The 72,089-nt window shown below is 41.4% G+C and overlaps 4 protein-coding genes, 2 long non-coding RNA genes and 1 pseudogene across 6 annotated transcripts in view; 2 read left to right on the forward strand and 5 right to left on the reverse strand.

Annotated features, from left to right (window-relative positions):
* Window positions 1–5,742: 5,742 nt before the first annotated feature.
* LOC112190084 lies at window positions 5,743–6,636 on the reverse strand. Its single transcript, XR_002932233.2, has 2 exons — window positions 6,525–6,636; window positions 5,743–5,970 (listed from the first exon to the last, which is right to left on the reverse strand). It is a non-coding gene; the product is annotated as an uncharacterized LOC112190084 (long non-coding RNA).
* Window positions 6,637–9,006: 2,370 nt separating this feature from the next.
* LOC112189599 lies at window positions 9,007–9,747 on the reverse strand. The gene is made up of 2 exons (XR_002931986.2): window positions 9,379–9,747; window positions 9,007–9,257 (listed from the first exon to the last, which is right to left on the reverse strand). It is a non-coding gene; the product is annotated as an uncharacterized LOC112189599 (long non-coding RNA).
* Window positions 9,748–10,845: 1,098 nt separating this feature from the next.
* LOC112183850 lies at window positions 10,846–14,244 on the reverse strand (annotated as a pseudogene).
* Window positions 14,245–35,349: 21,105 nt separating this feature from the next.
* Window positions 35,350–36,927, reverse strand: LOC112188685 (LOB domain-containing protein 38). The gene is made up of 2 exons (XM_024327855.2): window positions 36,444–36,927; window positions 35,350–36,348 (listed from the first exon to the last, which is right to left on the reverse strand). Exons 1-2 carry the CDS (start codon window positions 36,625–36,627, stop codon window positions 35,786–35,788), a joined length of 747 nt encoding a protein of 248 aa, XP_024183623.1. The 5' UTR covers window positions 36,628–36,927; the 3' UTR covers window positions 35,350–35,785.
* Window positions 36,928–49,862: 12,935 nt separating this feature from the next.
* LOC112186882 (formamidase-like) lies at window positions 49,863–53,216 on the forward strand. Its single transcript, XM_024325434.2, is given in 8 exon segments — window positions 49,863–50,171; window positions 50,174–50,232; window positions 51,103–51,340; window positions 51,462–51,652; window positions 51,816–52,051; window positions 52,222–52,465; window positions 52,554–52,661; window positions 52,887–53,216. Coding segments are annotated over 8 exon segments (1,470 nt in total). The 5' UTR covers window positions 49,863–49,900; the 3' UTR covers window positions 53,010–53,216.
* A 169-nt stretch (window positions 53,217–53,385) lies between these two features.
* On the reverse strand, window positions 53,386–57,301 carry LOC112186883 (queuosine salvage protein). The gene is made up of 7 exons (XM_024325435.2): window positions 56,771–57,301; window positions 56,528–56,668; window positions 55,239–55,337; window positions 54,835–54,911; window positions 54,571–54,679; window positions 54,142–54,470; window positions 53,386–53,834 (listed from the first exon to the last, which is right to left on the reverse strand). The coding sequence occupies exons 1-7, from the start codon at window positions 56,838–56,840 to the stop codon at window positions 53,742–53,744; spliced, it is 918 nt and encodes a 305-aa protein (XP_024181203.1). The 5' UTR covers window positions 56,841–57,301; the 3' UTR covers window positions 53,386–53,741.
* An 11,144-nt stretch (window positions 57,302–68,445) lies between these two features.
* Window positions 68,446–72,089, forward strand: part of LOC112187372 (casein kinase II subunit alpha) — a 5,471-nt gene continuing 1,827 nt past the window's right edge. The window contains exons 1-5 of the mRNA XM_024326135.2: window positions 68,446–68,879; window positions 69,013–69,142; window positions 69,796–69,990; window positions 70,851–71,008; window positions 71,805–71,895. Coding sequence (XP_024181903.1) covers window positions 68,533–68,879; window positions 69,013–69,142; window positions 69,796–69,990; window positions 70,851–71,008; window positions 71,805–71,895 — 921 coding nt within the window. The 5' untranslated portion in view covers window positions 68,446–68,532. The remainder of the gene's footprint in view (window positions 68,880–69,012; window positions 69,143–69,795; window positions 69,991–70,850; window positions 71,009–71,804; window positions 71,896–72,089) is intronic.

The following is a 72,089-nucleotide window of genomic DNA, read 5'->3' on the forward strand; positions in this document are numbered from 1 at the left end:
AACCACTTTGTGAAGAGCAATAATCTCTGCATTGTTCGAAGATATAGCGACTATGATCTATTTCTGTAGACCTCCAAGATATCGCAGTCTTTACCCATGGTGAACACTTAACCATTTTGGGAATGACCTTTATATGGGTAAGAGAGATACCAAACATCAGCAAAACCTTCCAAAACACATGTCGTTTTGGGATGGGGATAGTGGACGCAGGCCAGTATTGGCGGCGTTCTTGATGTGTGATGGGTCTGAATCCATCATCTCACTATAGGGATAGAACGAGCCCATATCAATCGTACATCTCAAGTACCGAAAGATATCTTTTACACCAATCAAATGGCGTCACGTTGGCGCAGAGCTAAACCTTAGCTAACAAGTTCACTGCAAATGAGATGTCCAGTCTTGTGCATTGAGCTAAGTACAATAATGCGCCTATTGTACTCAAGTAAGGCACTTCTGCCTCTAGCACATCTTCGTCATCATCCTTCAGACGAAGATGATCCTTTTCAGGATCAAGACTACGGACGATCATGGGGGTGCTTGAAGGTTTGACCTTGTCAAAATGCCTAAGCATCTATCGACACGATGCTCAAGTTCCAAACCGAGACATAATCGTGTTCTCCCATAATCCTTCATCTCAAAATCGGATTTCAAGTGTTCAGCGGTTTCCCTTAACTCTTTAAGGGTTTCTAATGCAGATCATGTCCAACATGAACCGCGATAGAATCCGAAACTTGTTATGGAAACGTGTGGGCATATCCCTTCCCAATCAAGTAGTCACTTTAGTGAGAGTTTCAACATTTTTGTAAACGCACTCCGTGGTCTAGAGCTACTTGACTTGGGTAAATGAAGTTCACCATGAACCTTCATGTATATTTCATATCTAGATCCCCATATAGATACGTAGTGACCACATTTGTAACCTGTATGTTCAGTTCTTTGGAAACTACCAAACTGACAGGGTAGTGGAGTGCAATGACATCCATTATGAGAGAATATGTCTCATCGTAGTCATTTTCAGGGCGTTTTGTGAGAAGCCTTGCCCCATAAGGCGAGATTGTCATCTTTTTTTTTCTCATCACGCTTTCTAACAAAGACCCATTAGTCAACAGGTTTTATGTTAGGAGGTGTTAGCATCACTAGCTCGAAAACCTTCCTCTTCGTTAGAGAATCCATCTTAACCTGGATGACATCTTTCCATTTAGGCCAAATCTCTCTACGTTGGCATTCATTCAACAACGGAGTGTGATTCGATATCATCGGACTCAACAAACTCATGCGCAACTACATCAACAATTATGATGGAGTTTCTATCCCACGTCTCATATACACTAGTGTAATTTTCATAGAGCTCTATATTCTCAGGAATATGTTCTGACATTGAGGCGTCCCCCAATGATAACCATAACCCGGAAGATTCTCATGAGACGGATTTTGAGTGTCGATGATCAAAGGATTGGAGTGTGCCAAAGCATCCTTTGAACCCACCGGCCTCCCACGCATCCTAGCTGGGGCCATGGCCTGTAACGCCAGAATGCCACTCTCTTTGGCGTTGGCGCCATGCCTATCTCCGTGTAGGGTGGCACTACGTCCTCTTGTAGGGACGTACTTCCTTGCAGGCATGTTTGCAGCAGATGTGTGATCTCGTCACTTTAGTAGGGATCGAGATGAGACATAGTGGGGACAGGCCACGACAATTCTTGTTGTTCCTGCTGAACATCTATGTTCTTATCTCCCCCTAACAACAGGAAGACTGTCTCATCAAAGTGACAACCCGCAAATCTAGCGGTAAGGAGATTGCCTTGCAAGGGCATTAAGTGCCGGACGATTGTTGTAGTCTCAAATCCAACGTGGTTGCCCATTCGTCTGTACGGACCCATCATAGAGCGCTACGGCGGCGCAATTGGTACATAAATGGCACACTCAAAGATGCGTAAGTACGATACTTGTATCCAGTCACTAGCTGTAACGCAAAGGTAGATTGAGTGGCGGTGGGTCGTAGACGAATTAGCATAGCTGCATGCGATATTGAATCACCCCAAGCGGATATAAGGAGATTGGTGCTCATTACCAATGTCCAGACTACCATCGTAGACATTTCTGCGAGACCATTTGGGTGTGTTCATGGGAATGTGATGTCCAACATCAATCCCAAAGCAATAACCATCGAAAGTCTTCGATGTAAACTCACTAGCATCGTCAAGTCCAATTGACGGAATAGGATGATCCGGGGAGTGAGCCCGTTGTCATATGATATTTGCTAGGAGTGTAGCATAAGCAGCATTACAAGTGGACAATGGCAAAACACGTGACCAGCGTGTTTGCGTATCAACCAATATCATGAAATATTTAAACGTCCGCAAGTTGGTTGAATCAGTCCATAGAATCCCCATGGATTCTATGTAAGAACATAATGAGTATTTTCATATCCTTTGCATAGGACGGTCTCAGTCCTAATTTCCCTAAGGAACGGGCTTTGTAAAACGAGCGAGAGGCTTTAGAAGCAACCAATGAGAATTTTGGCTGGGCCTGAGCGTCTGAAACGCTATTTGAAGCAAGTTGGTGATTGCAGCATCACCTAGGGCGCCATCACCATGATGGACGCCATCCATGGCGTCATGGATAGGGACTGCGCCAGCCCTAGGCTGGTGGTGGACGGAGGCGGTGCCCTAGGCAGCTGCATCGTTCACACTTAGTCCAGAAATCAACTTTTAATTCATGCTTAGTTTCGCTCAAAAAAAATGATGTCCGTGTGAAGTCTTTAGTAGACGGATCATCATATCATAATTAGGATGATCTATCCTGTCGTGACAAAGCCAATATGCGTCTAAATCCAAGAGATCTTCTCTCGTAAGTTTATTGAATTTAATAGCTCGAATAGTGACATAAAGTCCACTAGAGAGACATAAACTTCTCTAAGATGCGCCTTTGTTCGCAATCATTAGAGGTATTGCAAAGGAACTTATTTCCGTTCTCTACATGCGTTTTCGCATGGAATCTGTTGGTTATTCATAGATGCGATTCGCCCTAGAAGCGTAGAGAGTTTCTTTGACAGTAATCAAGGTGCCATTTGGCAAGTGGAACTTGGGCTATTCCATGTCCTTGAGTTAATATTGATGACCCATCCATCATAGTCACAAAGTAATATGCTCAGAATCAAAATTGAGTCATAATGAAAAGAACTCGAAATTTTATTCATAAGCCAACGGAGTCACATCATTGTCTCTTTGACCAAAGAAAATCTAATCCAAAATGGTAGCTAATGCAAAACAATGGTAGTCATCTAACTTCTTTTGTTAATTCCAAAATGAATGTGACTAGGTGAGTAAAGAGACGTCGGTGGAGGCAAGGCTCGCTTAAGTATCACTAATCTCAGAACCTTCCTAGACATCACACTTACTTTGGGGTGAGCCTATTTTGAAGAAAGACTAAACCATTGGCATCTACTACAAAAATATATGGCAATTGCCTATTACATCTCTTGGAAAATAAAAAGACTTAAACAGAATTGACGATCTATTGATCCCAGCCAGATTTGTAGTCTTCAACCCTTCACTCTAAATCATCTTCTTGATCTTTTTGTTCCACATAGTGAGCTTCTCTTGCTTCACAATATGCTTTGTAGGCGGTGATAATTTCTTCACGAGCTCTACAAATGTGTACCCAATGATCAGACACTCCACATCGAGAACATACATCTCTTTGCTCAAACTCTATTGATTGAGGCGCTTTGAAAGCGTCATTTAGATGGCTCTTAGTGTTGGTGGCGCCACCAACATGGCCAGAGGCGTTGCCTCCCTCTCTCTTTCCACGTTGACCTCTTCGGTTCCGTGTTCGCCTATTTTGGCGATTACCTTCCCAAGTAAAGCGATTATATGGACCAGAACATCCAAATGTATTCCTAAGATTAGGGTTTCGCTCTTGGCGCCCTGGAGCGCGACTATAATTGGATTCCGGAATATGCTCTGTTCTCACAGATCTCGAATTATAGTTCTTCACAAGGATGTTATCATGCTTTTCGGTGACATTCATAGCTCCAATGAGCTCATGAAACCTTGTAATTCGTCTTGCAGTAACATCAATTTGATAGTTCTTAGCAACCATCAATGCAGAGACGGGGAAGGTAGAGAGAGTCTTCTCAATCAATATCGCATTTGTGATCTCTTTACCACAAAATTCCATTAAGGATTTAATGAGAAGTGCTTCCGAGTTGTAGTCAAGAACTGACTTGAAATCACAGAAGCGGAGGCTATGCCATCTCACTTCTAGGTCAGGAAGCAGGGAGTCACGGACGTTGCCAAATCTTTCATCGAGTGAGACCCACAGCCTTCTGGGGTCTTCTTCATTCATACACTCGTACTGGAGCGGATCATCCATATGACGAGTCATTAGAATGATGGTTTTCGCCTTATTTGCCTCTAAGGCTGCTCTATTGGCTTCCCAAGCTTGTGCTTGCTCAATAGTTAGCACGTCCTGGCTAGGCTCGAGAATCGTATCTAGGATTCTATTGGCCTTGAGATGCTGGCGGACATCACGAACCCATCTGTGATATCTAGAGCCAGTTGTTCCTAATGGAGCAAAGTCCAATTTGTTCAGGTTACTCATCCTGAAAGAGAACCAGAAATTAGGGTTAGTTTCGGAGCCTAAAAGGCTACCACGAAAACATATAAAATTTCTGAGTGTAGTTGCTCCCAAGAAATTAGGAATTTCTGAGCGTAATTGCTTCCAAGAAATTCAATTCCAAGAGATATTGGATTAGATCGAAACAATGACGTAAGTGGTCGATAATAAATTCTCTACAAACTTTAAGTTTGGAGATCTCAACAATCTCCAAGCTTGGAGTGAGCACGAACCCCCACAGTTCTGCTTAATTAGGTCTCCCCTATGATGAAGAAAGGGGGGTAGAACAAGGGATGTTGCAAGTCCCTGAAAAAGAAGAGAAATTGAATTAAAAAACTCTAAAAAAAGGGGAATATTTAGTAAAAAATACCTCAAAATAGGTCACCGGAAAATTTGACAGGAAAAAGTCACCGGAAAGTGGTCGGAAAAGTCACCGGAAAATGACCTGTGTCACACCCAAACTCAGGGATTTTTTTTTTTTTTTTGAGTTGAAGGTATGACTTGTACTAAAGAATAGAAACATAAAAATGAAAATTCGTAATCCATTTGAATCAGATTTGAAGTACTGAAAGAAATAACCAAGTTGCCTTTCCAGCAAAATTACTCATGCAAAAAGCTAACTTCATGGTGACATAAATCCTTTGTATATATGAATTCCAAAAAGGAAAAGGTTTGTTTCATTTGAAACATGGGGATGTCTAGTTTTGAAATGCTGGTGCCTCCAAGCAAGATTGAATAGAAAGCTAGTAAAAGAAATACCAAGAACATGACAGTGCTGCTGTCTTTAAAAAAATCATGCAACAGACCTGTAACTTTGAAAAATCATAACTAATTCTAGAAAAATCGTTTTCAAGAGATTCGAATTTTGAAATGATCTTTAAGATGTCTACTGCAACTTTTATGAAGACACCAACTTCAAATACCCAACCAAAATGTACAGTTTTCAGTAAAAAGGCAACTGCATCAAAAGCTCAGAAACACAATTGCAGATTTGCAGATCTCTGTTCTACCTTGAATTTAACCAATGAATTTTAAACATAAGAGCTGGAAAATAATGAAACCAATCAAAGAACTTAGAATCAATTAAAAGACATAACCGATTCAACGAACATAGCATGGATTATTGAAAAAAAAGAAATTTATATTGCAGCAAACATAATTATATAGATTACAGTACAAACTTTCTTGATAGTTCATTATTCCCACAGAAATTTCAAACCTATACTTCAAAGGCAAACTACAAACTGGCAGCCTTTGCTCTTATTCTAGGAAACTAAACAAAACAAGTCTCACACTTCCTTCATATTAATCACAAGCTCTTCAAAAGGGAAAATTAAACTTCATGTTCAGTACCTGCAATATTTAATAGGGGTGAGCATCAATAGCTCAGTAGGAGGCTAAGCCTCTTTAAATAAACAACACAAACCAGTAACAATCAAAACAGCAACACATGGATGCATGCAATGCTATTTTCAGCTATTACCCTGTTAACTCACATGCTAAGACACCAAGAGTCAACATGTCCCATACCATGTAATTTACCTTTTTGAGGTGACTCCAGCTGAAATAACATATGAATTAACCCCATAACCCAAACCATGATTCCCTTTTTGCTAGTCATCTTACTTAATCTCGATCACCAAAATCGTACAGCTCTATTAGCCCACCTGAAATTTGGTCCTTACGGATTAAGCTCAACTACACAAAAGAATACTCCCACATATTTCATTCCCATTCTATTCTATCAAAACCATGCCTCAGACTTCATGAACATGCTAATGAAACAATATGATAAACAACAAATAACACCCATTAACTCATCCATCAATCAAATTTCATATCTGAAATCACATATAGCAACACAGCAACCAAACAAATTAAATAGAGGTTTCCCCAGATCCCCCTACCTTGTTTCGGAAATTAGTTTATACTTCTCAGGTTCCTCCTTAGTCTCAAAATTTCTCCTTCCCTCACTCCTTTTTTTTGTAAACAAATATAGGGGAACGCAATAAAGAAAGTAGAACAAACCTGGATATTTATAGTGTATGGCAAAGAGGTCAGATTTTAATTCTAGATAAGCATAACAGAGAGTAGATTTGGATGCCAACACTATCGGCTTCCTCTATGTTTCGATAAGGACTGCCACCTCCTGGTTCTAGGTCTCCACCACATGCTTCTAGGGATCCACCTCCTGCTTCTAGCTTTGATGACTCACAACTATGGTAACTGACTCTCCAAGGCTCTTCAGCAACATCGACACCTCCAGCTTCTAAGATTATTCTTATATGGGTGGTCTATCGTAGTGGTACTGATCCTTTGGTTTAGGTGGAGTGGTGCTTGCAAAGAGAAAAATAGGGGAGGAAGACGATGAAGGTAGCAGACGAGGGTTTTGAGATTGGTTTGTCGTTAAACGACATCCAACAGAAGTATAAATCAATTGGTCTTGGGCTTTTAAAATTAACTTGGGTTTAAAAAAAAAAAAAAAATAAAACAAATAATGGGCTGGTCTAAAAATATAGAGATAGCATGTATACTTATATCTAAACAACACGTCTTGGTGATGTGTGTGTGTGTATATTTATATATATCACACCATAAAATAATTATACATATACACACACCCATAATTAAGAATATAAGTTAATACTCAAGCAAAAATAAAATATTCACTATATCTTACTTTCTTAGTATTATTAAAAGTATAGGTCGTTACAACCTGACAAGTCATTGACCGGGGGTTGACCTGAGGGCGGACGTGGCACTGATGCTGACATGGCAGTGGGTCCCAGTGCTGACGTGGCGCGGGTCCTAGGGCTGATGTCAGCGGGCTTCTGGGCTTGGGTCAGTGGGCTTCTGGGCCTGTTCCTTTTTCTTCTGGGCTGGGCATTCCTTTCTTCTCTCTTTCTTCTTCTTTTCTTCTTCTTTCTTTTCTGCCTGTTCAAGGTGCAGCTGCTCAGGTGGCCGGTTCACGTATTTTTAGGCTTGTTTTTGGACTTTTTCTTCCTGTTCCTGAAACTATAGATCAAGAGGCTTCAGCTACCAAAATTTGGTGGAAATTGGAGGTCCAGAAGATAGTGAATCGGTGGAATATTTGCTGCGGGTTGTATGGAGCTTCCGGTGGCCGGTTCGGTGGGTTTCCGGCCGGTTCTTGGGGTGGGGCCGCCGGTTCTGGACTCCTGGGATCGAGTTCTTCAATGTGTGAGGTGGAGGCAGAAAAGGCTTCAAGATTTTGTATTCGGATTCAAGGTTTTTAGCTTTTTGAATCAGGGTTTGGCTATTTGTTTCAGGGTTAGGGCTTCGTGCTGATAACGACTTTAAGGAAAACTGAATTGGGAGAGAATTGAGTCATGCTTTCATTGATAATAGGGACCTCTTTATATAGAGGATTACAAGCATAGAGATAGAGTTGTACATGGAAACATAATCTTACATTCACTACTAGGATAAAGTTCATAGACATCAGTTCACAACTGATGTTAAAAAAAAAAAAATCCGATGTCTTAGTGGGCGATGTTAAAGATCGCCAAAACTAAGACATCGGTTCACAACTGATGTCTATTTTACAACGAGACATCGGTTTAACGTCCAGAACCGATGTAAAAACATTAATGTGATCACCATTTTGGTGTGTTTAGCTATTGTCAAACCTTCATATTTTGGCATTAGATGCTTAATGAAATATAGGTCTAACAACACAATTATCCATTTTAACATCGTTTCTGATTTAGAAACGATGTCTGATAATATTTTACACATTAGTTCTCATAAATTTTTGCTTGTGGTTCATAAGCTTTTCGTGTGTTTGGTACATAATATTTCACTAGACATTCAATCTACATTCTGTAGTATAGTTTGAACTGATGTCCATATTTATGCTAGACATCGGTTTTGTTTATATATCGATGTCCATAGTTATTCTAGACATCAGTTTTTCTTTATATATCGATGTCCATAGTAATCTACACATCGGTTTTGTTTATATATCGATGTCCATAGTTATACCAGACATCGGTTTTTGTTAATATATCGATGTTCATAGTAATCTAGACATCGGTTTTGTTTATATATCGAAGTCCATAGTAATGCTAGACATCGGTTTTTGTTTATATCTTGATGTCTATATTTATAGTAGACATCATTTTTGTTTATATATCGATGTTCATAGTAATGCTAGACATCGGTTTTTGTTTGGTAACTGATGTATTTTCTCATTCTTGACATCGGTTTTGGTTTCCAAACTGATGTATTTTCTCTTTTCTGACATCAGTTTTTGTTTTCAAACTGATGTAATTTGTGTTTTCTGACATCAGTTCTTCATCGGTAACTGATGTTTTTTTCATATCCCTTTCCTGCTGTATTTGGTACTAGAAAGCTGATCCACAAATAACATGAAATTCAAATGTACTTTAAATATTAGGGAATTGTATTAATTTCTATTAAGGCCAAGCAAAACAATGATGAAATTGACACATCATATACATTAAAACTAATGAGCCATGAAACTTAACCCTCCATATACATTAATATCAAGGCCAATCTTGAGAAGAACAGCAACATTATTCTTCAGATACTTCAGCACAGCGTTCCTCTTCTTCTTAATCGCCCCTAGCCTCACCTTTATGCTCTTTATATCAGATTTGCTGCATCAAAAAGACCCAAAATCAGAATCCAAAACAAAACTTAAAAGAAACAGGAAACCATACTCTACATAAACTTAGGCAGAAAGACAAACTGGGTTTAAATTTATCATTAGAAGCATACCTGCAGTAAGAATTTTCAGTTTGGCATCCAACCCCGTCATCCCAGAAAATATTCATCCATGTTTCAGTTCAAAGAACTCGGGACACTAACCATGAAACAACTGTTGCAGGCACCCAGTGCTGGTTGAAGTCCTTCATAATATTAGCAGTCGCTTCCCTTCTTGGACTTGCATCTTAGTCACTAGTCTTGCTCTAAACAGCTCCTCATTCGAACTAAACCTATTTTGAGAAGTTAACATCCTCTAGAGCACTTGTTAAACATATACTAGGATTCTGGGATTTGAATCTGGCTCAATCTGCTTAACCAGATGGAATGCAGAATCATATGGAATAAATCATATCTGATTGGCCTTCGATTCCAAAGAAAATGCCTTTTGTGAGGTAAACTCCTTAAACTCAGCAGAAGAGCTGTAAGAATCCTCCTGAGACTGGCATAGTCCTTGGTGACTATGGCTTTGTGTGCAGGACTATGAGCATACTTGAGAACTTCAATTGCAGCCATGCCTCAGGAGAACTAATATCACAACCAACAACCAAATCAATACTGGAACTCAAACACAGCCCCAAAATGATAGTATAATTAGAACCCAGAAAGCAATTGTTAATTCCGAGCAGTAAATTCAACAAAAGAAACAGACCCAGTTCAGAAATGATTAAGAAACTGACAAATTCGTTGTAATCATCCCCAGAAACGAATCATACCCGATTCAAGTTGCAGGCAGATGGCACAAGAAAACAGTAAGAATGGAAATTTGCGTGGGCCCAACTGGAGGATCAAAAAAGGTCGAGAAATCTCACCTTTCTTGTGCTTCTTCTTCTTCTTCTTGTTTGTGTGACCTGACCCCTCAAAGAAAGAGACCAAATTTGCACAATCTCCCCTGCAAGTTTAGAGAAAAAGGAACAAGATATGGTTGTGATCCCATCCAGATCAAACATGCATGTGGGTGGAAAGCGAGTGAAACAAAATGGCACTGACTTTTTTAGATTTTTTGTAACAAGAAGAAAGACGAAGAATAAAAAGGGGGAGTAGGAATCTGGAATACGAGTAGATAAAAGAAATCAGGAAAGGAATAAACCCCACCAAGAACTTGAAAAAGGAATAATAAAAAGAGCGACAGGCACACAAAGAACAAGTCTTTCTGCCAGTACTTGAGAAGTATTGGGCGGACTCTGCCATGCATGCGTCCTGCAAAGAAGGCAAGGAGTGGGCGCTGTGACACTCTTAATCCACCAATATTTCTAAGGGGAACCCTGGGGTTCCTAATATTAGTTTCTGGCAATGAAACATCCTTCCCAGCAACAAAAACTCCTTCTGAGGTGTCAGCGTTGCATAGAGCTTTTATTGTATTGTTGGCCAGTTCCTCGTGCTAAGTAAGCGTGTAAGGCCCCCTGCAAAAGGTCGGAACAGCGAAAGAGGACGTCGGTTCCTGGAGGGGGAGGTGTCGCGGTGTCTCTGTGTCGTGCTGACAGTAAACTTGACAACCGTTAGAATTTAGTCCTTCATCTAAGCTCCAGTGTAGTCTGTCAAATAGAAAAGAGAGAGAGAGAGAGAGAAAAAGAAAAAAACATCATCCTACGGGACTCCTTGACAAAAATACATTAGAAAAAATCCTAGCAAAAGCTAGAACATTGACAAAAATTTTGAATGTTACCGTGTTGAGAAGCCTGAGAGCAGCAGGCCGGGTAAATTTTTTGGCAAAAAGAAAGCATGGAGAGGGTTTCTCCTTGCTGCTACACCATTCTCTTCGATACTCGGTCTCATAGTAGATATTATCTACATCCTGAAATAAAAAGTCACCAAATTTCAGTTGAGTTTTTCTACCTTTACAACAACAATGCTACATCGAATGCAATTTCATGAGTTTTACAAATCAGTCCGGAGCTAGTACTGAACTTAATCCTTGAACACAATTGAGCCATTGCAGGGATTATTCATTTGGAAGCTTGTAGAAGAAAGAAAGCATTGGATTAAACACTAGTGTTCAGAGTAACCAAAGGAGCTTGTTGTTATTCAATGACAATATTAATATACATCTAATAAGACTCCTTTGAGAATATCCACTGCTTGAAACATCCGAGAAGTAAATAGTGTCAATTTATACAAACATCAAGAGAAACCTTTATTGTGCAACCATGTAATTTCCAATTAACTTGAGCATAAATCTTGGTGCCACTAAACCATTAAAGGTTAAATGTTGCGCCAATAAACTACCAATTCCCAATGACTTGGATTGTTTAATTAGGAAGGAAACCAATCAACTTTTGGTTGCTCCAAGACTCCAACCTCAACTATATCATTGCTAAAGGATGGCTTGCTGCCACAAGAAAATTACACATACCTTTATAGATTTAATAAGCATAGGAGTAGCATCTGAATATTTGTATGTCATAGGGTGCCATCCACGGCGTTCACGGTCTGCAGTGGATGATAAATCCCATGATGAGTGTGTCAGTGATCTTCGTGTGATTCTCCTTCAAGGCCTTCTTGCTGAAATTTAAACTATTTAGCTCAAAGATGTTTGATCTTTCCAATATAAAATGGGGTGGAGAGAGAAAAAAGAGAACCATAAATAACAGCGAAAGTCACAGGTGAATGGGATTCCCAGCTAGCTATTTCAACTGAAGCCCCAATCTGCTTACGTATACCTTCCTCCATATACACCAATATTGTTCAGGTAGAAAGCTAAAAAATCCTGGAGGCTTTTAATCTGAGACTTAGTTTTATGTCTGTCTTTGATATTATTTCTAAAATAATCAAAATGTAATTAATATCCTTAAGAAAATCTAGCGGCTTAAAAGATGAGACCTTTCTAGTTATAAGGAATTATGAAAGACTTTAAGCTAGTGTCCTGACACTTTTCTCTGGTCGGTCTATTCAGCTTTCAAAAACCAAAATCTCAGATTGTTTATGAAGCAGTAACCGTATATATGACCATAAATGTTGCTAACATACGGTGTCATTAATATCTTCTAATATCAAGTTTCATAAATATATCTGACCTAGATATTTAATCCTAGAAAGAAGCTAGCTAGGATATACCTACAAAAAAGGTGATGCAAAGACTTATGGTGAAGAAGGCTTTGTACAGTTTCAACATTGAGGAAAAACCAACTTAAACTCTATTAATAAATCAGGCTCACAGTGGTTAAACAGGAATTTATCTTACAGCCAGTAATGTCTGAACATAATGCTCGTCTGGAATGCAATTGTGCTCCTTGGAGTTATCGGCCGGCTGCAGAAACAGGAAATTTCAGAATACAAAATTACAATTCCTCTCTAACAATTTCAAGATGCATTCAGAAAATGTACATTGGATCTTACTTCAAATTTATCTGTGAATTCAAAAATTGAGAAAATGCATTTGATATGTCAACTTGCTTGAATTGGTGCAAGAATACTTTTATGGGATAGCTGATGTGGTAATTGATTACAAATTAAAAAAAAAATAAAGAAAAGTACTTACAACAGGATGATCCCGCCAAAACTCAGGTAACGACTTCCTCTGCATGATAATCATACACAAAACAGGAAAATATGAGCTTACAACAGATAAGATAGCACACTAAAAGGGAGCACTCTGTCACCATGGTAACAAACTAAAAGGGGTACACAACAATAAGTAGAATCCTAAGCAATCTCAGCTATTCATTGCAAGCATGGCTTTTCAGCACACATTAAAAGTTTTCCATCTCCAGTTCTAGGATCACCCAGGACAAGTGAATTTAGTTTAGTTTTGAAGTAGAGAAGGATTACAATATGTCACCTGGGACAAGTGAATTTAGTTTAATTTTGAAGTAGAGAAAGATTACAATATGCCACCTTTTCTAATTGATTATGATCGCCTTCCTTTCAAAATTTCAACATTCCAATACCTATCTATGGAATGTCTGGATTATCTCAAAAGGCACCATGTTGGGGAATAACCAAGATTATATCATCTGCAACTGTGAGTCAATAATTTAACGACAACTTACCTTACAATACAACTGAAACATAGGAAACACTGTATCGACTTTCACTACAACCTCTGCATGCTTCCTCGTCAATACAACCCACTGCAACAAAGAAAAAAAAGTACAAGAATAAGCCGATCTGTGGAACAGTCAGAGTAAATACTAACCATTTTGTTAGGCTTTCTTTTTACTATTGTACAAAATTTCAGGAAGCAATTATTCCTTGAATACCTGAGATCCTTTTCTCCAGTTTTGTACAGGAATAACAGGATCCATTTTTGGATTGTAGCGGCCATCTTTTGTATCAGCAAAGCTGCTTCCAGAAGATAATAGTTAAACATACATTCAAGGGTGACCACCTTAAAAAGAAACAACTGGACAACATTGGAAAACATAGTTCACAAACTTAAAGTGATAACATGTACCAACGCAAGTTTGAAATGTATGCACAATATTCAGATGCAGCTCTGTACTGATATGTATAGTTATTTCACACAAGTAACTCAGTTGCACTCATAAGATGAAGCCTAAGTAGCTTTTACATGCATTAAAATACAAATGACTTGAAATCAACTGGTTTCAACTTTCAACTATTAAGGAAGGCGCAGACCAACTGATGACTGCTGGACCACAAACAATCCTTTATTTCATATGTTTGTATTAGCACTGCATATTTGAGTTGGTCCACTCACCTGTCTACAAAACTGGTTCTGGTTGACATGATATAGTCATATATATAGTTGAAATTGTAAAGAGGGATGCAGCTGAAAAGAAATCAAGTAACTGAGATATTGTTAGATAATGGAAACCATCGAGATTGATAAACTGACAAAAAGAACCAGCAGACAAAATCATCAAGCCAATCTTCACCTATCAGAAACAAAAGCAAAGCGTTGATTAAGAGGATCCTCTAATCATGGAGCAAAGCGTCAATATCTCATCATGGAGATGTTCATGAGAGAGATCGATTGAAAACCTAGAAAGTCAAACCCAGACAACTTCTTACCGAGTTACAGTCGATGAGAGCGATGGCCGTCGCCGCCTCAACGGTCGAAGAGAGGGGCTGAGAAGGGGAGGCCCATGGAAAGAGAAAGGAGAGACGGCGACTGCAGCTCCGGCTTCGGCTTCTCGATCTCAGCAATTGGGAGATTCACTGGATTTCAGAAGAGAGATGAAAAAGAAGGAGGCGGACAAGGAGGAGGAGATCGAGCGGTCGGAGCTGGAGAAGGCGAAAGAGGACGTCGGTTCCTGGACGGGGAGGTGTCGCAGTGTCTCTGTGTCGTGGTGTCTCTGTGGGGAAAACCTAGCTAGTCAATGAGTCGAAATCTGAGTAAGTGTTGGGAGGGAGTGAAATTTTGGCTCCCGCTTACTTAATTTGAGACTTAGTAGATTTCCGCGTTTTTTTAAAATTTGGGATGAAAAGTATAGACATCAGTTAAGTATAAGAAACGATGTCTATTATATGATAGAAATCAGATTTTTTAGAACCGATGTTATAAAAATAATTTACATCAGTTGAAATCTTAACTGATTTAAAAGACATGATGTCTATTAACATTATTCTAGTAGTGATTGATTGGATATCTCCTAAGATTCTCCGAGAATATCTCTAATATAAACCATATTTCAACTAGAGAAAGTAACCTCGAGTTTGGGCCAGACACATATTCTGGATTTACTTGAACAAAAACTAAACTCTGGGATCAATGCACGTAGTTATAGTTTCCACAACAGCATTGTTGGCGTGAGTCATACTTATCTTATTTATATAGATATTCTGTAATATTCCGTGATCTGTAATATCTGTAGTATTATTTGATGGGATCATCTACAGTACATTAATGTATCGATACATTAAGTAGACTAGGTTCAATAGAGAGGTATACTAGCTTAGTACATACCTTAGGAATAATACATGTCTTATTAGGCACAATTGTAATTTGTATATAATTCCTTCTTGTAAGGTGAATGAGATATAGAATTATTCAGCCAAAATTGTCTCTTGTTTTTGTTATATATATTTTGACTTGGTATCAGAGCAGAGATCCGATCCTGGACTCTGACTCATTATTCTTTGATCCTTGACCCTTGTTCTATGTGCTTGGATTTGTTCCTTGTCCTTTGATCCTTTCATCATCGTTGCCTTCTTATACTTCCAAGAACTTTGTTGTTTTTCCTTCCAATGCGTATTCGCCATGGTTAAAGATCAAGACGTTTCGACGGTGATCAAGCAAGATGGAGATTGTGAGACGTTTCCAACCAAATTTCTGTCTCTGTTAAAGATGATTCAACTAGAAGTTATGGAGGTGTCAAGCTCAATGGCTCTGATTACCGAACCTGGAAGAAGATGATGAAGGCTCACCTCTGTGGAATCGATAAGGTGGGCTATGTTGATGGTTCAATTACTGAACCACCAATTGCAGCCAACAATTATTCAAAATGGAAGACTGCAAATGGCTCGGTAACCTCTATTCTTTACAAATCCATGACTAAAGATGTTTCACAGATGATTATGGGATGTAATACAGTTGAAGAAATCTGGGAAAGCCTTAAGGAGATCTACTTTAACGGAATGGATTTTGCTGAGGTTTATGAGTTTAGCACTCAAGCCGAGTATGACACAAGATGGAAAACTAGTTGCCATGTATTTTGTAAAACTAAACGGGATTTGGCAAGAAATTGATCAAATGCGTCCATGTCACATGAAGTGTCCGGATGATGTCAAGATTATAAGGAGGAGCAGGATCTCATGAGAGTTCATGTTTTTTTGGATGGCCTAGATCCAATATTTGAGAATGCAAGGAGCGAATTACTTCGCCAGACTACCACACCAACCTTGCCGCAAGCCTTTGCTTATATTCGCAAAGATGAGACCCAGAGGGCTGGAACTAGAGCAGTTACTTCAAAAGTTGCAGGCCTTGCAATATAATCAAAGCCATCCAATCCCTCAAGTAATCGATCACTCTCAGGCAACCGGCCTCCTTCTCTGCGTCCCTCTCCTCAAGGTCCTCCTCCCGGGTTCTCCTCAAATCTGACTTGCAACTACTGCAAGAATCCAGGTCACATCAAAGCAAATTGTTACAGGTTGGTTGGTTGGTTTTCCAGCAGGCTACTTTGATAGGCCCCGACCTCAGGACAACAAACCCAAGGGAAATGTTGTTGTTCATTGTACATACATGTACATTTGCAAGCATAATTAGCTATAATGGGCCATGCTCATTGTACCGCCAGAGGTACTAATTCCAACCAAAGGAATGACATGCAGACACACTGCCAGACGGGCTACAGCCTCAACGTCGGACCACCTCCAGATCGCCGCCGACGCGCCGCGCCAAGATGGCATCAGAGGCTTCTGAAAAGGGGAACTGAAGCATATCAGTCCCACATCGAAAACAAAGAGAAGGTCAACCTCTTCCCCACCCATAAAAGGTTCTCTCCTCTCTCCTCATTAATTAGGCATTCCATATTTTACCTATTGTTACTCTGTCAACATAAATACGTGGACTAACTTAGGCATCGGAGAGTCGAAGACCGCCCAGCGTGGTCTCCCTCTGACGTCCCAGTGTTCTATTTGACAGATAGTGTAAGCCTTAAGAACATCGCAGGTATAAACCCGCCAGTCGGATCAGCGTTAACGAAGGTTCAGCTACCGCCGGACTTTTAAACATTAATATTGGCGCCGTCTGTGGGAATCCTTGAACAAAAGGCCATCCCACCACACTCACCATGACTAACGGTAGCGGGGGAAACGCTGAAGAGCGGGCAGACCATCCCTCCATCCCCCAACCCTCTGACCCAGCGATAGGCGTTAACCGCGCACTATTCACAACCCCAGTCAACCCCGGCGGTGAGGTAAATCCAAGCAGCAGTCGCCCCACGGGCCAAGATCTCGTCACTATGTACGAGCTAGCACTAGCGGATCTTCATAAGGCAAACAGAGAACGTGAGGAGGAAAGCAAAGAAAAGGCTGAAGCACCAGGACAAGTGGCTACGCTCATGGCATGTTTCGAGGAACTAAAAAAGACGCTGGAGGCCACCGCCCGCCCAGCACAGAGCGAGCAGTCACGTAGCACCAGGCGAAGTCGACCTGACACCGGCACATTGGTACCGGGGCCGATCATACGGATGCAAGTACCGCTGAACCCACCTGAGTTGTTGGGAGTGGGACCACCGCCCATACCCCAGTTAATGTTGGAGCAGGAGGCGGAATCACTCCCGCACACCAACCGCTCGGAGGCTAGGGCGAGGACTGAAGGCAGTCCCCCTGTACCGAGAAGAAGGCCGTCCCAGCGGGTCATTCAGGCTAATTCTGCCGCCGAGGCAACTGCCCAGATGTTGGAAAGGATGCACCAATTGGAGCAGAGATTGATCCAGGCGGAATCGGGCATCCCAGCGCCAACTCAGAATCCGCTCTTCGCTTCCAGACCTGGGCCTTTCACCGCTGCAATTCTGCAGGCTGTGAGACCGGCATATGCAAAAACCCCAAAGATGCCGCATTACGGCGGAATGTCTGATCCCTTCGTGCACATGGACACCTTCAAGAAGGTCACCAACAACAAGGGGTTCGACGACGCCACATTGTGCCACTTGTTCAGCGAAACGTTGGATGGCGAGGCAATGAGCTGGTTCTTTGAGTGTCCGCCGGGGTCTGTCAGCTCATTCCATGCATTATCACACGCCTTCCTCTCCCGGTTCATCTTATTATCCACCGAGCATCACAACACAAGTCAGCTGTTCAGCGTCAAGCAGAGCGAGGACGAATCACTGAAGGCCTTCGTCACAAGGTGGCGAGCGGCAGCGTCTCAATGCCGTGACCTAAACAAAACAATGGCATCAGCGGCCTTCAGGAAGGGACTTCTCAAGGGGCCGTTCCTCTATCACCTCAACTACAGTCATCCCAATGCAACGTATGACCACGTCATGAGTGAGGCGGTCATTCACGCCCAGGTGGAATTCATCACATATGGAGAGACCCCACCGCCACAAGTAACTCCAGCAAAGTCAACATAGCCATCCTCCATTCATCAGGAAATCGCTGACAAGATCCAGTCAGCACCGCCAACTGACAAGAAGAGGGAGTGGCAGCACGGCCACCACCAGAACAAGCGGCAGAAGGACCAGCATCACAACAAGGGCAACCGCCCAACCCATGGGGATAACCGCAACAAGCAGGCAGAGTCCTCCCAGCGGTATGCAGTATTCACGGTCCTGACGGCCTCGTATGAGGACATCTACAGTCAGTACAAGGATCAGATCCCACCGCCACCCCCTCCAAGGTACCCAAAAACAGGCAAACCCAGGAACACCGGCAAGTGGTGCAAATACCACGAGGACAGCGGCCACAATACCAATAGCTGCAATGCTCTCAAAACGGCCGTTGAAACCTTATATCGGGACGGCAGGCTGGAGCAGTTCAAGGTGCGCCAACCACCACCAGTAATTGCCAACGTTGAGACCTTGGGCCGCATCAACACCATCGATGGCGGTGCTCCAATCACCAGCATGTCTCACAGGGCAAGAAAGCGCTATGCACGCGCTAATCATCCCAAGGAGGTCTGCAACATCCACTACGAGAGATCCGCCAAACTCCCAAGATCAGGATGGGAACCTATTACCTTCTCGGAGGAGGAGGAGCGCGGAGTGCATTTACCCCATGACGACCCATTCTTGGTCGATGCCATTCTTGGCAAATTCTCGGTGGGGAGAATCTTGGTGGATAGCGGGTCCGCTGTCAACGTCATCTTCAGCGGTTGCTACGACCATCTCAAGCGAAACAAAAAACTACTCCAGGATCACGAGCCACTGCTCAGCTTCTCCGGTGACGTCACACAACCGCTAGGGTCGGATTACATGCGACTGGTTATTGGCACTAGTCCATGCATGGCGGAGGTACATACGGAATTCATTATTGTCGACTGTTTCAGTTCGTACAACGCCATCATTGGCCGACCAGCGCTCAACAAGCTCAAGTGCATCATTGCCGGGTACATGCTTCTCATGAAGTTCCCCACGCCCAACGGCACGGGCTGTGTGAGGGGAAGCCAGCAGCTGGCACGAGAATGTTATTCAACTACTGTAGCACGGTCAACGCGCCGCCATGAAATTCTGACCGTGGGTAATGAGGCACCGCCACCAAATATCTTTGAGGATCCTAGAGATGAGGAAGAGAAATATGTAAGGAAGGAACCGGTCAACCCGGACACATCGTTGAAGGTTGTCTGCATCTCGGATGAGCACCCTGAGCGGACAGTCCGCATAGGCGCCCAACTAAACCCAGAGGTGGAGGCAGAGCTCACTCAATTCCTACGTGATAACGCCGACGTCTTTGCATGGTCCTACGCGGACATGCCAGGTATCTCTCCTGAAATTATCACGCATAAACTGACCATCAAACCCTCCTTTTATCCCATCAAGCAGAAGCGAAGGGCCTTTGATGAGGAAAAATACCGCGCAATCGGAGAAGAAGTCGCCAAACTCCAGGACATTGGATTCATCCGCCAAGTCATCTATCCCCAGTGGATCTCAAATTTGGTAATGGTCAAAAAGCCCAGCGGCAAGTGGCGGATGTGTGTCGACTTCAAAAATCTCAACAAGGCATGCCCAAAGGATAGTTTCCCGCTACCTCGTATCTATCAACTAGTCGATTCAACCGCCGGACATGAGCTCCTCAGCATGATGGACGCTTTCTCCGGATATAATCAGATCAAGATGCACCCCAGCGACCAGGAATGCACCACCTTCACCACCGACAAAGGCCTCTATTGCTACAATGTCATGCCTTTCGGTCTGAAGAACGCCGGTGCAACTTCCCAGCGGTTGATGAATGCCATATTCGCTGAGCATCTGGGAAAAATCATCGAGGTCTACGTGGACGACATGCTAGTTAAGAGCATAAAGGCCAGTGGACATGTGGCAAACCTCAGGATCATTGTAACCATCCTCCTGGCCTATGGTATGCGCCTCAACCCAGAAAAGTGTTTCTTTGCAGTCACCGCTAGCAAATTTCTGGGTTACATCGTCAGCGAGCAAGGTATTGAGGCTAACCCGGATAAGGTACAAGACATCCTTAACCTGGCGGACCCCGAGTATAAGGTGGACGTCCAGTGCCTTCAGGGCAAGTTAACCGCCCTTTCTCGTTTCATCTCTCGACTCACTGATAAGTGTGCCCCATTCTTCAAACTCCTCAAAACAACTCACAAGAAGGTCATCGACTGGAACCCAGAATGTCAGGCGGCGTTCCAAGGCCTGAAGGAATATCTGGCGGCAGTCCCTCTCCTCTCTGTCCTGGTGCAAGGAGAAACACTATTCATATACCTAGCAGTATCGGCATCGGCGGTAAGTTGCGCCATTGTCCGACGGGAAGGCCAAGATGAACTCCCGGTGTTCTACGCCGGCAGAGGCATGAACGGAGCAGAAACAAGATATCCTCCCTTGGAGCAACTGGCCCTCGCACTTATCGTTGCCGCCAGACGCCTCCGCCAATACTTCCAGGCTCACACGATCCATGTCTTAACCAATCAGCCGCTGAGGCAGGTGATGCAGAATCCTGAACACTCGGGGCGCCTCAGCAAGTGGGCCATTGAGCTCAGCGAGTTCGACATAGAATACAGGCCAAGAACCGCCATGAAGGGCCAGGCGGTGGCGGACTTCATCGCTGAACTCACCGAGCGTCAGCCGGAACCCGGCACTGTGACAGGTCCCAGAGCACAAAGGGTAATAGTTGAGGAGGCAAATCCCCTACAGTCAGGTTGGAACCTGTATGTGGACGGCTCCGCCAGCGCCAAGGCCAGCGGCGCCGGAGTCATCTTAACAGGACCCGGGGGACTAAACGCGGAGTACGCGTTGAAATTCAACTTCAAAGCTTCAAACAACATGGCAGAGTACGAGGCACTCATCGCCGGTCTGCTACTTGCCATTGACTCAGGGGCTGACAGCGTCAACATATTCAGCGACTCGCAGTTAGTCGTTAACCAGGTCAACGGCAGCTTCCAGGCCAAGGACCAGCAGTTAGCGGCATATTTGGGGTACGTCATAACTTTGCTAAAAAAGTTCAAATTTCACAACATCACACAAATCCCCAGGGAAAAGAACGCCAAGGCTGATTCACTGGCGAGACTGGCAACCGCCCAGCCACAGCCGAGTCTAGCGCACACAAGGGTGGAATACCTTGACAAGCCAAGCATCACAAAGACCCTGGCGGAAATCTTCAACATTGAAGTCAACCCCAGCTGGATGGACGAAATCATCGCATACAAACGCAGCGGCACACTGCCAGAGGATAAGATCCAGGCAAGACAGCTCAAGCGGAGAGCAACCCGCTACAACATCCAGAATGGAAAACTTTACCGCCAAGGATTCACCCATCCCAACCTCCGTTGTCTAACCCCAGAGGAGGGAAGGGTCGTCCTAGCAGAAATCCACGGCGGAGAATGTGGAAACCACTCGGGCGCCAGATCCTTGGCCAACCGCACATTGCGACAGGGCTACTTCTGGCCCACACTTGGCGATGACGCCCGGCAAATTTCGAGGTCTTGCCACATATGCCAACAGTTTGCAGATCTCCCACATGCACCGGCAGAACCACTGTCAGTTATCATCGGCCCTTGGATTCACTCCACGTGGGGCCTCGATTTGATGGGGAGGTTCCAGACCGCCAAGGGCCAGTTCAAGTACATCATCGTCGCCATCGACTACAACAGCAAGTGGATAGAGGCGGAACCACTGACGGCAATCACTACCACCAAGGTCATTCGATTTCTCTGGAAGAACATCTACTGCCACTATGGTGTCCCACATACAGTCATTACGGACAACGGTACACAGTTCAACAACAAAGAACTCATATCGCTCACCGCCAACTTGGGCACCAAGTTAAGTTTTGCATCCGTCGCCCACCCCCAAACAAACGGCCAAGTCGAAGCAGCAAACAAAATAATCAAGAAGCTGCTAAAAAAGAAGCTCGACGACGCCAAGGGTTTGTGGGCGGAGAAGCTTCCAGAAGTCCTATGGGCCATCCGGACAACTCCAACTACCGCCACCGGCGAAACTCCTTTCTGTATGATGTTCGGCACGGAGGCGGTCCTGCCTATTGAAGTAACTCAGCCTACCGCTAGGGTCGAAGGTTACTGCCCAGACACCAACAACGACGGTGTCAACTTGGACAGGGACCTCCTAGAAGAGAAAAGACATAGGGCCCATTTGCACAACTTGCAAAACAAAAGGCTGGTATCGCGTTTCTACAACGCCAGAGTCAAGGCCCGGAACCTCCAATGGGGGGACTGGGTAATGAAGGAAGTTATTCCGCCACCAACAAAACTCCGCCCAACTTGGGAAGGCCCGTACAAAATTGTGGAAGTCGTTAGCCCAGGCACCTTCTACTTAATGGACAAGGATGGCATCACGTCGACCCACCCTTGGAATACCGAACACCTTCGGTATTACTACAAATAGTCAGACCGCTACCCAGGAGCATCTTGACTTAGCTAAATTTTTGTTCAATATTTAGCTAAGGGAAGCTACCCAACGGGTACTACCCCACTTTTGTACACTGGTCAATCAGCTATCAATGAAACGAGGAATTATTCAAACCATTGTTACCAAGTCTAGCACTGAGGGCAACTGGCAACGCCAACAATCGTCAGCGGACCTCGTCCGCTACACGGTGCACTTGGACCAATCTTAATCCCTTTAATGTTTCATTGATGGACAAAACGACTCAAAGTGCTAGCAGTACAAACACATCATAGCAAACACCAATTCAATACTTCATTCCATTTCGCAACATTCATTACAAATTGTCATGCCTCAGCGGCTATATATATATAAAAAAAAAAAAAAACTAAGACAGTCTAGTGTGGTCCCAACTGGCTTCAGTGGTTGCCCTTGGCACCTTCTGCTTCAGCAGGCGGCGGCACAATCGCTCGACTCGTTTGATCGGACCCTCGCGCCGACGGACTTGGGGTCTCTATGGTGCCGTCCGCCCGGGTGTGCGCCGCCAGGAATCCGGCACGTGACACCTCCGACGGGGTGGGGTGGGGAGTCTGCTGGGACCCTTCCGCCGGGTGTGCGCCACTTTCTCCACTGCCTGACCGGGCGCCTCCCGTTGGGGCAGGCACGGCATCTTTCTCCAGCGGGGTACTCTTAGCCGGCGGCACATCAGGCTGTGACGCTTTGGCGAAGTCGATGGCGCCCTTCCGCTTCAGCATGTCTATGTTTGCTACGGCTCCAGCCTTCGCTGACTCGATCATCGCCTTCTTAAACTCCGCCGACTGCTTGAATGCTTCAACGGCGGCGGCCGCGGCGGTACTCCCTTCAGCCCTCAGGCGGGTAACCTCACCCTCCAGCCGCTTCACCTCAGTCATTCTGGCGGCGGACTCCCGCTGCACAACAATGAGTTTTTTGTCCTTGGCGGCTATCCGCTCCTGCAGCAGGGCGATGTCCTGCCCCAACTTGGAGACATATTCATTCCTCTCCAAGTCCCGCTCAATGGCTACGTTGAGCTTACCGCGGACGTCGGCATAGTCACATTCCGCCTTGGCCAGCCCCCGCTCTACCTCCGCCAGTCGCTCCTTCGCCTCCGCCAACTCCCTCTGCAGACCTTGGATTTCCTCCCTGAGCTCCCCCTCGACCAGGGGCTGCTTTGACGCCGCCACAAACATGTCATGCAGTCCCGCCGATATTTGACCAAACGCCGAGCTGAAAGGCGATTGGTCAATTGCCGTGGGACGCGAGATACCCGCCAGGCCACCAAACCCTAGTCGTTCGCATAGATGGAAGAGGAACTCCCGCTCACCATCTGTCATGAACGCAGCATACTCTACGAACGAGTCCAGCTCACTAGCGGCGGGCGCCTCTCCCTCCACCGCAACAGTTTTCGACGGAGCTTGTCGGGCCTTCTTCTGTCGGCGGGCCCCGATCACCTCCACCTCCTCCCCCTCTTCCTCAGAAGGAGAGTCAACCTGCCGACGTTTTCTCTCCAGCGCCCTTTGGTTCCCGGCGGCGGTCCTCCTCGTCCTCACCGGCGGCTCCTCCCTTGGCACAGTGGCAGTTTCCGTCGGTGGCACCACCTTCTCCTTTTGGGGGCCACGCCTACTGGCAGGCATCCGCTCCTTCTGTTGCCCCGCTGCAGCGCTTCCCCTCTCCCCGCCGGCCACTTCGGTCCCCGCCTGCACTACCGGCAGACCGTCCTCACCAAGATGGGAGTGGTGCGGCATTGGCAGCACCACCGGAACCTCGGACGGGCTCAGCGCCAGTGTCTCGGGGTTCACCAGCGTCTTCTGGGCCGCCAGCCCCTCGGCGTACATGGTCTCCAGAAAATTGTCTATCTCCGCGCGGTCCATTGCTTTTTCAAAGGCGTCGCGACTCGACTTGTTACCCGGCGGGATTTCTAAAAAAAAAAAAAAGGAGAAAAACCCGTCAGTCCGGATCACTTGTCACACAAAAAAAAAAAAAAAAGCGGTATGGCGGCGGAGATGTCTCACCAACAGAGCGAGTTAGCCGCTGTTCGACTAGTAACTCCCAACCGGTCAGAAGCCGGAAGTCCAACAAATTGCGGTTCCGCCAGCAACCTCTGATCCTCGCTACGCGACACTCCTCTTCGCGCGTTAGGGTATACCGCAGTCCCGCTGCACAAACACATTAATCGTTAGTAAGAATACAAGGTCTGCAAATACATTAACCCGCCAACTACGTTCAGCGGAAACCGGTTACCAACCTCGGATGGGTTGGAACTCCGACTTAATCTTAAATGTCGGCCCTCCCTCGTTCGACCTGGCGTGATACTCCCAACCCTCTGTGGCGACGCAGAAGGTCCCCCGCCAGTAGGACATTGAGTCCCTCAGATTCTCGATCAATTTGGGCTCTCCCTGACGGCGGCTCAGGTTCACTTGCCCTCTGCAACCTCGGCGCTTCACGTACACCAGCTCGTAGAAGTGAAGTACTTCCGCCACAGTAGGTCCCTCGCACCCAGACAACCGCCACAGTGAGTTCATTGCCAACATCAACCGCCACATGTTGGGGCAAATCTGACCGAAGGCAAGGCCAAATTCGCACACCAGTATTTGGAGATTCGGCACCAGCGGAAGTGTCACCCCTTGGCGGAATATCGCCTCATGCACCGCCGCAAATCCCACTGGGAGAATCGACGCCTTCTCATACGCCGTCGGAGGGCGGAGCTTCACCGAGCCAGGCAACCGGAACGTCTGCTTCATTCGAGTGACAGCGGCGGCATTCATCCGCCCTCCTGCCTCGTCGACGGCGGTGCCATCCTGGAGGAACCACGCTGACTCAGCATTCTGCCCCGCTGCTTCTTCTTCCCCAGCGGAGCCGCTGGCAGCACTATTGCTCGCCAAACGCTCGTCGCGCCTAGCTTTGGCAGCAGCGGCCTCACCCGCCCTAGAGCTCTCTGGACGCGGACCACGACCCATAGCTACTTCCCAAGGTATGGTCTGTAGCGGTTCAACCTCTAGCGGTTCTGGCAGTGAGGTTCCTGCATGGGCAGACGGACGCAACGAATCAATAAAAATCTTATCCGCCGCGCTGAACGACACGTCAGACCTGGAATCCTCACTGCTCAAAATCTCTATAACGTTAGCCATCCCAAACCCTAAAACCCACACCAGTTAGCACAAACACAGATCTAGCCTATTCTTACATCAGTTATAGCCAAGGGCATCAAGAGCAAAACCCAGAAAATCCCAAAGTAGGAACAAACGCACTCAACCCAGATTCGACCATCTAACAAATCCCCAAACACCAAGTCTTTGCCAACCACCATAATCCAACCTCCCCCCCAAATCTCGTTTTACACCTCAGAACACGCCAAAGAAAAAACACGAATCATCCCAGAAAGACAAAAACAACAAAACCCAGAAAATAACAGATCCAATAAAACAGGAAATATGAAATCCAGATACCAACCTCGGTGGTGAAGCCTACGTTACGATGGTGCACAGCAATCTTCGGGGGGTGCTATCGTCGTTTCTCCGGGAACGGTATCTCCAGCCTCTGGCAACCTCTTTCTTCGGTCTCGGACAGGCAGAGCAACCAGAACACGACTGTGAGTTTGAAGCTTTTACCAAAGTGTCAAATCTCGCTGGGTTTCCCCCCCTTTTATGTCAACATCAGCGCGTTCTACGCCGTCCGCTCACGACAGCTGTACACGTGTCACAGGCCTCCACTTACTACCCGGATTAACCGAGGCGTCGCTTCGGTTGCGAAATCCATAATTACTGTCATTTATGGCGAGAAGACGGCCAGGCTTAGGGGACAAACCTCCGCACGCTAACCCCCTGCGGGTTAGACACGTGTCAACCACCACCAGACGAAGCGTCTGGTGGAAGTAACCACTGGGATGACTTCACCAACTGACGAAGTCTCCACTGAGCGAAACCCCGCCAGCAGAACTTCTCCCATGTCATCTTCCAAGTGACGAAGTCTCCACTGAGCGAAACCCCGCCAGCGGAACTTCTCCCTTGTCATCTTCCAGGTGACGAAGTCTCCGCTAAGCGAAACCCCGCCAGCGGAACTTCTCCCTTGTCATCTTCCAGGTGACGAAGCCTCCGCTGAGCGAAACCCCGCCAGCGGAACTTCTCCCTTGTCATCTTCCAGGTGACGAAGCCTCCGCTGGCGGAACCCCGCCAGCGGAACTTCTCCCTTGTCATCTTCCAAGTGACGAAGTCTCCGCTGAGCGAAACCCCTCCAGCGGAACTTCTCCCTTGTCATCATGCAAGCGAGACAACCAAGCTTCAAACCCCGCTGAGCGAAACCCCGCCAGCGGAACTTCTCCCTTGCCATCATGCAAGCGGGGTATCTTCCGCTATACACCTCTGGCGGAACCCCCCTTTTTCAACTCGCAAACTGCGTGATTTGTTCAACGCAACATCGTTCAAACAAAATACCGCCAGGCACGTCTACCGGACGCTGCTTCCTGCTACATTTAGCTGGGGGATACCCGCCAAACGGCGAATCCCGAGGCCACGCCTCACTTTGACAACGACCGCCACGCGGCGTTACCGTCAGACCGTCCCTACGGGACACGGGGACTAGTCAACAGTCTACGACGGCCCTGATCAGGCACGTTGACCCCCGTCATTTGGGTGCTACGCATTGGGCTCGCTACCCAACACCCTCTGCTCCGTGCAGCTCCCCCTCAACAAACAATTTGCCGACCATCCGGAGGTCTATCTTCGCCGGGGAGTGGGGGACTCCCTGGGGGGCCCAGCAGGGGCCCACCCGAAAGGGTATAAAGCGTTTGCTCAGTAAAACCAACGGTTGACAACGCACTGACGCTAATTATGCTCTTGCAAAGTCTAGCGGAATAAAACGCTTCAAACCGCCTAACAACTCCCCAACCAAGATTGCCCTCCTTGACTGGGGACTTGGGGGACTTGTACATACATGTACATTTGCAAGCATAATTAGCTATAATGGGCCATGCTCATTGTACCGCCAGAAGTACTAATTCCAACCAAAGGAATGACATGCAGACACACTGCCAGACGGGCTACAGCCTCAACGTCGGACCACCTCCAGATCGCCGCCGACGCGCCGCCACGCGCCGCGCCAAGATGGCATCAGAGGCTTCTGAAAAGGGGAACTTAAGCATATCAGTCCCACATCGAAAACAAAGAGAAGGTCAACCTCTTCCCCACCCATAAAAGGTTCTCTCCTCTCTCCTCATTAATTAGGCATTCCATATTTTACCTATAGTTACTCTGTCAACATAAATACGTGGACTAACTTAGGCATCGGAGAGTCGAAGACCGCCCAGCGCGGTCTCCCTCTGACGTCCCAGTGTTCTATTTGACAGATGGTGTAAGCCTTAAGAACATCGCAGGTATAAACCCGCCAGTCGGATCAGCGTTAACGAAGGTTCAGCTACCGCCGGACTTTTAAACATTAACATTCATCTTGTTCAAGACCAAGATTACTATGCGGTGACAGAACCAGATCACACCAACTTGGCTGGTAAGAATAACGCATCAGTAAGTCACGGTGGTAATGGTAAGATTGGAGTTGCTTTAAAAATTTCTAGCTTTACTGGTGGCAATACTTGGATAATTGATTCTGGAGCATCTGTCCATATGACCTATGATCGTAGTTTCCTCCTTTTTCTCAATCCACCATCTATTTCCTCTGTTGTCAATGCCAATAGTGATTCTTTTCCTGTTTTAGGCATAGGGTCTGTTTGTCTCACCCCTTCTTTGGCACTACATAATGTTCTTTATGTCTTTGATCACTCTCATCAACTCATATATGTGTCTCAGCTTAATACTCAATCTCGGTGTTCTGTAACATTTTTTCCTTTGTATGTGATTTTTCAGGACCTCCTTACCAAGTAAATAATCAGCAGGGGTTACTTGAGGGGTCGACTATGTCATCTGGATTGCATGTTCGCCAGAATGAAGCCGGTCCAAGCAGCTTTGATTTTGATTAGGGTTATTAATCAAGTTGAATTATGGCTATGGCGTCGGAGATTGGGACATCCTTCCTTTAGTGTCATGAAGAAATCTATACCATCCTTGTTTCTGGGCATTGATGAGTCTAAGTTGCATTGTGAGTCATGTGTCTTAGCTAAAAGTCATCGTACTAGTTATCCTTTGAGTACTACTAGGAGTTCTTTTCCTTTTGAGCTTATTCATTTTGATGTATGGGGACCTTCCCGTGAGTCAACCTTGTCTGGCAAACATTGGTTTGTTTTGTTTATTGATATTATACCTGTCTTACTTGGGTCTCTTTATTGAAACACAAATATGAAGTTTTCTCCGCTTTTCAAGAATATTTTGCTCTTGTTTAAAATCAATTTGGAGCCAATATTAAAGTCTTTCGTTCTGATAATAGGGGGGGAGTTTGTCAATTCTCAGTTTCACCAGTTCTTTCATTCTCATGGGATTGTTCATCAAACTACTTGCCCTCAAACCCCTGAACAAAATGGGGTGTCAGAAAGAAAGAATCATCATGTTCTCGACATAGCTCGGTCTCTTCTATTTAATGCTCATATGCCTAAGTATCTTTGGGGAGATGCAATTCTCACTGCTTACCATCTCATCAATAGGCTACCTTCTTCTGTTCTCAATAGTCAAACCCCCTATGTTGCCCTTTCAAATCATGTGTATGTCCTTTCGTTTTCTGATATCCCTGCACGTGTCTTTAGGTGTGTAGTGTTTGCCATGTCACTAAGAATCAACGGTCCAAACTCGATGCCAGGGCATTAAAGTGTGTATTTGTGGGCTATGGTGTTAATTAGAAGGGCTACAAGTGTTTTCATCCTCCTACATAGAAACTTTATGTTACTATGGATGTCACCTTTTATGAGGATGCATGTTATTTTTCTTCCACCAATCCTTCACTTCAGGGGGAGAAACACACTTTTTTGGAAGAGAAGTCTTGTGGGATTAAAATTCAGCCAATTGAAGATGATGGTCGTGTAATTTAGGGTCCAACGATCGATCACCAGAATGCCAGCGATCGATCGCCAAATAGGTTCAAAGAAGACAGTAGCAAAACGATTGATCGTTCCATTCCTGAAGATCGATCGCCGGCAGAACCAGAACACGTCCGAAATTTAGCACTCCAAGAAGGCCAAGCTCCTCCACCCCTCTCAGATAGAGATAACCCTTGTCAACCAATCCCTGAGGAGCATCCCAATCTTAAGGTTAGTGGTGTTTCTTCTAACTCTGATAATAGTGATAGTGTGTATGTTTTGCCTCCTAGGTCCACCCGTGGTAAACCACCTCGTCAAAATGAACCAAGTTTAGATGTTAAGTCTAAGTATGCCATAGCTGACTTTGTATCCACCCATCAGTTATCCAAATCCCATGCTTCATTTGTGAATCAAATATCCTCTATATGTGTTCCCAGTAAAGTGCAGGATGCTCTCAAGTATCTCAAATGGTCTCAAGCAATGAATGAAGAGATGGAGGCATTGAGAAGAATAATACTTGGGAGTTGGTGCCACCTCAACAAGAAAATAGAGTTGTTGGATTTAGATGGGTGTTCACTATCAAACACAATGCAGATGGTTCAGTGAACATATATAAGGCAAGACTTGTTGCAGAGGGATATACTCAAACATATGGCGTGAATTATGAGGAGACCTTTGCTCCAGTAGCAAAGATTAATACTGTTCGAGTGTTGATGTCTCTAGCAGCTAATCTAGATTGGCCTTTGCAACAGTTTGATGTGAAGAATGCCTTTTTACATGGAGAGCTATCTGAAGAAGTCTACATGGATCTACCACCAGGATATGAGGCAAGCACAAGAGGAAGATTTGTGTGTAAGTTGAATAAGTTCTTGTATGGACTCAAATAATCACCACGAGCTTGGTTTGGTAGATTCTCTCAAGCTATGCGTCGTTTTGGGTAAAAACAGAGTAACTCTGACCATACATTGTTTCTGAAACGTCGTGAAGGTAAATTAACTGCCTTGATTATTTATGTTGATGATATGATAATTACTGGTGATAATTTAGAGGAGGTTGAAAGATTAAAAGATTTGCTTGCATAAGAGTTTGAGATGAAAGATCTTGGTTCTCTTAAATATTTTTTGGGGATTGAGGTCGCTAGGGGAGTTCAGGAATTTTCTTGTGTCAGAGAAAATATGTGCTTGACTTGTTGACAGAAACAGGATTGCTAGGTTGTAGACCTACTGATACTCCTATTGAGCAGAATCATAAACTGGCTGAGTACCATAATCAAACTCTTACAAAGAAGGCTCGCTATCAGAGGTTAGTTGGCAGATTAATCTATCTCTCACATACTCGGCCAAACATTGCATATGCAGTTAGTGTTGTGAGTCAATTCATGCATAATCTAAGTGAAACTCATATGGAAGCTGCGATCCATATTCTGAGGTATTTAAAGTCTGCACCTGGAAAAAGCTTAATGTTTTCAAAGCATAATCATCTGGATGTTAGTGGTTATACAGATGCAGGCTGGGCAGGTTGTGTTACGGATAGAAAATTCACTTCTGGTTACTTCACTTTTGTAGGTGGTAATCTTGTTATTTGAAGAAGTAAGATACAAAATGTGTTGGCCAGGTCAAGTGCTAAAGCAGAGTATAGAGGTATGGCTCATGGAGTTTGTGAGTTACTTTGGTTGAGAAATTTACTTCGTGATTTGGGATTTAAACCCAAACGAGACATGGATTTGTATTGTGATAATAAGGCAGCGGTGGATATTGCTCACAACCTAGTACAACATGACAGAACTAAGCATGTTGAGGTCGACAGACATTTCATTAAAGAGAAGCTTGATGCAAAGCTTATCTCTTTTCCATTTGTCCACTCAGAACAACAGTTGGCTGATGTTCTCACTAAGGCAGTATCGAGTAAGGCATTTCATGACTCACTTGACAAGTTGGACATTCGTGATCTGTATGCGCCAACTTGAGGGAGAGTGTTGGCGTGAGTCATACTTTATCTTATTTATGTAGATATTCTGTAATATTCTATGATCTGTAATATTCTGTAATATCTGTAGTATTATTTGATTTACTACTTACCTTAAGAATAGTACTTGTCTTATTAGGTACAATTGTAATTTGTATATAATTCTTTCTTATAAGGTGAATGAGATATAGAATTATTCAGCCAAAATTGTCTCTTGTTTTTGTTATATTTTGACTAGCATTAGTCTTAAAATTTTGTGATCGAGAAGACGAGAAATGAACGTTTTGAATATTAAGGTTATAATGCTCGTACTATTGACAATGTTATGTTAAAAATGTGTGATTTAGTAATCATTTAGAAAAATAATCGAATTCTATAAAAATACGTCATTTTTAGAATAAGAGCACTCATTAATCGATACATCAACTTCTTAGGATTATGAAGAATCATAAGATGTAGTAACCAAGATGGTGCACATATGACCTTCGAGTATACAAAATCATGTTTTACGTGGTTGAGAAGTGGAAGGTGACCCTACTAACCCTACGAGTCTTGAAAAAGAAACTGGAACCGCTCTCCAGACATCTTTTTGGAAATGAGCCGTAACTGACATTGTTGTTGCCGTTGTTATTGATACCGAAATGTTGTCAATAGCTAGATCAGTTAAGTTAAAGCACAAATACCTCCTAATTTTCGAGGAAAACAATTGAACTTTTCGAGATTTTATATCACTTCTGATTTCTACCATATATATGTATTGCTAATCAATTTGTTGACTTTGTTCATTGAAGACTAAAATTATGTTATACCCGACTCAAGTACAAGAGCAATAAATACGCAAAACGTTGAAACATACTTCATATTGCATACATTCTCATCCCTATTTTGTCTTCCATTTTCGTTTCAAACATTCCACCAATCCTATCATTTTAATGCATTGGATCAACACATTCTCAAAAAAAAAAGCATTGGATCAACACTTTTCAAAATTCACCAACATGCAAAAAAACCCTAATTTTTTTTCTCTTTTTATTGCTACTCATCGCTAGTTGAACTAATCCAAGGTTTTCTTCTTGATGTCTACACTAAAAAAATCGAGGTTATCCTACACATCACATCTGTAAACAAGCTGCTAAACACGCAAGTTTTCTCAAGAGAATTTCTTTGAAATTACAACTCAATTTCGACCATCCATGTATTATAATTTCCCTTGGTTTTTTTGTCAAACCAATCAAAGGGCTGCTCCAATAGTAAAACCGTAAAAGACACCGTTAGGTATAGCCGTACGGGTCAAGTGTGGTAGGCCATTGGCTCTCCTGGTGGAATAGATCGACATACACAGTAGTCTCATCTGAGGAAGGTCGAATAGGGAATCGGTGCTTCCTTGGTGAGGACACCAAAGACCAACACGCCCAAGAACACCAAGTGGAGGGAGGAGTAGTGGAGCTCGACCCATATTGCTGGTAGCAGCCATGGCTTCCGTAGGGTCCACGCCAACTACGGCCAAATGCGGCGAGCGAGAGACGCACACAGAAACAAAGCACCTTATTTTCAATCCTCCCCGAGTCTCAACCTCTCCCTCACTGACTCACTCTCTTCTTTGTTTATTTTCTTTTTGAATAGAAAATGTTTAAAATTTTGGGCTGGCGTCACAAATTCCTTACCAACAGAATAAATCTAAAGCAAGTAGCAATATTTTTCTCTATTTTTTTTATTTTTTTAAACTATTCGACTTTAAAAATTTTGTCTCCGATCTTGTACTTGATCAACTTATAATTCACTTTGTCAACCGGATATTATATATATATATATATAGACATGCACACATATTTATGATATTTTGTGAGTATTCTGAATTTCCTACACTATCATGATGAACGATTTACGGATCTACTAATAGTAACAATTTAAATTTTATGAGTTTTCTCATAGACGATACTTAGATAATGAACAAATCTGATCACAAAACTAGATATAATTGTCGATTTGAACTTTTTGATCTAGAGCAATTCTTCTTACACAATATCTTGATTTTTGCTTACACCCAACAACACTCGCTCGTAACATCTTTTATCTAACTTCTTCTGAACATTTTAACAAGAAGTCTTGTCTTTCTACATTCAAAAGAATAAAACTAAACGTATAACTCTTCAACTTCAAGTGGTCCACAGCGCACCTAATTTTTGCTCACAAAAAGCATTTAAAATGAAATTTGAGTGATGCCGATGAAGTGGGTACCAACCACTCCCAAGATAGGAGGAGGTTAGTGGTCAAGTGGGAGGCTGAACGAAACCAAACCTAAAATCTAAATAAGGCAAAATAAAATAAAAATTCTCATTAAAACTATTGAATTTATTTTATAAGATAGGACAGCCAAAATCGACGCTGATAATGGTCCGTACTGTCTTGGCACACCATTGGATGAAAGAGACGCACAAACTACACCTCCCCCTCGTAAGCGGTGGGCCCCCCTTTCCCCTGAAAATTTTGATTCCTTCTTAACCGGGGGCGGATTTACAATGCTGCCCCTAATTCCCTATGCCAGTACGCCTCTATCCGGTCTCCAAAGGCCGCTTACTGCCGAAAGGTCCGCTGCAGTATTATTGCCTGTTCATCATTGTAAATTATGCGGCGAAATGTCCTTTGTGCCCCCCATCTCCTATGTGCATGTCGTTTTCACCGTTTTACTCTGGCGCCAGTAAAATGTGTCGATGTATTTGGCAAGTGCTGTGTTCCAATATCCTGGGTTAAGAGTTTGAATCATCCAAGCAACCTGAGAAGGTACCTCTGAGTTGTCTCCAACTATGCAACAATTCATAAATACATATGCTTAATCAACAAGCAACCTCGTGGGTATACTGAAAGGGTCTATGGACCGACGAAGTTTTGCTACTATGCGCCGCCGCGATCGCCGACGAGAAGGTTTCGTCCGCTTGTCTTAGTGTATTGGAGCCATTTTGCTATTTTCTGTAATATGTAAGTACTCTGCAGTTTGCACGTAAGTGTGCTTTAACCAACATAATGTAGAATTGTAGATAACATGATAAAACATTCGTATTGCATGGTTTTTTTTACTTTTCACAATATCTTAATTATAAAAGTTGGTGAGACGTAATTTGTACGTAAGTTTGCTTTTAAGTGTTGTTTGACTATTAAATTACCCCCCGCACTTAGAAATGATAATTTACTCCAACACACGACTATTCCAAATTGTAATAATGTATGTGCACTGTTTGATTCACTATAAAAGGTGACAAATTTATACACGTTGAAATTGAAGTTGAGATGAGCTCTACCCAACTTTACCCGTACAAACACAAATATTTAAAAATCCAACGGCGAGAGAGATAGAAGTTCACGGACTAATTTGCATTGTCTAATTACTCATGCCCATAAAATTAATGCGAGTAGTTTAATGTGAGCATGTATTAGTTCACGGTACCAATTTGTCTCCAAAAAGCTCAAATTGTCATTGCTTACTATTAAGAATTAAGATGACAAAAGTAAACAAAAAAAAAAAATGGAAAAGAAGTGGGTAGTGATTTAATAGGTAATGTTCTGACTCAGCAACAGCACATCTTGGCAGTTGAAGATAAGAGTTAGCTGAGGAAGAAGCTAACCAAAAGTCCAAAACCAGAAAATTATCTGCATTTTCATAAGTTTTCCCGATGCAAGCCACCATCTAAGTAGTTCTGGAAATGGAAACAACACCTAGAAGAAAGTTTCCAGAAATAGAAAACATTAGCAGTAATTTCATGTCACACAAGAACAACATAGTACTACTCATTAATTCATAGCTAGCTTGAAGCTAAACAAAAGAAACACCGACAAAGCTCTTCATCTTTCTCTCTTCGATCTCTATAAACTGTTAGATGAAAATAGAGAAATCCTGTGCCGTCGGGCAACTAAGCAAGACTCGCCGGAGATGGATTCCGGGCAAAAAACAAAAAAAGACCCCAGGAAAAGGAAACTCGAGGAGGATTTTACATGGGATTGATCACTACGTGAACGTCAGATTCGCCAAAAAAAAAAAACAAAGAAACCAATTTGTCTGGTTTTGAAGGGCTCAAGGGAACAGGCTGAGTAGCTTTATCTCGGATCCTCCGTTCGGGTTCGGGTACTGCTCCGCGAACCCGGCAGACTCGAAGCACGTGGTGACCACCGACTCCTCGGAGTTCATGGACGGGGAGCCGGGTCGTCGGGTCTCGGGTTTGGGCTTCGGTCTGAAAGCGAGGAGGGTGGGAGTCAACCGGAGGTCCAGATCCGCGTGCTGCAGCACCTTCAACGACTCGTCGTCCGGTCTCTTGCGCTTGGTCGTCGGAGAACAAGAAGCTGCCTTGGAGCGCGAGTTGGTGAACCGGGAAGAAGAACCCGAGTTGTGAGTCGGATCTCGGAGCCTCCACATGTCCGTACAGGCGGTCCCGTCAGCCTCGGATGCCTCGTCCGGAGTCAAACCCGACCCGGAACCCGAAACCAGCTCCGGAATCGGCCGCAGAGTCCCGCCCCGGAGAACCGTCTCGACCGCGGCCTGACACACCTGCCAGTTCCCGGTCCAGAGCAGCCCAACCGCGCCGTTGACCGGGTTGACCGTACGGCCACAAGCCTCGAATAGCAGGGATTGAAACAGAACTGAAACATTTCCAAATCAAATCAAAAGCAGATGTGTTAGAGACCATGAAAAGGGGGAAATGGGTCGGAGTTTGTATTTGTTTAGGAGTACGAACCGGGTCGCTGGGGTTCAGGGACGGCGGAGATGAAGGACATGAGGCCGGCACGGCCGAAGAACTTGGCGACGAAAACAGTAGCGTGGCCCTGGGCTTCGGGCGTTTCGATCCACTGCAGACAAGGACGTAAGATGCAGGACTCGCTGCAGCCCTTGCGCAGAACTCGGCAGCCGTTGCAGCTCATGATGATGGTGACCTAGAAAGTGATATCAAAACTTACGGGGTAGTCGAAACCGGGGAACCGAATTACATGAAAAAAGAGAGAAGAGAGTTGGGAGTGGGATTTCTTTAGGCCCAAGAAAGAGAAGGAGTCAAGGGAGAGGTTTGAGATGGAGAGAGAGCTGAGAAAGCTAAGGTGCCAAAGATGAGGAGGAAGGTGGTATATAAATGGAAACAAAGATAAGGAGGAAGGTGGGTTTCGGGTTTTTATTTAACTAGAGGAGAGAGGAGGAGTGGGGTTGAGTTGGGAATGGAGAATGGAGAATGGAGAATGAGGTGGGTTTTGGATTGATTGTTGGAGATGAGGAGATTCCAAGGAGTTAGGGCGAGGAGCGGCTCCGTGTTTCCGCGCAGGATGTTCCTCCACCGTTGGATTGTGGATATATTGAATATTTGATGTGGGCTTTCCTTTTCATCTTTACATTTTTCTTTTGCTTTTTTGCTATCCTCAAGTACCTCAACTTGTGAGGGGGGGTTGCGTCACACCCACTAATCAATCAAACAATTGTGGTTAGATTAGATGCTTTGTTTTACCTAAAGCTCTTAATATAATCATAACCGATCAGAATGATCACTCATTCACATCTAATGAATTCAGATAAAAAAAGTTGGTGAAGAAAGTTTTATCTCGAAAGTAAATTCTTAATTTTTTAACGGGGTGAATTTAGATGAAAAATAAAAGCATTGGTATTATTCGAAAGTAAATAAAGTTATCACATAGTGATACCTAGCATCCTCTCTGCAAGGATTTATCGTTGACGGCTACGTCTTTGACAATTCTCACAATTCTCTGTGGCGGATTCCATCTCCACCTTGGTTGCAGCCTTCGCCTTGTCTAATGAGGTGCATATCGATCTTGGGGCAGCCGGTGCGGCAGCTCTGCAGGATAACCACCACTATATGGTGGGGAAACTTCTCACTCGAAACCCTAATGTCGCTAGTTTGGTTGGTTCCATCACTACCATCTGGAGGATGCGACAAAGGCTCTCAGTGCATGCTGTGGGGGAGAGATTCGTGTTCCAATTTGATCGTGAATCAGATCGGAACAAATATCTCAATGGAAATCCTTGGTTTTATCGTATCACCATGCTCGTTGTTGCGTCATACGACGGTGTGTCGGCCATCCACTCTGTTCCTCTTCATTCCACGGAGATCTGGATGGCAGTAAGAGGTTTGCCCCCGAAGCTATGCAACAAACTGGCCTTGTCCATGTTTGGATCCTCTACCGGGAATGGAGAGGTTTGACCAGGTGGCTCTCCGTCGCAAGGATGAAGAACAGCGCATCCGACTAGTGATTGATACAAGGCGTCGCCTTCGGTTCTACAGTAAGTTTTCTTTCTCCTACTGTGGTGGTTGACTTACCCTTTGTTTATGAAAGGGTGAAAGGACTATGCCAAAGTTGTGGGTTGTTCATCCATGATGTGGAGGATGCGATCTTCTCTTTGTTAGAGCAAGAAGATATGCCAGTAAGGGCTCCGGTTGGTGAGATGGCAGGGCTGTCACTTGTAACAACAGTGGAAGACCCTTGCCCTGATTCTGTAGCTAGGGTTTCCGACATTCCTAGGGCTCCTAGCAACCCTAGAATCCCAAGTGACCTAGGGTTTATGTCCCAAGCTACATCAGCACAAGCCCTCAAGCATAGGAACCAAGCTGTTTTCTTCTGCCATCTGAATTCTGGCTTTCAGGCTTCGGGCCTGCTGAAGAACGGATCTATGTTGATCCCAGTATCGGCGACTCATGCAGTTGGGGAGCTTAGTGACCACAAAAGGAACACAGAGGTTACCCTGTTGAAACTGAGAAAACATCTCCTGCCCCTTCATGCACCCGAGTTTTTGGTGAATGAAGACATTGAACTGTTATTAGCCCAAGAGCAAGGTCGTTTGTTGATCTCTCCTAAGAAGACTAAGCTTGGTTGCCCTAAATGGTCTAAGAACAAACACAAAGCTGCAAAGAAAGAGGAGGCCGTGGCAAAGCTTCATTCTAAGGTGAAAGGTTGGAAAAGATTCCTTAGAATGCTTAAGGAAGATGCTAAGGGAGAAGCTCGCCAATTGGAGGTTCCAATGGGAGTACTAATTTGATGGTTTTGAATAATGGGTTTGCTAAAAAGGATGACATGGTGGCAATGGAAGATTTGAGTGATCTTCCTAACCCAAATGTGAAGGCTCCTGCTTCTGTTTTGGTTGAGGATGTGACTACCTCTTCTGAGGACACGTCCAATGATTTAATTTATGCTTGAGTGAGAAAGGTCGACGAGAGATGGACTACTTCTTGGTTACTTTATTCTTTCTTGGGGTAGTTTTATTCTCTTGTTTTTGCGTTTAATCCTAAAAGGTGGGTGTGCTAGGTGTGTGTGTAGTTGTATGCTCGTTTAGGGGTGTACTTTGATATGTACTCTGTGTGATGACTTATTCTGACTACCTTTACGGGCAAATCTTATTGTACTGCTTGCTGAATTGCATAATGGATAAGATTTTCAACTCAAAAAAAAAAAAAAATGTTATCACATAGTGATGTCTTACCACACTCTGTCAATCTTTATCGTAAACTTAAGTTGATTAGATAACACATGCAAAACACTGTCGTACTCCTTACATCAATGGCCTGCGTGGTAATAATTCACTTATCTAAATCTGTAGTAATTAACCTTGACGAAGATATACTGCGCCATTTTATTTGAGCAGACCTCATATCATAACTGATTGCAGCTATATTATAATTTTCGCTTATTTAAAAAAAAATAAAAAAAACTCAGATGACCATTCAGGTACATCCGATCTGATAAAAAATTCTCAAACTCTAGATTACTTTTAGAAATTCAATGTGTAACTTCACCATTCAAATTATATTCCAGGAATACAGATAACTTGTACTAACACATTATTTAATGAGTACATTTGATAATTAAAAATCTGGATTCCGTCCAATATATGTCATTCATTAAATAGAAAAATTTTGGTATTAATATTACTATTAATTGTCCATGACTATATTGTATTTGTATGGTATGGCGTGCACATGTAGGGCAAATATTCACATCATGATTAGTTAATTAGGGTTCATAAACTATAGTACAGATAGTATTTGCTAGTGGTGAAAGGTTGAAAGGATATGATACTTTAAGCCCTCTTAATCATTGAGCCAGGGCTCTTCTTCTTGGTGCGAGATCGGGAAACACAAGCCATTGGCATTTCTAGCCAAGTAGGAGCAGAAGGAGCTTTGAAATTAGATAAAAAATTTGTAGATAGATGAATATTATGGGCTGGGATTCTGAGGTGCAATTAAATCTAAGCATGTAAGTGATTGCTTGGGGTGGGGTGGGGTGGTATGGGGTTCATGTTGCCTATGTTTTTAATTTATGTATAGGGGGATTTTTTAAAATTTTTTATAATACATATTTTGATTATATATGTCATGCTACCAAACATGGAGTAACATGGAGGGGGTGGCATAGGGTTTAGATTCTTTAGAACTTTGGAAAAGCTTGTTAATTCCTCCACATTTTTAAAAGATGTTATTCTCTTTGAGGTTTCAAGTAGTAGCATATAATTCTTGGCAAAAGAAAGTTGTGGCATATGTTTTTTTTTTTTTCGTCCATACAAATAATTTAAACCCTAAAGAAGTGGTTCACAATGTATTTCCCCATGATTATGACCATTTTTAAATATGGCCAACCCTTAGTTTCTTAATATTAAGTGGAGTAATTTCTAGTAAGATTCTATAAGTGGGGATTCTTTTAGAGAGTTTCTATTGAAACCTCCAAATTTGTCTATTTGACCTCTCATACTCTTTACACCTCCTTTTTTGCTTTTAAATAAAAAAATTTGCTCACTAAACCTCCGTTTGAATTCCTCAAGTAACCTTAGTTATACTATTCACATACAAGACAATAAAATACTCATTATACCTCTAATTCACTCACTACACCTCCATTCCTTGCTTTTTTTTTTTTTTTTTACATGTAAACCTGAAAAATGCCCAAAATAGATTTCTAGAACTTTAAATCATGAATCAAACGGTCATAACATAGAAATTGATCAAAAGGTCATAAATCAAATGGTTAGACAATGATTCCTATGTTACCCTTCTGAAAAATGAAACGTTATAGAAATTTATATAAATAAAAAAAAACCCAGAACAAAAAAAAAGCAAAGAAAGAAACACGCAACTCATCAAGGCAAGGAAAAAAAAAACAAAAAACAATCGTCTCCCACCCAAAACTCTCATTCTCCAACCAAACCTTGAACGAAGTCTAGACTAGGAACTCAGTAAAAGTTTTGGAACAATTTCTTAGTCTCTAATTTGTGTTAAAACTAGGCGGAAAGGGTTGTAAAGAAAATACTAGTTGATTATAATTCATTGTCTATAATTGTTATTTTGCAAGAGGATATATATATATATATATATATATATATATATATATAATTCAATAATTTAAAAGATATAGAGGTCAAATGAGCAAATTTGGAAAGCCCAATAGAAATTCTCATTTTTTTATTATATACAGAGGATATATATTAATATCATTAACAAATTAGTTAAAACATATGAAGGATTTGGAGCATATGAACTCTGACTTAAATTTGGTAGTGGGTATGTTGGAAGTAACTAATGCGTTATTAAATTTAAAGTACCAACTACTAAGTGAGTTCTAGCAATGATATTAGTTGCATGTGTATCTAAAGGGTTTATGTGGATGATCGGGTTAAATTAAATGTCGATGCCTATAAAAATATAATTAGATGCTATTAAAGCTCGAGGAGGAATGAAATATTTTTTTGAGTTGAAAAAGTCAATCTCATTATGCATTTCAGCAAGTAGTACAATAATGGCCTACCCATAGGACCTTCAGAAAAAAGCCATGACGCAAAGTACACCACACAAGCACACTAAAGAGAAGTGACCTCTAAGCACACCTACCTTTCGAAATGAAGCGCAAAAACAAGTAACTATATAACTCCAAATTTAAATAAAACTACCTACGAAGCTACTAGCTACTTGTCAATCTTTTCCACTCATGTAGAAGATAAAACAGCCTCACTTTCCATTGTTGAGGTAATCACCTCCTCAACTAGAATCAAGCCCTTTTCAATGGCAGATGGCTCCTCCACCATATCCTTTGAGTCCTTCACAACCTCAGGCATCCCCATATTGACAATTGAAGTCATCACTTCTTCAATTGGTGCATTCTCAGCAGCTAAAGGCATCACTTCTTCAGCTTGATCAATATTTTCTCTCACAAGAGAGGTGTCACTACCTCTTCTTCTTTAAGAAGCTTGAGAAATCTCTTCCGACCTTTGACTTTGACTTGAGCAATTTTCTCAAGTTCCATAGTAGAAACTTTGGCCTTATTTTTTGAACCCTTAGGGCGATGTAGCTTCCTCTTTTGGGGAGAGATGATCAAACAATCATCCTTTTGAGGTAAAGCCAAAGAGAGCTCATCAACCCCAGTCATAGCAGGGCTGGTAATGCTAACAGTTTCTTACCAGGATGCATGAGTGACAGCTCTGCAGTTCTCTTCTGCCCACTAACTATGATAGCAGCTTCCTTGGCCTTATTAATCTCAAAGTCCGGCATGTAAAACCACCATGTTAGCAGGTTTGAATAAACTTCTCACTTGGTGAACCATGCAATATACTGCTAACCAAAGGCTCCACAGAAGGAGGCCCAGGTTTCACCAGTTTCTGCAATAGCTCGACAGCTTGCAAGTTGGAGTTGAGATGCTCCAAAATAAAGGCCTCTTAGCCTTGATGTTGTGGATCACGCTCAACCGCCTCCGGAGACAGAAAACATGTACCAGTCGAAGCCCTAGCATCTTGATTCGTAACCCTAACTTCTGCAAAACTTTGAGGCTTGCTTGCATCAGCTCTGCTGCTACCAAATGGAACCCTAGATGGGCCTGCAACTGCAAATAGGGTCAAATCTGCCATGGCATTCAACGGAGCTGCAGACTTGAGTGATTCCTCTTCTTTGACAAAGAGCCAATCACAGTCCTCAGTTGGGTGCTCAAACAGGGCTCTAATTTCTCATACATAATCGAAACATCCATTTCAATATATGCAGATAAAGAAAAGCTTCTGAAAACCCTAAACCTTCTTCTGGTATCAACAATCAACCTGATTCTCTGCTCCTCATCTTTGCGTTTCAACGCCAGATTGTCAAGCCTCAGAACCCTACTTATTGCAGATCCAATCATATAGACATATAGATAGATAGATAGATAGATTTTGAGAGAGAGAGAGAGAGAGAGAGAGAGAGAGAGAGAGAGAGAGAGAGAGAGAGAGAGAGAGAGAGAGCTTATTACGTAAAGTAGCGTGATACAGAGTTCGAGGGAATGGATCGGAATTGTTTCAACATCCCAGATTCTGTCATACGGAGCTAGTAGCAGCATGATGTTACGATAAAACCATGATCCTCCATGTAGGTAATGATTACAATCTATTTCACTATCAAAATTGAAACATAAATCGATTCCCAACAAATTTGATTGATAAGCCTCCATGCATACGCGGATACGCCATATGGTTGACATCGAACCAATGAAACCGGCAAGATTTGACCGCCGTGTGAGAAACTGTCTCACCATGTAATGGTGGTTGTCGTGCAAAGCCGCCTCCCTAGCCAATTCGAGGTCAACGTAAGCTTTGTTATTGAGAGCAAAGGCAACTGCGAGATTGGAAATAGGATCCGTCATGGTGGAAGAATGCAAGTATTATGAAGATAGGGAGGTCTTCGAAAACCCTAGCAGAGCAAAAGAGTGGCTAGGTTTAAGAGTTTAATATCATGGACTTGACTTGCAATTATTCTCAGGTTACTGTTTGATGCCAATAAGGTAGTAATAAGTGCTTAAGCTAGCTTTGAGTTATTCACCATTTATCTAGCTTAATGGATAAAAAATAAAATAAAAAATTACGATTGAGGCCGACTCAATTACTTTCAACATCTCTTTTGAAGTAGATTAATATGCATTTTCAATATATAATAATTTTAGTCGAAGCATCTCAAATTTTTCTGCACAAATATCGGAACGGTGTGATTACTCCTATGTATCGCAAATGGAGTCTCGTCTCATAATTAATTTTTGTTGTATTGGGCATCTCCAACAGACTAGTTAAATTCAAATTTTAGTTATATATAACTATTTTTAAAAGCAAAATTCAACTCCAATAGACTAGTTATAACTAATTTAAATTTAGCTTTAGCTAAATTGGCTAGTTATATTTAGCTAAAGAATCATGCATGGCTAAAACAAAAGTTATATTTCTCTCTCTTCTTTTGTCCACATGTCAGTTTATTATTCGATAAAATATAGTATATTATTTATAAATAGCTATCAATAGATATATTTCATAATTTTAGCTAAATTTAACTAAAAAATAATTCTTATCGTTGGAGATGCTTAGAATTTTGTAATGCCATTTTACAGCTAAACAAAAACAAAGACTTTGGAGCTGATGTTATCAATTATTGATTCTACAACGGAAGTTAGCAACTAATCAGAAGTTGATTGTGGAATCTTATCGTGGCCGCATACAAGTACTTTACCCACAGAAAAGGTAATGGTATCAAATTATAGTACTGGTTTGAAAACATAACATACAGTTCTTTCCTTAAAATATAGGAGAAGCAAAGAAGGTTCATTTCACTTGGCTGCGAGAAGAAACCATCTGATTCCAAAACTATTAAATCAGAATTAATATATCCTTCTTACATAAGATATTGAAGCAGGTTTATTTTCAACTGCAAGTATCTCGGCTCGCTAATTATATAGAGCAATTACGTATATATTTATATAAAAAGGTGTATAAAGGGCTAACGAATGGATACTACAGGTGTTATTAGACTCTCTAAAAATTTATAGGTATCAAAAAATGAATTTTGTGATAATTCGAGTACCATATAAAGATTTTACCCTGTCATCATATAATCCATAATGGTAGATTGGTGGAGATTACATAGCCTTGTTTATCTATATCTGGTATATATCGAGATGCGTTTCATGCACTATAGACACCAAACGCCAGATGCATCAATAGTACGAGCAAATGTAGGCAAAGACATGCAATTTTGATAACCGACAACTCTACCAATTGTGTACCAACATGTCCACATTACATCACCATACAGGCACGGAACCAAGGGGGTGCTGGGATGTGCTGCAGCACCCCCTATTTTTTTAGAGAAAAAAATATCTTATATATATTTAGTGTATACAAACAAGTAAATGCATGAAGATAGAGGGAAGATTAGAGTTGCATGAGAAAAACAACTATATTTGAGTAAATACATGCATGCTAATACAAAAATATTAAAAGATTGATACAAGCAAAATCTTGTACTTCCTGAAATGACAAAACGTATATTTTGAAAATTGTGACCAATCACAAAGAAAATCAAAAGAAGCTAAGCCGCAAGTCCCAAACTACTAACGAAAAATCAATCAAACTGAAATTTCAGTCAAATCTTGATGCTACCGGCACCGATGCCCTGGGTACTGAGTAGATGTAGAAGCTAACAGAATAGTTTTGCTGCATGAAGCTATTAAATCCATACGAACTCATCAAAGTCAAAATACGACAAATAAACTTTATATGAACTTAGGAAAACTTGATAGCATCATAAGGTAAACTTAGCCCCACTCAACTTAAATTTTTGGTTCGTCCATGTCAACATATATGAGTGAGTGAAGGAGACGTGTTACACAATTGGACAAGTAGGCCATGTGAATGCTTTTACATGTATGTATAGTTTGATTGATAATTTTGGACCTTATCCCCCAAATATTAAGATTGCAACAATATTTGTCAAACATTTATAATTTTCATATCGACATACCGAAAGTTTTAATTGTGTGTCACATTCAATTAGATATTTATAACTAAGTGACGTATGATACTTTAAGTATAAGACATGCCCAGATATGATTTACCTGTATATGCAATGTAATTCACTTGTTCATACGGATCATTAGTGAAGAAATTAATAATTAGAAGCGTGAGAATTAGGGAAGTAATGTGAGGGATTGTCCTAGTCTGGGCAGACGTGAAGAGGTGGAGTCCTTATCCACTAGTACGAGCATGAAACTTGTCACCCTCCAACTTGCAAGTGCCGACAATTTCCAAGCAAACCCACAGAACAAGAGCAACAGAGAGACCATTGACCCTCTAATCTGTTATACGGGGGATTATCGTGTTTTGAACTTTTGATAATGTTTTTGAAAGGTCATTTGGAGCCCGATCAAATTCAAACTCGGAACATCAATCCCTCTCACGCGCACGATATTATTATACTGAGGAGGATATAATCGGTTATAAGTGCATCTTCTTTAATATGATTTATGAGCCAATGAGGCTTGGCCTCTAATTACCATTATTTTAGGTTGCAAACTGAGCAAGTGAAATAAGCAGTGAAGTTATAATTGTGCGGTCAATGAGAAAAATTATGAACGAGAGTAAACCCATTAGCTGCTTCACCTCTTCCACAGCAAGCCCTTCAGTTTCTAAACTCACTCTAGCTATCATTCTTCACCAGATTAATAGCCAATGGGAGATTATCGTATTTTGATAATGCATGTTTCGGTTAACTTCTTGGGTGGATATTTATTTATTTCATTCATTTTTTGTATTAATATGTTGTCAGTTTATATTTCATTATCCAAACCGTTTATGTCTGAAACCCTAAACTCTAGCTAACTCCCTACTATCGTTGGATCGTTGATTACTTATACTATAAGCTGGACCCAGCTGAGTGGCTGTACATAATTGTGCTCTGTACGTAGGTTTATGTAATTGATCAACGTTTCCTCAGCCATTGGATAGGGTCATTTTCAGCCTGACTTGGAAACATTGTGTAGATGACTGTATCTAATCACGTTTATCTTTTCTTTCGGCTTTTGAACTATTCATCTAATCAGGCTACACCTTGAGTGATGTTAATGTCTGAGATTTAGCGGTAGCTAGATCTTATTTAACGCTAGTCCACACTTGGACTGCTGCTGAAGAGGTCGCAGCACTTCCGCTACCTGTCAAGTAAAATACACAAGACGTCTGAAGGAGACCGCGGTTGGTGGTCTTCTTTACTCTGATGCCTAAGTCAGTCAGTGTATTTACGTTGACAGGATACCGTTAGGTAAGTAGTAAATGCGTAATTAATGAAGAGAAAGGAGTAGACCTTTTATAGGTGAGGGAGAGACTGATCTCTTCCTTGTTTTCGATGTGGGACTGATGTGCTTCAGTTCCCAGTTTCTGATGTTTCAGTGAGGTGACCTTGGCGTGGCGCGTGGAGGCGCATTAGCAGTGATCTTGGGCTAAGGCAGCGTTCAGGTGGTAGCCCGTTTGTGGTGTTTCAGTAGGTCACACTTTTGCTGGTTGTTGGTACTGTTGGCGGTGATATGAGCGTAGCTCATTATAGCTAATTATGATTAGGCAAATGCTTATGTAAGTATAAATCCCCCAAGTCCCTAGTCAAGGAGAGCTATCTTGGTTGGGGAGTTGCCTAGTGGTTTTGAAGCGTTACTTTTGCTAGTCTTGCCGAGTTTAATTAGCGTCAGTGTGTTGTCAACCATGGATTTGTTCTGAGCAAACTTTAAACCCTTTCGGGTGGGCCTCTGCTAGGCCCCCCCAGGGAGTCCCCCACTCCCCGGCTAAGATAGGTCTCCGTTTGGCTGGATGTTTGTTTTATGAGGGGAGCTGCGTGGAGCAGTGGGTATTAGGTAGAGAGCCTAATCTTTGATACCCAAGTACCGGGGGTCAATCGCCTGATCAGGGCCGTCGAAGACTTTGTTGACATGTCCCCCTTTACTCTTTCTCGGAGGAGCAAAGCTTGACTGCAACGCCGCGTGGCGGTCGTGTCGCTGGTGCGAGTTCCTCCTTTGAGAATTGACAATGAGGAGCTCCGCTAGCAGTGTTTGGATTAGCAGGGATTTTCCCATAGATGGCGTCAATGTTAATGTCTGAGATTTAGCGGTAACTAGATCTTGTTTAACGCTGGTCTACACTTGGACCGCTGCTGAAGAGGTCGTAACACTTCCGCTACCTATCAAGAAAAAAACACAGGGCGTCAGAAGGAGACTGCGATTGGCGGTCTTCTCTACTCCGATGCCTAAGTCAGTCAATGTATTTATGTTGATAGAATAACGTTAGGTAAGTAGTAAATGCGTAATTAATGAGGAGATATGAGTTGATTTTTTATAGGTGAGGGAGAGACTTATCTCTTCCTTGTTTTCAATGTGGGACTGACGTGCTTCAGTTTCTAGCTTTTGATGTTTCAGCGAAGTGACCTTGGCGAGGGGCGTCAGCGGTGATCTCGGGCTGAGGCAGCGTTTAGGTGGTAGCCCGCTTGGTAGTGTTTCCGTAGATCACACTCTTGCTGGTTGTTGGTACCGCTGACGGTGGTATGAGCGTAGCTCATTATAACTAATTATGGTTAGACAAATATTTATGTAAGTACAAGTGACATAGTGAAAATCACAAATAAGCCGGGCTGCAATGAACACTAACACGGTCGAGTTCGGCTGCGATTAATGATTTTTCTCAAATTTTATGAGCTCAACAATTCTCATACTGGAACGATTATTCTCAAATTCAAGCTCGACTCGGCTCTATCATGGTTTCTCCCAAGGTCTCAACTAAAACTATACATCGTTCAACTTATCTAGCTAGCACATCATATAAGAGCTTGCTGGGTTTGGAGATCTGTGAATGGTGATATCAGGGGACCAATTAGAACTAACGCGTCTCCCATATTTGATCTGGTCAGCCGCAACAAAATAGTGGCTTTTGAGGTGGGGACTGAGCTATACCTATCCTATAGTCTCTGTATGTTCGTCAGTCGCAACTCGCCGCTACAAAACAAAGAAGCTCTTCAATCGTTTCAGCTCTGATAGATAGATACAAGGTCCATTTGATGACAAAAACTCCAATTCCGTACGTCCATGGAGTAGTTGGTGGTGATCAATAACCTTTGGACGTTTGGAGATAAGGTTAATCACCAATATATATTCTATTGAAATTTAATTGTATTTCATCCAGGTGGTGCATATCTAGGCAGTTCACAACTACCAAGGGTCATATGCATTTCACTATCTCATCTTCGGAGGTCGGCACTCTCTGGCCGTTAGTTTGGCGAATTTTGGTACTTCATCCTCTAGAATAGTATGATGGAGTTTTGGGAAAGTATAATCTTTTGAGAACGAATTTTGATAAAATGAGATCATCATCACAAGATAGTGACTACATGGAATCTGTAAACTCAAACGTCGTAATTTTAAATCTTCACGTGAACATAATACTTGATTTCACTGAATACATGCGATTTATAATAACTGCACATATCTTATGCTTTGATGTTGACTATTATTTTACAGTATTCACTTTACCATGTTTTCACTTTACCACGTTTATTGGAGTAACTTTATGATCAGTCTAATTAATGAAACTAGTCATGCCAATGATACCATCACTAGATTCATAATCAAGATGGTGGACACATCATAATCCTAATGAAATTATTACAAAAACCCTACAAACAGCTGTAATTGGGACCATCCCCGAGTAAAAGGGTGGTAACAATTTCCCTATCAGAACAAAACATAAGCTCAGGTCATCATAAAGAAAATTGTGGGCAAAATCCTAAAGATTCCGATTTGTAGGGTCCTCAGAATGCAACTTGCGGTTGGCTTGAAAGCCAATTCCAATCTCAAAATGATGATGGGATCAGCACTTCTTTTATAGCAGAAGCAATTTCATCAAAAGATGGATTCAAGCTATAAGAGCAGCTTATATTCTCATATAGTGGATCAGTACAGTTCAGACGCAAACTTAGCCGATGAATAAGCAACCATATTAGACCATCACAGAATATAAGCGCAATTAGCATCCGCAGAATTGAGATAGAATCGCCTTTGCTACTCAAATCAAAATGGTTCTTACTTTTAGACTCTAAAGCATTCTTCATAGTCATTTTGGACCATAAAACAGTCATATTAGCATCTAAAGTACAGAATTTCAATATTTTTAGATGTTAGATACTTGGATTAGAGTCTAAGATGGTGAACGAATTTAATGAAGATAAAGTTTCCTAAGTACAGGCACAGTTCCTAATCGAGTGGCTAAATTTTCTCCGAAACCTCGGCAAAAAACTTTATTCCCAGCAAAAGAAATCGTGACAAAATTTCAATCACTGCACAAAGGTCCACCACGCACTTCAAGTGAAACTAAAAAGATGAGTAAGTGGCACCTATCATGGCTGTCAAACTTCAATCCTATGATGAAAGCAGCATATCATCACTTCAACCACAACAAGGAATCTTCAATCCATCATCTTACCATTGCTCATCTTCAACAAGACCAAAAATGGCTTCTTCTTATGGAGCAAGACTGGTTGTGCCGATAGATGTGAAAAAGAAGCCACGGGAGCAGAAGCTTCCACTTCACAACCGGTGGCACCCGGATATACCACCTGTGGCAGAAGCTACGGTGGGAGAGGTTTTTCGAGTTGAAATGGTTGATTTCAGCGGGGAGGTATCACAAAGGAATACACTGCCGAGGACATCAAGAATGCCAATCCTTCAATTGTGAGTTCCCCATTTCTTTTGGTGTGTTCTGCATGTTTTGTAGTTCTACCGAGCAGCTGCAACTTCAATTCTCTAGGAAGCATCACTACTAGGTAGTACAGCAGTAGTCCACAATATATTCTCCAAGTTTTTCATCCAAGCACCAAGAGTTAGACCTTAAGTTATTTAATATATGAGAAAGAAAATGAACAAGGCAATTTGATCAATCTCCATACAAACATCGAAACATTTATTATCAATCTGCAAACTTCTAATGCTTGATCAATCAATTAAGCGAACTTTGTTATGTTGTATTTGTCTTTTATTCAAAGGTCGTTTGGGACCCTTGGAAAAATTCGTCACCCTATCCCAGTTTGTCATCTAACACTTGTATGGACATCAACAACGCCATTCCTATTCCTCAATAGATGCCGGTCATAAGTATAAACCATACATCCCTATGCTTCCTGATTCTCACCCTAATTCATCCATGGCTCCTCGGACTCCAAGATTAGCAGTTCCTATTGACTTAAGCAGCAAACCATGGCAGCAAAAGCTACCTCTTCACAACCGTTGGCACCCAGACATACCCCCGGTGGCTGAAGTCAAAACCGGTGAGTTATTTAGAATAGAGATGGTAGACTGGACTGGAGGTGCTATTAATGATGATGACTCTGCAGTAGACATAAAAACCATAGACCTCTCAACTGTAAGTATATGGTTCTATCCTATTTAACAAAGTTAATGCTAACCTTAAATTTTAAAACCAATGAAAAAAATCGTCCTGATCACAAGATACTATGTTATGTATAATCTTCTATTAGTAAGAACAAGAACATTGTATGGTTATTATACGATGTCAGCTGTCAACAATATTTGAAACTGCTCCAGGTTCATTATCTCAGCGGACCGATTAGGATTTCAGACAAGGATGGAATTCCAGCACAGCCAGGTGATCTTCTGGTAGTTGAGATATGCAACTTGGGTCCTCTTCCAGGAGATGAATGGGGTTTCACAGCAACATTCGACAGAGAAAATGGAGGGGGATTTCTGACTGACCATTTTCCTTGTGCAACCAAGGCTATTTGGTATTTTGAAGGGATATATGCCTACTCTCCTCAAATACCAGGTAAATTTGATCTCACCCTATTTCCTTTTCCTACTCTCTACCCCAGTGTTTCGCTAAGCCTATAAGACAGACACATACTGCTATAACTTTTGCTATTTACATACTTATATGTGCACCGTAGGAGTGAGATTCCCAGGGTTAACACACCCTGGAATAGTTGGAACAGCACCATCAACGGAACTCTTGAACATATGGAATAAGAGGGAGAGAGAACTTGAGGAAAATGGAGTCAAGTCTCTGAAACTATGTGAGGTTGTGCACCAACGGCCCTTGGCTAGCCTACCATCAACAAAAGGTTGCGTCCTTGGAGGGGTATGTTACTTTGAAAACTTGTAGGGAGGCAAACTAACAATGAAAAACCTCCCACAAGACCAAATTCCTATAGGAGAATTGCGAGCTACATGAAAGCTATAGTATTCTGCAGCCTAAATTCAAGTTATACTAACGCGTTGTTGTTATGCTACATCCTACATAGATCAAAGAGGGCACTCCCGAATGGGAAAAGATAGCAGTGGAGGCCGCAAGAACAATTCCAGGAAGAGAAAATGGTGGCAATTGTGACATCAAGAATCTTAGTAGAGGTTCAAAGGTATACCTTCCGGTATTCATTGAAGGAGCAAATCTTAGCACTGGTGACATGCACTTTTCACAGGGAGATGGTGAAATCGCATTCTGTGGTGCGATTGAGATGAGTGGTTTCCTGGAGCTCAAGTAAATTTCACCACTCATCTTAGCCTTTATTGTAGCTAGCTTTCAACATTCACATCTAATTTGAAACACATACCAAGCCATTTATATATGTTTAGGTGTAAATTTCTATATGAATATCTTAACACTCAAATGCAGCTTTCCCCTTATAAAATTTCATTTCTTGTTATTAGGTGTGAAATTATAAGGGATGGAATGAAAGAATACCTAACACCGATGGGGCCAACCCCTCTTCATGTGAATCCAATCTTTGAAATAGGTCCCGTCGAGCCAAGATTCTCGGAATGGTTGGTATTTGAGGGCATTAGTGTTGATGAGAGTGGGAAGCAGCACTACCTAGATGCAACTGTTGCTTACAAGCGTGCAGTACTGAATGCCATCGACTACCTCTCAAAATTTGGATACTCAAAAGAACAGGTTTTTTTTTCTTTCTCCATATGTCAATAACCATGTTTGTAGTCTTCTTCGTTGCTGATCTAGGATCTGCCTACCATGTAACAATCAGAGCTACCTTCTGCTGTCATGCTGTCCATGCGAGGGAAGAATTTCTGGAATAGTCGACGCTCCCAATGCTGTTGCAACCCTAGCAATCCCAACAGCTATCTTTGACCAGGTATCTATTTCTGGCCAAGATTCCAACAAAAACATACTATTACTTTGATCAATTAAGCTATCTATAGACGCTAAATTCTGATTGATCAAACAACTTTTCTATGAATAAATATATACCATGTTAAATAAACTAAGCTCATTAATCCAGTAAACAGTAACTGTTGTCATAAATTATTGATATGCGTACCTCATTTTCTCTGAAAATGAAAATCTTGCATGTTCACAGGATATTCGACCAAAAACGAACAAGGTCCCGGTTGGTCCCCGGATAGTGAGGACACCAGATGTCCTAAAATGTACTTACGATGGAAATTTGCCAACGACAAGGAACCCTAGCTCAGCAACATAAGTGTTGTCAAAGGTCCTCAGAGAAATAAAGCAAACATTTGAGCCCATATCGATTATGTCTACTAAGACATGCATGTATGAATTCAGATTGTCAATCATAAAGCTACCAACACAAGTAAACCTCTATATCTGATAGCTGGCCAAACAAGACATAATTCTCATATATTGCGGATCTAATACTTAACAGCTACCTTGTATGAAAATATAATAATCCATCCTCATTTCTTTTGCTTATTTTTTAACAGATACCCAAATTGTTAACATAGAAGTGATAGAACTAATGTTCAAGGGGCAGATTTCAGACACTTTAATTTTAAATATAGATAATACTTTCCACATGTAGATTTTACTGATTATAAATCAAGTGGAGATACATACACTATTAACACCAAATTTCATTGCCTTATAAAACACCAATAAAGTCATGTTCCAAATGAACACCAGCTCTCACCAAAGCAATTCTACGATAACATGAAATGAGATAATAAACTGCCGACACATTTCCAAAGCCATTAAAATTTATATGTTTGCTAAAACATATAAAAAGTGACACAGATGGAAGAAAGAGTAGTCAGCTAGGAACTACATTGGACTCTGCAAAATTTGAGAAGCCGCAACCTTTCTGAAAATGAAAGCAGGATGCCAGAAATTGTTTATCTTTCTCCTCCAAACACTAACTGAAACTTCAAAGCCAAAAGTTATCCAACTTCCTAGGTATATGGTGCAGTCACACTCAATAATAAATAGAGAGCGTTCGGTGGTGTTGCAGAGCAGGACATTGGATGCCAAAAGACCACAGCCAAAGGTCTAACTCAATACTCAGAACCTGAAAAAGAAATCCTACAGTGAGAAAGGGATTGGCTAAAGAGGGTACAGAAAGGATAATCACAATCAACAGATTGGAAATGAGACATGTTTAACCAGTTTCAAATGCAGAGGAACAAAAAGTCACTTGTTGGGATCAGACACGATGTGCGCAAGACACTGACTGATAAAATAACTTATTTGAATTTTTAGAAAACAAATCTAGTCCTGAGAATATTCTAAAAATTCGTGAAGAAAATGATTACAGACCGAGCACAACAGTAAACAAGCTAAATGGAACTGAACCAGGTAATAGTAGTTAACCATACCTTCCTCCCTAATTTTATACTGATCAGGTCCTTCATTTTCTCCACGGCATATATGGAGCAAGCTCGTAGTTCAACTTCCTCCTCACTGCCTGGATCTATTTCACTTTTCTTCTCGATCATGCTGGCAAGGGTTTCACTATATTTGAGCACACCAAGCTGCCGAAGCACAGCTGGAACAATATAGTCAGCCATAATAGTGATTGACCCAATGTCATAAAATTCTCCATATCCTTTGCCACCATATGCACCCCATAAATCTGCAGCAAGTATCTGAGCTCTTTTATACAAGAATACTTGGTGGCCTTTGTATACCGAGTGGTCTCGAAAGCCTGGAAAAGTTGATTTTTGGTAGTCAATGTACCTGTTTCCTGGAGAATAAACCCTGCAAACTATAAAGCAATAAAAAAGGATCAACCCTAAATACGATACCAGGAAAGTGACGAGTAACCATAGCTACAAGCTTAACAGCTGATTTTCCACAGGACTCCACAAGATTGGACGCTTTCCCATCAAAGCTTCTCTCAAGCTCGAATCCAACCTAGAGCACAGAAGTTAACAATATAATGGCTATAATTTGCTGCACGTCATTAGTTTCAGTCTCAAGTAATAAAGAAATCAAAAGTCAAGTCTTTAAAAAAATGAGAGAAGATGAAAGAACTAAAACTTCAGTAAATGTTAAAAGGTAAGTTTCACCTCATGTAACAAGCGAACTCTCTCATCCTCCAAAGGTAGTGGCCTAGGCCATTTTAACAGCTCCCTTAGTTCAGGACCTTGTAACACAAACCATTTTGATTAAATTAACATTCAGTAAAAGAGCACAGCCTAAGTAATAATGCAGGACATATAAAGTGCTAAACGTGTACAGAAAGCTCAGATTTGAACCATGGGCTAAAATTTCTGTAGGGAGTCCAAAGTCTACCCAATATTTGAACTCTGTCTCCTCTTATTATCAGTATTTTTCTTCTCTATATCTAATCTACCCATTCAGACAAGAAAAGTAAACTTGAGACATATCCCGATGGGTGTGCACGTGATACTGCACATTTGTAATAACATCTCTATAGACATGGAGATATGTGTTAAAAAAGGATCACTACCAGTGTACTTCTGCAGACGATCAGCATCAAATGCAGATTTGTCATTCAGTAGAGCTTCCTTTAGACCTGCTGCCAAATTGTCGTAATTTAAGTCCTCATCTGTTAAAAACAAAAAAAGTTAGATAAAGCAAAAAACAATCAGCACAGTGAACTTAGTGGATCAAACTACAGAAATTTGCAAGAAAGATACACCATAAAATGCGTCAACGACTTTCACTTAAGATTAGGATGAGACATCTCTTTAGAAAAAGTAGAAAAACCTCGCACTACTGAAAGTTGCTGATAGCTGAAGCAAGTATATGCTAGTTTCCTAATTTATCCCCTTTTCCTCTCAGTCAGTAGAGCCTCCTAGCATACTGGGGGAAGAAGTGTGTGTAGAGCCTTCCCAAACTGAGCATATACAATGCTATATTCTCTTAATGCTCTATGAAAAGACATGCACCTTGAATATATTCTTTTATGCCTTGAATGAAAATCACCTTTCGCACCACATATTGGTGATTGGATATATCATGCCTCTCTTATAATTTGCTTTCCTAGCCTTCAAGATCCAATTCTTTGTTTTACATTCCTAATTTCCCTTTCATAAAGCAAACGACTTTACTTTCAGTTCAGTTGATAAACACAAGTCAAATGTAAGCTTAGGTCTATGAAATTGGAGCTTCTAGTCTGCTGGTAGTGATATAAAAAAAATTCTAATCAGCTTTAACTCTATGAACTAAGTTAACTATTATAGGTTCCACGAGTAACTGTATGAAACTTCACTGCAACAACAAAACAACATACATACATTGATATATTACTTTGATACAAAAGAATTCAAATCCTTGTACTAATATTGGCAGCACGTCAAAAGTAAAGTTCCATATGAACAAAAAGAAAAACACAACCAAAGCATACATAATTTGGAACACAATGATCATATAGCGGTAGCTGGTGCTTAAAGGGAATTTAAAAACCGGGAAGCAAAAGGTACTAAACGATAACAGGTCACACAATGGAGTAAAAACAGAAACAGAGCCTTTTTGTTGTGTAATGTAATAAAGTCCCTCTGTTTCCCAAACATCTCTATTGCCCTCTTCCTCTCACTCATCCTCAATCAGTGTGAAAACCTTCATAATTGCCCAAATGGAGTCCACCATTGACCTCTTGTACTCCATTATTCAGGAAATAATGATACTTTACACTAGCAAAACCATACTCCACAACCAATAATCCCTACTACTGGCATCCATAAATAGAGCTCAAAATAATGAAAGATTGAGAATTTATCAAATAACTCCAAGTACCTGGCCAAAAGCAGAAATTCAAAGCATCCAACACAAAGAGGTACTGAACCGTGAGCGGCCCATTGTCAAAATAGTGAATCCCTTCGAAATCCCAGTTCACCTTCGGAATTTCGTCTATAGTCTCCGCCACTTTCTCAATCCCTTCCCATATCAAAAACTCAAAATCAACAACATTAGAAAACAACACAGCCCTTCAACCCCTATTTCAAACACCAAACACGACATTGGCTCTGAGAAACGTACCTGAGGAGTCGACGACGACGTGAGAAGAGTGGTTGGCGACCCAAGCAGAGGTACCCCTAACATCGTCCATGGCTGCGAAATTGAAAAGGACTGTGACAACTGTGTGTTTGAACCCTAACGCCAAGTTATATAAACAGTGGTGGCTGTGTGGACGAGTGTGCAGGAATTTTTTTTTTTTTTTTAGGCTTTCTAAGTTACCTTCCCGCTTTTGTTGGTTTCTTGGCAGGAAAGATAGAAATGGCAACTTCTTGGTGTTTCCATATAAGAAGTCTGACCCGTCTAGTTTCTGAACCTCAAGTTTTCCATCTGTTGCAAAGAGCTGAGGTCACGTGGGAAGACACAACTGTACTACTACAAGTAGCGAGGTCATGAAAACTTGCAGAAGCCTTTTCTTTATGCACCTTTTTGTTGCCACCAACTCTGGTCAAGACATGTAACTGATTCTGTAAACAGGGTTTTGCATGCTCCAATGGTAGGGTTGTTGTCGTTGATCGTAGTCGGTCACGGTTTCTTTCTATATGAGAGATGGCTTAATGCACACATTCATGATTCATCGTATTTTCCGGAAAAAAAATAAAAAAATAAAAAGATTTTTTTTCGTAAATGCCTCTTTGTGATATAGTAACGAAACAAGAAACATGTGATATCTTTGTTTTGGTCATTGAACTCACTCATTGTTCTTAAAGCGTGTAGTCAATCTTATTTAGAATTTTTTAGAGGATTGTTATGTAGCTGAATGTCTCATTATGGATGAATAGGTACATTTGGCTCATAACATGTATAGTTAATGATTATTATAAATTGCCTCTAAAGTTTTGGAGTTCAAGTTCGGTGTCTCTTTGATGTATAACTTTTTAAAAATAGTGGGGTAGTTTAAGATTATTTTTATAAATATATATATAACTTTTTGAGAAAATCATTAGGTGTCATTTAATTCACGGATTTGAGACTTGAGAACGAGAGAATGCTACATATTCATGTTTGGTAAGGATAAGGAAGGGAAGATGGTTCCACCTGCAACGAAAAATAGGTAGAAAATTGAGTGCCTCTATTTGCTTAACAAGTGGTTTTTCTTTCAATTTTCAACAATAATCATTAATCACACATTCAACTTTAAATACACCATTTTAGAAACATATCATACTTTAAATACACCATTTTAGAAAAATATCATAAATGTTTTAGGGAATCAGAAATTGAGAGATAATCGCTGTGTATTCTCATTGATAATAGGGGTCTCTTTATATAGAGGATTACAATGCATAGAATCTCAATCATACAAGGAAAGTAATTCTACATTGATTAGGATTCTAGATCCTTCTAATTAAATCATATTATCACTAGGTCAAGTAACCTAGAGTTTGGACCAAACACAAATAGAGATATCCTTAAACACTCCCCCTTGTGTTGTCCAAACGCGGTGCTTCTCTCGTTGCCTCGTTAAAAACCTTGCCGAGTAACAAAAACCCAGTGGGACAAAAATAACCTCGGTCGAAGGGGAAAAAGAGCACAACACACCCTTCACGATTCGAGACGAACATGTAGACATCTCCCCCTGATGTCTACACCTCCCCCTAATGATAACAATCATGGGAGTTCAGATAATTTCCGCAAGTCAATTCTTGCCACATGTTTCTCGAACGTGGATTTGGGCAATGACTTAGTAAACAAGTCTGCCTCACTGTCCTCAGATCGAACCTAATTCACTTTGATCTCGAGGAGAGCCTGTTGTCGCTGATTAAGCTTGGTTTTGTCGCTTTTGATGTAGCCTTGCCTCATTTGTTCAAAACAAGCAGCATTATCCTAAATGCTCGTAGGCTCATCTGTGGTAGACTTCAAAACACAATTGCTTCGAACAGGCGTAATGATGGATCCAATCCATATACATTCACAAACCACTTCATGAAGAGCAATGATCTCTACATTGTTCGAAGATATAACGACTAGGGTCTATCTTGTAGACCTCCAAGATGTCACGGTCTTTTCCCATAGTGAACACTTAACCGGATTGGGAATGACCTTTGTGTGGGTCAGAGAGATACCCAACATCTGCAAAACCTTCCAAAACACATGTCGTTTTGGGATGGGGATAGTGGACGCAGGCCAGTGTTGGCGGCGTACCTGGTGTGTGATGGGTCCGAATCCATCATCTCTTTGTAGGGATAAAACATGCCCATATCAATCGCACATCTCAAATATCGAAAGATATCTTTTACACCAATCCAATGGCGTCGCGTTGGCGCAGAGCTATGTCTAGCTAACAAGTTCACAACATATGAGATGTCTGGTCTTGTGCATTGGGATAAGTACAATAATGCGCCTATTGTACTAAGTAAGGCACTCCTGCCTCTAGCACATCTTCGTCATCATCCTTTCGACGAAGAGGATCATTTTCAGGATCAAGACTATGGACGATCATGGGGGTGCTTGAAGGTTTGACCTTGTCAAAATGCCTAAGCATTTATCGACACGATGCTCAAGTTCTAAACCGAGACATAATCGTGTTCTCCCAAAATCCTTCATCTCAAACTATGGATTTCAAGTGTTCAGCGGTTTCCCTTAACTCTTTAAAGGCTTCTAATGAAGATCATGTCCAACATGAACCGCGATAGAATCCAAAACTTGTTATAGAAACACGTGGGCATATCCCTTCCTAATCAAGTAGTCACTTTAGTGAGCGTTTCAACCTTATTGTAAACGCGCTCCGTGGTCTAGAACCTCTTGACTTGGGTAAATGAAGTTCACCATGAACCTTCATGTATATTCCGTATCTAGATCCCTATAGAGATACGTAGTGACCACATTTGTAAGCTGCATGTTCAGTTATTAGGAAACTACCAAACTGAAAAGGTAGTGGAGTGTAATGAGATCCATTACGAGAGAATATGTCTCATCGTAGTCGATTCCAGGGCGTTTTGTGAGAAGCCTTGCGCCATAAGGCGAGATTACCATATCTTTTTCTCACTACGCTTTCTAACGAAGACCCATTAGTCAACAGGTTCTATGTTAGGAGGTGTTGGCATCTCTAGCTCGAAAACCTTCCTCTTCGTTAGAGAATCCATCTTAACCTGGATCGCATCTTTCCATTTAGGCCAAAACTCTCTACGTTGGCATTCATTCATCAACGGAGCGTGGTTCGATATCATCTGACTCAACGAACTCATGCGCAACGAAATACGCAACTACATCATCAATTATGATGGAGTTTCTATCCCACGTCTCATGTACACTAGTGTAAGTTTCATAGAGCTCTATATTCTCAGGAATAGGTTCTGAAGTTGAGGTGTCCCCCAATGATAACCATAACCTGGAAGATTCTCATGAGGCGGATTTTGAGTGTCGATGATTCAAGGATTGGTTTGTGCCAATGTATCCTTCGAACCCACGGGCCTCCCACGCATCCTAGCTGGGGCCATGGCCTGTAACGCCAGAGTGTCACTCTCTTTGGCATTGGCGCTATGTCTACCTCCATGTAGGGTGGCGCTACGTCCTCTTGTAGGGACGTCCTTCCTTGCAGGCGTGTTTGCAGCATATTTGTGTGATCTCGTCACTTTAATAGGGATCAAGATGAGACATAGTGGGGACAGACCACGACAATTCCTGTCATTCCTGTTGAACATCTGTGTTCTTATCTCCCCCGAACGACGGGAAGACTGTCTCATCAAAGTGACAACCCGCAAATCTAGCGGTAAAGAGATCGCCTTGCAAGGGCATTCAGTGGCGGACGATTGTTGGAGTCTCAAATCCAACGTAGTTGCCCATTCGTCTGTAAGGATCCATCATAGAGCGCTGTGGCGGCGCAATTGGCACAAAAATGGCTCACTCAAATGTGCGTAAGTACAAAAGACGTGTACCCAGTCACTAGCTGTAACGCAGAGGTACATTGAGTGGCGGTAGGTCGTAGACGAATTAGCATAGCTGCATGCGATATCTCATCACCCCAAGCAGATGTAAGAAGATTGGTGCGCATTACCAATGTTCGGACTACCATCGTAGTCGTTTCCGCGAGACCAATTGGGTGTGTACATGGGAATGTGATGTCCAACATCAAGCCCATTGCAATATCCATCGAAAGTCTTTCGATGTAAACTCTCTAGCATAGTCAAATCCAAGTGACTGAATATGATGATTTGGGGAGTGAGCCTGTTGTTATATGATATGTGCTAGGAGTGTAGCGTAAGCAGCATTTATAGGTGGACAATGGCACAACACGTGACCAGCGTGTTTGCGTGTCAACCAATCGTCATGAAATATTTAAGTGTCCGCAAGTTGGTTGAATCAATCCACAAAATCCCTATGGATTCTTTGTAAGAACAGAATGAGTAATGGTATATCCTTTGCATAGGACGGTCTCAATCCTAATTTCCCTAAGGAACGAGCTTAGTAAAATGAGCGAGAGGCCTTAGAAGCAACCATTGAGTATTTTGGTTAGGCCTGAGCGTTCGAAACGCTATGTGAAGCAAGTTGGTGATTACAATATCACCTGGGGCGTCATCACCATGATGGACGCCATCCATGGCGTCATGGATAGGGACTGCGCCAGCCCTAGGCTAGTGGTGGACGGAGGCAGTGCCCTAGGCAGCTGTGTCAGTCACACTTAGTCTAGAAATCAACTTTTGATTCATGCTTCGTTTTGCTCGAAAGAAATGATGTCCATGTGAAGTCTTTTGTAGACGGATCATCATATCATGACTAGGATGATCTATCCTGTCGTGACAAAGCCAATATGTGTATAAATCCAAGAGATCTTCTCTCATAACTTTAATGGATTAATAGCTCGAATAGTGACATAGAATCCACTAGAGAGACACATAAACTTCTCTAAGATGCGTCTTTGTTCGCAATCATTAGAGGTGATGCAAAGGAACTCATTTCCGTTCTCTACATGCATTTTCGCATGGAATTCGTTGGCTGAAGAGCGTAGAGAGTTTCTGTGACAACTGTAATCAAGGTGCCATTTGGCAAGTGGAACTTGGGCTATTCCATGTCCTTGAATTAATATTGATGGCCCAGTCATCGTAGTCACAAAGTAATATGCTCAGAATCAAAATTGAGTCATAATGAAAAGAACTCGAAATTTTATTCATAAGCCAACGAAGTACATCATTGTTTCTATGATCAAAGAAAATCTAATCCAATAAAAAGTAATATGGCAATCGCCTACATCTCTTGGAAAATAAAAAGACTTAATCAAAATCGCCAGTTTCTGGGTCTTGATCCTTGTAGTCTTCCACCCTTAGATCTAGATCGCCATCTTGATCTTCTTGTGCCATGTAATTTGCTTCCCTTGCTTCACGATACGTCTTGTATGCGTTTGCAACATTCTGGGGTGCGGTACATGTTTTGGCCCAATGTTCAGTTGATCCACATCGAAAACAAACATCATTATGGTCAGGCTCCCTTGATCGAGGCGCCATTGGGGCACGATTTGGACGACCTATGCTCTTGGTAGAGTTACCACCATGGTCGGAGGCTCCGCCTCTCTCCCTCTTCACACGTTGACCTCCACGGTTCCGTGCACGCATTTATCAGCGATTTCCTTCCTCTTTAGGGCGAATATATGGACCAGAATGTCCAGAATTGTCCCTACACTTAGGGTTTCGCTCCTTGCGTCCTCCATTGGGGGCACGACTATAGTTAGACTCTAGAATAGACTTAGTTCCCACGGGTCTAGCATTATAGTTCTTTATAAGAATATTGTCGTGCTTTTCAGCTACGTTTATGGCTCCAATGAGCTCATGAAACCTTGTGATACGTCCTTCATTTACATCAATCCGATAATTCTTTGAAATCATCAGTGCAGAGACGGGGAAGGTAGAGAGAGTCTTCTCGATCAACATCGTATCATTTATGGCTTGGCCACAAAACTCCATCAGAGACTTGATACGAAGGGCTTCCGAGTTATAATCAAGCACAGACTTGAAATCACAAAAGTGGAGGCTATGCCATCGCACTTCTAAATCAGGAAGCAGGGAGTCACGAACGTTGCCAAATCCCTGCTCAAATTCTACCCATAGCTTTCTTGGGTCTTCCTCATTGAGGTACTCATTTTGGAGCGCGTCATTCATGTGCATTGTCATGAGAATTATGGTTTTAGCTTGTTTTGCTTCGAAAGTAGTAGCTTGATCAATGGAGACCACGTTCTGACTAGGCTCTTGGATGGCTCCCAGAAGTCCATCAGCCTTAAGATGTTGGCGCACATCTCGGACCCACCTATGGTATCCTGCGCCAGTTGTCTCTAGTGGAACGAAGTTCAACTTGTTCAGGTTACTCATCCTGAAAAACAACACAAGATTAGGGTTAGTTTCGGAGCTGTCAGAAAAGTCGCCGGAAAGTGACCAGAAAAGTTGCCGGAATGTTGACCGGGGTGCTGACGTGGCAGTGCGGCGCTGACGTGGCATATCCGGTTGATGACGTGGGAGCTAACTAGACGCCTGTGTGTATGCTGACGTGGCAGGGGATTCTGCGGCTTGGCGGCTCGGCTGTTTCACTTGGGCTTCGCTGGGGCCTGCTGGACTTGGGCTTCAGCAGTTTGGGCTTGGGCTGCACAGGTTTCTTTCTTTTCCTTTTTTTTTTTTTCTTTCTTTTCTGCCGGTTCAGATGTGCTTGACGCCGGTGGCCGGTTCGGTTGAATTTTGGCCGGTTCCGGTGGTGAAATTTCCGGTTCTGGGATTCTGGGGTGGAGATGCTGCAGGTAGTCGAGTATGGCTGCAGGTAGGGGTCGTCAACGGGCCGGGCCTTGCTATATTTTTAAATAATTGCGGGCCGGGCCGGGCCGGGCCGAGCTTTATTAAAAATCAAAGGATCCAAGCCCGTCCATATAAAGCGGGCCTTGCGGGCTTTTTCGGGCCGGGCCGGGCTTGGCCTTGCGGGCTTTTTTGGGCCGGGCCTTGCGGGCCTTATTTATAAATAAATATTTAAAGACACAAGTATTTTTTTTTTTTAATCAAGCTTTGGAAATTCAATGGATAATGATCAAATACAACCAAAGATAACAATCTATATAACTATATTGTACCAAAAAAAAATTATATTTATATATAGATACTAATTTGTTGATAAATAAATTTTTAAAGACACTAATTTTTTATAAATCTATATTTATACATCATACACTCCAAAGAGCTACATATAGCAATTCAAAGAAAATGAGAAACCGACCGTTGGATGAGTTTATTACAATAAATTATGAGTGTGGTAAAAAATTTAGCCAATTTCACCATATTTTTGAATCCGATTGGATTGGTCAACCGTAGTCACTTATATGTTTTATTGGTTGACCGATGGCGTGGCAACCGCGAAACGTGCTTATTTTTTCACATCACATTTGTATATATTCCATCGATGGATGTGAGTGGACATAAGATAAAAAAAAATTAATTTTAATTACAAACACATTGGACTATACCAATTTTATTCCTAAAGTTATATGACTTATACATTGCATTTAAATTGTTTAGGTTCATTCTAAAGCAACCATGAAGTGGAAAATGAATTCGGAGAAACCAACCACTTGATGGAGAGATTGTAATGTTTTATGGTGGTTGTAGAAAATCCAGCCAATTTGGTTCACGTTTCGAATTCGATCAACTAGGTCAAACGTAGTTACTCTTATAAACCTATATTTATATATCATACGCTCCAAAGAGCAACCCCTATCAATTCAAAGAAAATGGAAAAACTGACCGTTGGATGAGTTTATTACAATAAATTATGAGTGTGGTAAAAAATTTAGCCAATTTCACCATATTTTCAAATCCGATCGGATTGGTCAACCGTAGTCACTTATATGTTTTATTTGTTGACCGATGCCGTGACAACCGCGAAACGTGCTTATTTTTTCACATCACGTTTGTATATATTCCATCAATGGATATGCGTGGACATAAGATAAAAAAAAAAATTTAATTACAAACACATTGGTCTGTACCAATTTTGTTCCTAAAGTTGTATGACTTATACATTGCATTTAAATTGTTTAGGTTCATTCTAAAGCAACCATGAAGTAGAAAATGAATTCGGAGAAACCAACCGCTTGATGGAGAGATTGTAATGTTTTACGGTGATTGTAGAAAATCCAGCCAATTTGGTTATCGTTTCGAATTCGATCAACTAGATCAAACGTAGTTACTCATATAAATCTATATTTATATCATACACTCCAAAGAGCAACCCCTATCAATTCAAAGAAAATGGAAAAACCGACCGTTGGATGAGTTTATTACAATAAATTATGAGTGTGGTAAAAAATTTAGCCAATTTCACCATATTTTCTAATCCAATCAGATTGGTCAACCGTAGTCACTTATATGTTTTATTGGTTAACCGATGCTGTGACAACTGCGAAACATGCTTATTTTTTCACATCACGTTTGTATATATTCCATCAATGGATATGCGTGGACATAAGATAAAAAAAAATTAATTTTAATTACAAACACATTGGTCTATACCAATTTTATTCCTATAGTTGTATGACTTATACATTGCATTTAAATTGTTTAGGTTCATTCTAAAGCAACCATGAAGTAGAAAATGAATTCGGAGAAACCAACCGCTCGATGGAGAGATTGTAATGTTTTATGGTGGTTGTAGAAAATCCAGCCAATTTGGTTCTCGTTTCGAATTCGATCAACTAGGTCAAACGTAGTTACTCTTATAAACCTATATTTATATATCATACACTCCAAAGAGCAACCCCTATCAATTCAAAGAAAATGGAAAAACCGACCGTTGGATGAGTTTATTACAATAAATTATGAGTGTGGTAAAAAATTTAGCCAATTTCACCATATTTTCGAATCCGATCGGATTGGTCAACCGATATGTAGAATATATATATATATATATATATATATGCACATATTTTATATAGAAGTATAATAGTATAAGAACTTCCACACACACACACAGATATATATATATATATATATATATATCTCTCTCTCTCTCTATATACACACATATATATTAATATATTAATACACACACACACACACACACACACATATATATATATATATATATCTCTTTACATATATATATATATAAACACGCACACATATATGATATATTGATATATATATATATATATATATCTATCTCTCTCTCTCTCTCTCTATATATATATATATATATATAAACACACACACACACACACACATATATATATATCTATATATATATATATATATATATATATATATAAACACACACACACACATATATGATATATTGATATATATATATATATATATATCTATATAAACACACACACAAATATATATCTATATGTGTCTATATATATATATATTTATAAACACACACACACACATATAGATATATCTATATATATAACACACACATACATATATATATTAATATATATATAAAAACACACACACACAAACACATATATATATATATATATATAAAATATTTTGCGGGCTTTTTCGGGCCGGGCCTAGCGGGCTTTTACGGGCCGGGCCGGGTTTTTGGGGGCCTGCATCGGCCCACCAAGGCGGGCTTTTGCGGGTTTTTTGATTGGTCGAGCCGGCGGGCCTCCATCGGCCCACTTGATCCGCGGACTTTTTGATGAGGCCTAGCTGCAGGAGGTGGTGAGGAAGGCTTTGAACCCGGGAGAGGGACTTTTGCTACTTCCGGTGGCCGGTTCGGTGGTTTGCCGGCCGGTTCTGTGGGTGGGGCCGCCGGTTCTGGACTGCTGGAGTTGAGATCTTTAAGGTGGGCAGCGGTGGTTTCTAGGATTTGAAGGCTAGGAATTTAAGATTTCAGGGTTAGGGCTTTGTGCTGATAACGTGTTTTAGGGAATCAGAAATTGAGAGATAATCGCTGTGTATTCTCATTGATAATAGGGGCCTCTTTATATAGAGGATTACAATGCATAGAATCTCAATCATACAAGGAAAGTAATTCTACATTGATTAGGATTCTAGATCCTTCTAATTAAATCATATTACCACTAGGTCAAGTAACCTAGAGTTTGGACCAAACACAAATAGAGATATCCTTAAACAATAAATACTATTTTATCTGTTAGTTTATTTACTTTTTCACTGTTACCAAACAGTATATTGATCTTTATTTTTTATCATCATGGAAAAAACCAAGTAATAGTTTTTCGGGCCATAAATTTCAGTATGTGAACCAAATGAGGTCTTAATGCATATTCATATAGTTCCATAATCCATGTGCAGTAGTGAAATTACGTTCAATTACCCTTACATTTATATCCAAGAGTAAAAACCAAACAGACTTGAAAATATAAATATCTACCGTTAGATTTACATCCAACGGTGGTAGAGCATAATATCCATGATCCTGACTAATCGTTAAACATTATTGTCCATATAGTATTTTTTAACCCAAACAATATAACTTAAAGACATAGAATTACAGAGATAATGCGAGACTCGTAAACTTTAAGCCAGTACAAAATACCTCATACGTGATGGTCATATATCTTATACAATAATCTTTTCAACAAGACAATGAAATGCTATCCTATAATTAAAAACACATATGGTTTAACATCATAAATATTATCATCAAACATCACAATCATTAGGGTTTTGAGTAGTATAAAACTCATTTAACTTTTGGCTCATAACATGTATAGTTAATGATTATTGTAAATTGCCTCTAAAGTTTGGGGATTCAAGTTCGGTGTCTCCTTGATGTATAGCTTTTTGAAAATGGTGGGGTGGGTTAAGAGTTTTTTTTTCAAAAAAATATAACTTTTTAAGAAAATCATTAGGTGTCATTTAATTCGCAGATTTGAGACTTGACTCACTTGAGAACGAGAGAATGCTACATATTCATGTTTGGTAAGGATAAGGAAGGGAATATGGTTCCACATGCAACGAAAAATAGGTAGAAAATTGAGTGCCTCTATTTGCTTAACAAGTGGTTTTCCTTTCAATTTTCAACAATAATCATTAACCACTCATTCAACTTTAAATACACCATTTTAGGAAAAATATCATAAATACTATTTTATCTGTTAGTTTATTGACTTTTTCACTGTTACCAAACAGTGTATTGATCCATCACAACTACACATTTCACCTGGTCAGTAATTGACTAATGAAATTATGTTCAATTACCCTTACATTTATATCCAAGAGTAAAACAAAACAGACTTGAAAATATAAATATCTACCGTTAGATTTACATCCAACAGTGATAGAACATAATATCCATAATGACATAATCATTACTGATCGTGTAAACATTATTGTCCATATAGTATTTATTAAGCCAAACAATATAACTTAAAGACATATAATTACAGAGATAATGCGAGATTCACGACAGTATGAAATACTTTATACCTGATGGTCGTGTATCTTATACAATAATCATTGACAATGAAATGCTATCCTATAATTAAAAACACAAATGGGGTTGACATCATAAATATCATCATCAAAGCATCATATGTTATCATCAAACATCATAATCATGAGGGTTTTGAGTAGTATAAAACTGATATCAACACCTACGATCTCTTTTGTTCTGGATCATCCTTAACACACAATGAGCTGTTTAAAACACATAAAAACTGAAAATCCAACCCTACAAAACAAAACCAATTTGTAAATTCCCAAAAAAAAAACAATAATGGATAATAAAAGAATAAAGAAAAGAGAGAGAAAGAAAAGGGCAAAACCAAGAGGGACTAGGGGCATCGGTCCTTCTTTCCCACTTTTCCTCTTTTCTTGTGTGTTGGGGCGATTTGATTGATGGCCATAAGGCCCTGCTTGGAATTCACCGTCTCCAACCACCACAAGCTCCTCTCTCGATTCCTCAACCGCCCTTCTTCCTCCTCCTTTCTCCCTTTTCCGGCCTCTCACTCCAAGCCGCTCTTCCCGCTCCTCCGCCGCATCGCTTCGTCGGCGACTCCGGTCACGCGCCCAAACCCTCACCGCCCTCAGCGGCCGCTCTACCCGCCCACCGAAACCCTGGCGCAGAAGATCTGTAAATCGATTCGCCGCCCCGGCGCCGCCTCCAAGGCCCGGATATACTCCGATGTCAACGTCATCCGCCCCAAGGAGTACTGGGACTACGAAGCCCTCACCGTCCAATGGGGGTCAGTCTCCGTTTTTCTCCTTTCTTGTTTTGGTTTGGATTGTGTAAAAGTGGTTGAATTTAGAGAAAATTGGATGCCAAGTGTGTTTGATTTTCAATTTGCAATGGAATTGGTATGGATTGTGATTGTGCAGGGAGCAGGACGATTACGAGGTGGTGAGGAAGGTTGGGAGAGGAAAATACAGTGAGGTGTTTGAGGGGGTTCACTGTACAGATAACGAGAAATGTATCATCAAGATTCTCAAACCTGTTAAAAAGAAGAAGGTGAGAGTTTGAATAAGTGTATTGCTTTTTGTATTGTGCATGGTTACATATGGATGAGTATTTTCCTGTCATTTGGTTGCAATTCGTGGTCATTAGTATCGTTGGTGTATGATATGTAATCGTGGATTGCTAGTGAATTTAAAGCAGAAGGTCTTTGTATAAATTAGATTAAGCTTGAGGTGGCAGTTTGCTAAACCACTTGATGGTTAGTGTTGGCGCTCAACTCGCATTTATTGTGCTTGGTTGCGGGAACTGAGCTCAGTGTAGATATGTTTGTATCATGCAAAAGCAAAAATCTTGTTGTCTAGTGCAGTATAATCTTTAATACTTTAACAGGTAAATTGAATTATGTCATGGTAGTTAATCTGCACTCATGAGTTGCTTATAGAATTATGAGATATGCTTTTCGCAAAAATGGTTTTGATAAACGGCTCCTACGCCCGACATAAGCATATGGTGCTTTTGGCTTTAGGTTGTTGATAGCATAATCCAGTCTTACATTGTTTATTGAAATAGACTGCAGTGGTTCTCTGCAACATTTCACTTAAAAACAGAATTTTGGGCCCAACATATTAAGAGTAAAAGTTGTTTTCTTGTGTAATGGCTTTTTACACTGCCATGATACTTAACATTTCATTGTGTGCTAAGCGCAGATTAAGAGGGAGATTAAAATATTGCAAAATCTTTGTGGAGGCCCAAATATTGTGAAGTTGCTTGATATCGTCAGAGACCAGCAATCAAAGACGCCAAGTCTTATTTTTGAATATGTGAATAATACAGATTTTAAAGTTCTGTATCCAACACTTTCAGACTATGACATACGATACTACATCTATGAACTTCTCAAGGTAAGCTTGCTATTCTTGCTCTGCAACAGATAGCATTGGTGATTAATAATTAAAATAAGCATCTTCACCACTCTTTGGTTCTTTTCTATGTTCTTTTCTGCCCACTTTACTCTAGAGAGAATGAAACTTTGCTGACTAACACAAATTTTGAATATAATGGTATTAGTTATAGACAAAGTTGTATCTAATTTTTGGTTTTTAATATGGATTTGAGTATATTTTAGCATTAGGCTGGCTGCTACTTAGTTTACTTGTCTTTGGAAATGGCCTATGCACCTCCACCCATAAAGTTTTGGGATTAATAAGCATGTGTAACCTTACATGTTTCATGAAATTTGGATTACAGGGCTACCCTTCTGCTTGTGATGTTGAAATATGGTAAGGACATGGTGGTGTGATAGGAGAAAAAGGTTTAGGCAGAATGGGGCGGAGGCGGTTAAAGGAATTAAAATTTAGGCAGCATTGTTTTTAAAACTTGATTCTTATCTTCAGCGTTGTATCTATTTTCCTCCAGAAAAGAATTCCGTCAGATTCCAGTTTCCATGTATAAGATGGTACCAAGAGTCTTCAAAATATGCACAACTCAATTACACTGGAAGTAAATAGGAGATCCAAACAAAAAACAGAGAAGGGAATAATCATTTATTTAAAGCTTTTAGATTTTACAATTTAATATAGGAGGTTTCCACACGGTCTTCATTTAATTTTTTATTTTGTAGTTTGTATTGGAACCAACTGGTTCTTACAGTGTGCATATCTGTTTCTTAGTTCCCCATATGTGCCGTCATTTTCCAACTCCAAATTTCAGTTCTTCAGCTTCTAAGATTCATCAAGTCTGTATTCTATGGATCTCTGTGTAGGCTTTGGATTATTGCCACTCGCAAGGTATTATGCATCGAGATGTGAAACCCCATAATGTTATGATTGATCATGAGCAGCGTAAGCTTCGCCTTATAGATTGGGGCCTTGCAGAGTTCTACCATCCTGAGAAAGAATATAATGTTCGGGTTGCTTCAAGGTCGTTCTCCATTTCTTCTTTTACTTCACAAAACAGCATTAAGTTCGTTTGTGTGGCCGTAATATTTGTTGAAACTACCATATGCCTTATTTGTCTTTTGAAGCATTGCTCGTGCAGAGCCATGTTGTACTGATAACTGATAAAGTTTGATTCGATCTTCTGAAATGTGAAAAACTACAATTTTATATCTGAAGTCACAAATACGTCAAACCTGATAATTATCAATACTATTTCCAGCATTATTTTGTCACAACTACTTATGGTATTTTATTCTAATCTTGCTCTCAACCCCATAGTTAAAGTTCAGTTTGATGGTTATATTGGTGGACGTGTTATTGGGAATTATGATACACTAGTGCAAATAGGTAGGCTGTGATTTAGATTGGAATCCATGTAAGATGAGGTGGGGATGCTTTCTTGTACATATTATGAAAGTGATGGTTTTATATGTGTTCAAAATAGTAGTGCAAGTTGAGTTCTGTTTATAAATCTGATTGATATCTGGTTTCATGCAGCAATGTGGAAAAGAGGAATGATTCTTTAGACAGAGCTAGTAAAGAATTGTCCAACATGTCTTTTATCTTTAGATAAATTATGTGCTATAATATTTTACTGGCTTTAAATTATGATATAGCTACCAGCCATTAGTATCAAGGTTCATGTTTCGGGTTTATGGTTCGACTGCAGCTCCTACATTTGAACTAGCACTGTGAAACCTCTTGGCTTTCAATTTTGGTTATGCAGTTGTTTTGGTTCAGAGTTGCCTTATGCTGTTCCCTGATTGCTCACTTTGCAGGTATTTCAAAGGTCCTGAGCTTCTTGTCGATTTACAAGATTATGACTATTCTTTGGACTTGTGGAGTCTCGGTTGTATGTTTGCTGGAATGGTAGGCATTTCTCCACTTTTTTTTTCTTAGTCATCTAATATATCAGATACTGCTGCATTGTTGTAGTTTTCTGCTGGTATATTAAACCCTAAACCCTAATCGCCATCCACCTCTGACAGTATGATCTTATGATTTTTACTTTGGTCGGGGTGCTACAATATCTGCAATGGCTTTTCTATCTATAATTAGTACTT

This window comes from Rosa chinensis, chromosome 2 (genome assembly GCF_002994745.2).
Source record: "Rosa chinensis cultivar Old Blush chromosome 2, RchiOBHm-V2, whole genome shotgun sequence".
Lineage (NCBI taxonomy): Eukaryota > Viridiplantae > Streptophyta > Magnoliopsida > Rosales > Rosaceae > Rosa > Rosa chinensis.

Coding starts and splice junctions, on each gene's coding strand:
- LOC112186883 (XM_024325435.2), bottom strand. CDS start 56,840: ATGGACGATGTTAGGGGTACCTCTGCTTGGGTCGCCAACCACTCTTCT. Junction 54,680..54,834: donor GAGTTCGCTTGTTACATGAG/GTGAAACTTACC, acceptor TCTGTGCTCTAG/GTTGGATTCGAGCTTGAGAG. Junction 53,835..54,141: donor GTATAAAATTAGGGAGGAAG/GTATGGTTAACT, acceptor TTTCTTTTTCAG/GTTCTGAGTATTGAGTTAGA.
- LOC112188685 (XM_024327855.2), bottom strand. CDS start 36,627: ATGAGCTGCAACGGCTGCCGAGTTCTGCGCAAGGGCTGCAGCGAGTCC. Junction 36,349..36,443: donor CCCTGAACCCCAGCGACCCG/GTTCGTACTCCT, acceptor GAAATGTTTCAG/TTCTGTTTCAATCCCTGCTA.